We start from the raw sequence: 72,089 nt of genomic DNA, 5'->3' as shown, positions 1-72,089 counted from the left end.
CTCCTTTAGTCACAAGTAGGGGTGACATGAAGCCAGGGATGGACGGAGTGCTCATCCTGACTTTGACTTTTGTTCTAGGAGAAAGTGAGGTCTGCAGATGCTGGAGATCAGAGCTGAAAATGTGTAACTGTAAAAGCGCAGCAGGTCAGGCAGCATCCAAGGAACAGGAAGATTCCTGATGAAGGGCTTATGCCTGAAACGTTGAATTTCCTGTTCCTTGGATGCTGCCTGACCTGCTGTGCTTTTCCAGCAACACATTTTCAGCTTTGTTTTTTGTTCTGTTGAGTTAAGGATAATCTCATTTTTTTTTCTGGCCTAAGGCTGGGGCACAATCCAGGTTTGAAGGAGCTCTGAAGGAGGGGATGGGTAGAGGGAGTGCCCGCTATGGGCAGGGAGAAGAGTCTTCATTCAAGGTTCCAAAATTGGTTTTCTTTGTAGATTTTTAGTAGCAATAGTTGTTTATAGTTGTGATAGAGTAATTTTTGTATATATATTTTTTTGATTCTACGTATATTTATATAATTATCCTCGGCGCTTTGTAAGTTGGGTTCTCCCTCTGGGGGGTTCAAAGGTGTCTGAAAGTTCTTATTAAATGGTGTACCTGGAACATTAAGGGAAGTCATTCGCCTGTTAAAAGGTTAAAAAAAAGTACTTTATAGCCTTAAGAGGGATAGGGTTGATATCATTTTGTTGCAGGAACCCCATCTTGATGATGGGGAACACCTGAAATTGCAACAGGGGGTTATGGCCAGGTATTCTTTTCATCCTAAAAGTAGGGGAGTGGCGGTACTTATCCAGAAAAATCTTCTGTTCACATTATTAGAGCAGGTGAAAGATGAGTAGGGACGGTTTGTGATATGTAATGCACTGATACATGAGGAGGAATGTGGCATTTTAAATGTCTACTGTCCTGTGGTGCATCCCCTCACATTTTTGATGGGTGCTTTCTTTAAATCGAGTGCTTTTAGAACATGACATTATTATTGGGGGGATTTTAATTGTCTTTTGGATCCGACACTGGACAGGATGCCTTGAGGACCCCCAGCTATTTGTTCGCAGGCCAAGCTGTTGGTTGACTTATTCGAGGAGTTGGGGCTGGTGGATATTTGGAGATGTCTTCACCCTACTGGCAGGGACTTCACCTGTTTTTCAAACTCACATAAATGTCACACGAGGATCGACCTCTTTCTGGTGCCCTCAGTCCTTCTGGATTCGGTTATGGGTTGTAATATTGGGAATATAGCTATCTCTGATCATGCTGCAGTATATTTGGTGGTTCAGTACAAGAGTGAAGGGCTAGGTTTGCGGCACTGACGTATAGACTCTTTTCTCCTTAAGGGAAAAGCTTTGTGGAATACATTTTGAAGAAGTTTCAGGAATTCTTGACTATCAATCCAGGCACAGCGAGTAGTCCATCCATGCTATGGGAGACTGCTAAAGCCTTTGCTAGGGGATAAGCTATTTCCTATTCGGCTAGCCAGAAACAACAGAAGGAGGAACAGCAGTGTGTATTGAGATGTGGTTGAAAGCCGTGGAGGCTGCACATTTTATGTGGCCTTCGGTGACTGAACTTCAGCGGATCACGGCCTTGAATTCAATACTGACACAAAATGTAAAGAAAGAACTTTCTTCTGCTAGACAGAGGCTGTTCAAATATGGGGATAGGCCAGGGAAGTACTTAGCATACCTGACTAGGAAAAAGCGTGCTCCCCAATCCATTACTGCAATCAGAGACAGCGCCGGGGTCCTTACATACGACACTAAAAACATAAATGAGGCTTTTCGGAGCTTTTACACTGAATTGTATCAGTCTGAAGTTTGCGAAGACAGGAGGGCTAAAATTGAGACAGTTTTTAAGAACCTGGACCTCCCAGGGGAAACCTTGGGACAGGCCTCTCTCCTTAATCCCCCCTTGACAGTTCAGGAAATACAGTAGGCAGCTAGGTAACTTCAGAGTGGGAAAGCGCCTGGCCCTGATGGTCTTCTGGGTGAGTTTTATAAGGAGTTTATACAGATTCTGTCAGGGCTGATGTTGGAGATGTGCAATCACTCCTATATGCATGAATGCCTATCACCATGATTAGATTAGATTACTTACAGTGTGGAAACAGGCCCTTCGGCCCAACAAGTCCACACCGACCCGCCGAAGCGCAACCCAACCATACCCCTACATTTACCCCTTACCTAACACTACGGGCAATTTAGCATGGCCAATTCACCTGACCCGCACATCTTTGGACTGTGGGAGGAAACCGGAGTACCCGGAGGAAACCCACGCAGACACAGGGAGAACGTGCAAACTCCACACAGTCTGTCGCCTGAGTCGGGAATTGAACCCGGGTCTCAGGCGCTGTGAGGCAGCAGTGCTAACCACTGTGCCACCGTGCCACCCTTTGAGAGAAACTAATATTTCCCTAATTCTTAAGAAGGGGAAGGTTCCTGAGGATTGTGCCTCGTCCAGGCCCATGTCTCTATTAAATTCAGATTTCAAAATCCTGTCCAAGGTCCTGGATCTGAGTTTGGAAAAGGTGTTGCCCCATATTATGAATGGGGACCAGACAGTCTTTATGAAGGGCCATAGGTCCTCTAAAAATATTAGAAGGTTGCTGAATGTGGTCCAAGTTTGTCAGCAATGATCGACTCAGGGGTTGGTGATTTCCTTAGATGCAGAGAAAGCATTTGAGTGGGTGGAATGGCTGTATCTTTTTTATGTCTTAGAGCAGTTTGGGTTGGGTGCAGTCCTTGCTAGGTGGGTGGAGGTTTTATATCGCCACTCTCTGACTGCGGTCATCACCAACGGTATGAAGTCTGGAGATTTTAGGATTGCTAGGGGTAGTTGTCAAGGCTGTCCCCCTTCACTGTTGTCGAGACCATTCGTCAGAACATCCACATAACCACTCCAGACATTTGGGGAATCTTAAGGATATGCCAGAAGTTGAAGGTGGTTCTAAGTTCCCTTTTAAGTGGTCACGGGCAAGGTTCTGGTCCAAGGCATTTTTATTAACCCCAAGTTATTTTGGACTAACTTTGCTCACTTGCTCCACAATGTTAGACGAGATCTCCAGAGGTGGGAGGCTCTTCCAATTTCATGGCTGGGCTGAATATCTCTCATTAAGATGAATGTTCTTCCTTGTTTGCTTTATCCCATGCGTATACTCCTTATAATGTTTCTTAGGTCATCGCTGCAGAAGCTTATGGGGTGGTTTGGTTCCTTTGTCTGGCATCATGGGCGGCCCCTCATCAAACTTATAAGTTGCAGTTCCCTCAAGGAGAGGGAGGGGTTGATTTCCCAGACACCCGAAGGTATCAATTGAGTTCCCTGCAGTCCTTTGCCTGCGATTGGGTAGATCATGATTTAAAATCAATATTGCTGGATATTGAGGCCTCTCAAGCAAAGTGCCATCCTATTTACCTGTTGTTCATGGATAAGATGAGGACAGTTATGGACCACTGCCGGAACTCCGTTGTCATTAGTACAGACAGGGCTTGGAGGGCGATGTGTCAGATTGAGGGTTGTTTATCCAAGACTTCGGCACTTACACCAAGAGTTGGCACACCAGGGTTCTGACTAGGGTTGATGGACTCAGGGTTCAAACTATGGGCAGCGAGAGGAGTTTCTAGTTTGGGAGACTTGTTTGAGGGGGAGGTGATGATGTCTTTTGAGCAACTGATCTGCAAATAGGGGTTACTCAGCCGAGACCTTTTCTGTTTCTTTCAGGTTAGGGATTTCATCCAGAGGAAGACTACGCTTCTCACTAAGCCCTATAAGACAGAGAGGTTGATGCTATGTTCCACAAACACCCTTTTGGCGTGTGTCCTCTATTGCCTGCTGGGTGACAGGGCATGGCAGGATATTAACCGGTTATGTGAGGTCTGGGAGCAAGAGCTAAGATTGGAGAGCTCTTCTGATACATGGGAGAACATATGGGAGAATACACAAAAGATCTCAATCTGACATGCGCTACGCAGTTAAAATGTCTGCACAGGACTCATCTGGCACCAGACCGACTGGCGAAATCTAAAAAAGGGGAATCGACAATGTGCCCCAAATGTAAAAAAAAGTCAAGTTACTCTTAGCCATTGCTTCAGGACATGCCACAGGCTCCATGTTTATTGGAGCGCTGTGGTGGGAGTGGTAGGGAGGGTATTGAGGACTGAAGTCAAAGTAGACCCGATATCTCTCCTCTTTGGTCTACCAAATTTACCAGTTTTAGACAGGCATGGGAAGAAACTATTTAATATTCCTGCAGACTGTGCACAGAAGGATATTCTGATGAATTGGGTGTCTGAGAACCCCCCGGGCTTGCTGGGATGGCAAAAATTAATTTTGCAGTGCATTCCCTTGGACTTTTTTACAAACATTGTCCACCACACACGGACTATTTTTAAAAGACATGGCAGCCCTACTTGAGTTATTTGGGAACAGATTTGTCAGTTGAGTTAACTAGGGGGTTTGTTTGATGAGTTCGTTAGATTTGTCAAGCCCTGGTCCCTGGAGGGGTTCTCCTGTGTTAACCCACTTATATATATAATGCTCCCATACCTCTGTTTGGGAGCTTTGCGCTGAGCATAGCTGTTCTGTATTCTGTGTTTTATTTTGTATTTTTTGCTTTTTTGTTTGATGTTGCTTTGCACAGTGTCAGGGTTTGTTTTGTATTAGAGGGTGCAATAATAGTTAGGAGACAGTAATTGTATTGTTTTGGTGTTTGTTTTCATTTTATTATACTGATATTTGTTATCGATTGTATTTTTCAATAATTTTATGCTTGTAAAGTTAAAAAAATTGCTAATAAATATATTTACAAAAACAAAAGAAATAAGTTGGGGAAGGTTACGTTATTGAGTTGTACTGTAGCTCCCAAATAGTCAATGGAATGAGAGGAACAAACGTGCAGAGGGACTGGGGAGACTTGCAGGATCAATAGTTTTGTCAGTGTCAGGAATTTTAATTTTTCCAACGTAGACTGTAACTGCCATAGTGTTAAATGCTTAGAGGGGTGAAATTTGTTAAGAGCATTCTGGAAACTTCCTTAAGCAATATATAGAGGGTCGTATTCACGTAGGGAGAAATCATGAGAAGTAGGGCAGACAGGTGACAGAGGTGACAGTGGAGGAGCATTTTGGGACCAGTGAAATATTTCTATTAATTTTACAATAATTACGGGAGCTTACAGGGGTTGATTGGAATAAATAAGTTTGTAGGCGAAGGAACATCCAGCAAGTGGAAGGCATTCAAAAGTGAGATGGTCAGAGTTCAAGGTCCACATGTTCCTGAGAGGGTGAAGGCCAAGGTTAGCAGGAACAGGGGACGCTGAATGCCACTTTGACCAACAAAAAGAAAGGAGCCTCGGCTGAGGTACAGGCAGCTGCGATGAAGGGAAGCCCTGGAGATATAAGGGGGATGCTGGAGTTCACTGAAGAAGGATATTAGTAGAATAAAGCACAGAGTAGCTCTTATTTGTCATTTCTACCATACACAACTGATACAGTTAAAACAATACAGTGTTCCTCTCAAACCGAGAGTGATAAATGGAAAGCAGCAACTGTATAATCGGGCATGGCATAAAGTGCATGAGAACTGCAAAACACACAAGTTACAGTCGAATGAAAGAATGATGGATAATACGATGATATTATGGATAATAATATTTTTCGAGCAGTAATATGAGAAAATGTCAGACGGGGAAGAGCTGAAAATGTGTTGCTGGAAAAGCACAGCAGGTCAGGCAGCATCCAAGGAGCAGAAGAATCGACGTTTCAGGCATGAGCCCTTCTTCAGGAATGAGGAACATGTGCCAAGCAGGCTTAGATAAAAGGTAGGGAGGAGGGACTTGGGGGAGGGGCGATGGAGATGTGATAGGTGGAAGGGGGTAAAGGTGAGGGTGATAGGCAAGAGTGGGGGTGGGGGCGGAGAGGTTAGGAAGAAGATTGCAGTTTATAAAGGTGGTGCTGGGTTTGAGGTTGGGACTGAGACAAGGTGGGGGGAGGGGAAATGAAGAAACTGGAGAAATCTGAGTTCATCCCTTGTGATTGGAGGGGTCCTAGGCGGAAGATGAAGCGCTCTTCCTCCAGCCGTTGTGTTGCTATGGTCTGGCGATGGAGGAGTCTAAGGACCTGCATGTCCTTGGTGGAGTGGGAGGGGAGTTGCAGTGTTGAGCTACGGGGTGGTTGGGGTGGTTGGTCCGGGTGTCCCAGAGGTGTTCCCTGAAACGTTCCGCAAGTAGGTGGCCTGTCTCCTCAATATAGACGAGGCTACATCGGGTGCAGTGGATGCAGTAAATGATGTGTGTGGAAGTGCAGGTGAATTTGTGGCAGATATGGAAGGAACCCTTGGAGCCTTGGAGGGAAGTAAGGGGGGAGGTGTGGGCGCAAGTTTTGCATAACCGCAAGAAATGTAAAACTTGCGTGCACACCTCCCCCCTTACTTCCCTCCAAGGCCCCCACCCCCACTCCAGCCTATCACCCACACCTTTGCCTCTATCTCCCTTTTACAGCAACACATTTTCAGCTCTGATCTCCAGCATCTGCAGTCCTCACTCTCTCCTAGATGGGGAGGAGTCCAAGTTTACTCTCTTAAGGACCCTCATGGCTTGGGGGAAGAAAGAATTGCGCAATGTGGCCGTGAGGGACCATATGTTCTGGTATCTTCTGTCAGATGGCAGCTGGGAGAATTGTTTTAGTCAGGGGTATGTAGAGTCTTCCATAGTGCTCTTAGCATTTTGGATGGAGCATGTTGAGTAAGTGTCTGTAATGGAGGGAAGAGAGACCCCGATGATCTTCTCAGATGCCCTCACTATCTGTTGTGGGTTCTTACGACCTGAGACAGTGCATTTCCCGAACCAGGTAGTGATGCAGCAGCTCAGTGTACTCTCAATGCACCCTCTGCAGAATGTGATGAGGATGGGGATTGGAAGTGGGCTTACCTCAGCCTGAAAATGTGTTTTTGGAAAAGCGCAGCAGGTCAGGCAGCATCCAAGGAGCAAGAGAGTCCTTCCGGAATCAGCCTGCACAGAAAGTCGAGATACTGTTGGGTTTTCTTGGCTATGGAGCTGGTATTGAGAGTGCAGATGAGATTCTCCAACAGGTGTACAATGAGAAATTTGTTGTTCTTCACAATCTTCACAGGGGAGCGTCGATGTCCAGCAGAGAGTGATCACTCTATGTCCTCCTGAAGTCAACAACCATCTCTTTCATCTTGTCCACATTCAGAGACAGGTTGTTGACTCTTCACCAGTTTGTTATTTGCCGCACCATCTCTCTGTATGCTGACTCGTTGTTCTTGCTAATGAGACCCACTACAGTCATTTCATCAGAGAATGTGATGCTGTGATTTAACCTGTGCATTACTGCATAGTTATGGGCCAGCAGGGTGAACAGCAGTGCACTGAGCACACAGCCCTGGGGTACCACCGTGATCCGGGTGATGGTGTTGGAGATGTTGTTCCTAATCTAGACAGATTGAGGTCTCCCAGTCAGGAAGTACAGGATTCAGTTACACAGGTATCATCCAGTTATTTAGGCCTAGCAGACTCAGCTTTCCAATCAAGTGCTGAGGAATGATGGTTTTAAATGCAGAACTGAAGTCTATGAGCTGTGGTCTGATGTAGTTGTCATTGTTCTCCAGGTGGGTGGGGCCCAGATGGAAGGTAGTGGAAATGACATCATCTGTTGAGTGGTTGGGTCGATAAGTGAAATGTAGGGTGTCGAGTGAGCAGGACAGTAAGGCCCCCCGCCCCACATCACAAGCCTTTTGATGCACTTCATGGTGATGGGTGTAAGCACAACAGGGCAGTAGTCATTGAGGCAGGATGCTGAAGACCTGCTCAGCACAGCTACGATGGCAGTGACCTTGAAGCACGTTGGAACTGTGGCGCAACTCAGGGAGGTAGAGACATAGAGTCATAGAGATGCACAGCATGGAAACAGACCCTTCGGTCCAACCTGTCCATGCCGACCAGATATCCCAACCAAATCTAGTCTCATCTGCCAGCACCCTGCCCATATCCCTCCAAACCCTTCCTATTCATATACCCATCCAAATGCCTCTTCAATGTTGCAATTGTACCAGCCTCGATCACATTGTCTGGCAGCTCATTCCATACACATACCACACTTTGCGTGAAAAAGTTGCCCCTTAGGTCTGTGTTATATCCTTCCACTTTCACCCTAAACCTATGACCTCTAGTTCTGGACTCCCTGACCCCAGGGGAAAGACTTTCTCTATTTATCCTATCCATGCCCCTCATAATTTTGTAAACCTCTATAAGGTCACCCCTCAACCTGTGCATTTACTTCCTAATTTTGTGATTCAAACTTAATTAATGCTGACTACACGTCTCACCAGAAACAAAATTACTGGCCAATTATTGCATAGATGATATGATATGACGAGATGTTGAAGATGTCCTTGAGAACACCCTCTGAGTACTCTGCCAGAGATATCTTCTGGTTAAGCAGACTTACATGAGTTGAATCTGTGTAGGGCTTTCCTCACGTTGGCCGTGGTAAGACACAGCACCTGGTCATTGGGCGTGGCAGGGGGTAATTCCTCACTGTCACTTTGCTTCGTGTCTCAAACTGTGCATAAAAGTTGTTCAAAAGGAAGGGAAGGATCACCAGCAGAATCAGGCAATAATGTTCTGTGGTTTGTGATGGCCTACATGCCCTTCCACATGCTCCGTGTATCACCGCTGTCCTGAATTCTCTGTGTATTCGCTGTGCACATGCACCATTTGCCTCAGGAGGGAAAAAAGGGGGATGATCTAGCCCTGGCTATGGAGCTTAGGGTGAATCCAAACAAGTTTAAGTATATTAAAGGAAAAGAATAACTCGAGTGGGATGTGACCTGTCAAGGCCCAAAGTGGACATGTCTGTCTAGAACCTTAGGTGGCAGGCAGCTCCTCAATGAATATTTCTCCTCGATATTTACTGGGGAGAAACACACGGAGATTTGGGAATTTTGGTAAGTCAGTGGTCATATAATGTGTACAGTCCGTATCACAGTAGAGGCGGTGTTGAATGTATTAGAATGTAAGAATTTGGAGAAAACTCCTAGTCCTGACCAGTTATACACAACAACACTGCAAGAGGTGTGAGGAGAAATTGCAAGGGCCCTGAATGATATTTTTGCATCATTGTTCGCCACGGGTGAGGTCTCAGAAGATTGGAGAATAGCGTATGTTGTGTTTAACATCTGTGGTAGATAAGTTACTTGGGAAGATTTGGAGATAATATACATGCATTTAGAGTCATAGAGACGTACAGCATGGAAACAGACCCTTCAGTCCAACTTGTCCATGCCGACCAGATATCCCAACCCAATCTATTCTCAACTGCCAGCACTTGTCCTATATCCCTCCAAACCCTTCCGCGTCATATACTCATGCAGATGACTGTTGAGATTGTACTAGCCTTCACCACGTTCTCTGACAGCTCATACCATACATGTAGCACACTTTGCATGAACAAGTTATGCCATAGGTCTCTTTTACATCTTTCCACTCTCAATCTAAACCTATGCTATCTAGCACTGTGCTCCACCAGCCCATGGAAGGGACTTTGTCTATTTATCCTATCCATGTCCCTCATGATTTTATCAAACTCAATAAGGTCACCCCTCAGCCTCCAATGCTCCAGGGAAAGCAGCCCCAGCCTATTCAACCTCTCCCTGTAGCTCAAATCCTCCAACCCTGGCAACATTCTTGCAAACCTTTTCTGAATCCTTTAAAGTTCCACAACATCTTTCTGATACAATGCAAATTAGAATTACACACATATTCCAAAAGTAAACTAACCAATGTCCTGTACAGCTGCAACATGACCTCCCAACTCCTGTATTCAGACCAATGAAGGAAAGCATACCAAATACCTTCTTCACTATGCCATCTATCTGCGACTCTCCTTTCAAGGAGGTATGAACCTTCACTCCAACATCTCTTTCTTCAGCAACACTCCCTTGGACCTTGAAAAGACAGGGTTTGATTAAGAGCAGTCACCATGACTTTGTGATTGGGAGATCATGCCTTCATCCATGTGTTAGATTTCTTTGCTAAAATGACCAAGAATGTTGACGAGTGGAGGGTGGGTGGACATGGTTGAAATGGATTCAGTAAGGCCTTTGATAAGGTTCCACATGGTAGGCTGCAATGGAAAGTTAGATTGCATGGCCTTCAGGGGGAGCTGGAAAATTGGATACACAATTGTCTTGATTTTAGAAAGCAGAGGGTAATAGTCGAAGGCTGCTTATCGGACTGGAGGCCTGTGACTAGTGGAGTGCTTCAGGGATTGGTGCTGGGCTCATTGCTGTTTCTCATCGAGATCAATGATTTGGATGAGAGTGTAAAAGGCACATTTAGCAACCTTGCAGGTGACACTAACATGGGTGGTATTGTGGACAGTGAGGGAGGTGATCATAAATTGCAGAAGGACCTTGATCAGCGGGGGAAGTGAACCAAGAAATGATGAATGGAGTTTAACAAAGATAAGTCTGAGGCCTTGCAGTTTGGAAAGTCAAATCAAGGTAGGATTTCATGGTGAATGAGGTAGGGCCTTAAGGAGTCAAGTGGGACTGAAGGACCCTGGAGTTCAGGTGTACGGTTTTCTAAAATTATAGTCACATGTAGAGAGGGCAGTGAAGAAAGATTTGGGCACACTAGCCTTTATCAGTCAGGGCTCTGAGAGAAGAAGCTGGGAATTCATGTTGTACTTGTAAAGGATGCTGATGAGGCTGTACTGTTTTGGACACCTTGCTATCGGAAGGATGTTATTAAACTGGAAAGAACGCAGAAGAAATTTGCAAGGATGTTGCTCAGACTCAAAGGTCCAACTAAAGGGAAAGGTTGGATAAGCTGGCACATGTTTATCTAGAGTGGAGGATTCTGAGGGGGCACCTTATAGAAGTATAGAAGATCAGGAGATGCACGGTTAGGGTTAATGCACTCAGTCTTTTGCCAAGGGTTGGGTCATCGAAGACCTGAGGGCATCACGTTAGAGGGGAAGGAATCAAAGGACGACATACAATAACTGAGAGTGAGAAAAATCAGTTGACTGAGAACTGCCTTGATTAGTGTAAAATGAAACTGGGAAGGTTTGACTTGAAAACCAAGTTTGTCAGGAAAAGAAAAATGGAACAATGGGCTCTCTTCAAAGAGGAGATGGTTTGAGTCTAGTTGAGGAATGCTCCCTCAAATAGGAAAGTCAGGGTAAACAAACCCAAAGCTCCCTGGGTGACAGAGCGAAAGAATAAGATGAGAAAAAAGGGAGGAATGCTGAAGGTTCAGAAGGAAGGCGATAGAGCGGGGGAAGTAATAAGAAAATGGATAGCCAACATAAAATTATTCCAGAATCATCTGTGGGCACCTCATAGTGAGAACGCTAAACGATGATGTGAGCCTAACTCAAAACTAGAAAGAGGACGTGTACCAAGACGAAGGGGTGTGGCTGAGTGTTAAATGAATAATTTCCCTCTGTCTGTACCAAAGAGGTAGAAGCTACCCAGGCCACGGTAACAGAGGAAGGTACTCTATCTTTCATGATATATACGATAATAAAATCATTCACTAAGTTGTGGAATGAAAGAATATCAATGTGGATACAAATTTGACTGATTGTTAGGAAACTGAGAGGAGTCATCTCAATTTGTTTTTGAGCTGGAGGAAGATTTTCAGTGAGTTTCCACAGGAGTCAGTTTTAGGACACTCATTTATATTGATATGCATGAACAATCAATGTCTGGTGTGCAGGGATCCATTTTAAAGTTTACATTTGACATGAAACTTGGAGAAATTCTAAACGGTAAGGAAAGCAGTGCAGAACATCAAAAAGACATTGACAAGTTGGTAGGGTGATCAGAGAGATGGTGGATGAAGACCAGCACAGAGAAGCATGAGACAATACAATCTGCTAGCAAGAACATGAAAAGACAATACAACATAGGATTTAAAATCCGAAGAAGTGAAGGACTAAGGGGCCCATGTGCACAGATCAATAATGTTGGCAGGCCATTAAATCCAACTGAAGCATGCGGTGTTCCTGGTTTTTGAAAGACTGAATTAGAGAACAAGAGCAAGGAACATAGAACAACATAGAACATTGAACATTACAGCACAGTACAGGCCCTTCGGCCCTCGATGTTGTGCCGCCCTGTCATACTAATCTGAAGTCCATCCCACCTACACTCTTCTACGTACGTCCATATGCCTGTCCAATGACGATTTAAATGCACTTAAACTTGGCGAATCTACGACCGTTGCAGGCAAAGCATTTCATATCCTTACTACTCTCTGAGAAAAGAAACTACCTTTGACATCTGTCTTATACCTATCTCCCCTCACTTTAAATTTGTGTCCCTTCGTGTTTGCCCTCCCCATACTTGGAAAAAGGCTCTCCCTGTCCATCCATCTAACCCTTTGATTATCTTGTATGCCTCTTTTTAAGTCACCTCTCAACCCTCTTCTCTCTAACGAGAACAGCCTCAAGTCCCTCAGCCTTTCATCATAAGACGTTCCTTCCATACCAACATCCTAGTAAATCTCCTCTGCACCCTTTCCAAATCTTCCACATCCTTATAATGTGGTGACCAGAGCTGTACACAATACTCCAAGTGTGCCGTGCCAGAGCTCTGTAAATCTGCAGCAGAACCTCTTGGTTCCGGAACTCAATCCCTCTATTAATAAAGGCGAAACCACTGCATGCCTTCTTAACAACCCTGTCAATCTTGGTGGCAATGTTCAGGGATCTGTGTACATGGACACCGAGATCTCTCTGCTCATCTGCACTCTCAAGAATCTTACCATTAGCCCAGTACTTTGCATTCCAATTACTCCATCCAAAGTGTAACACCTCACACTTATCCACATTAAACTCCATTTGCCACCTCTCAGCCCAGCTCTGCATCCTATCTATGTCTCTCTGCAATCTATTACATCCTTTGTCACTATCCACAAACTCCACTGACCTTAGTGTCGTCTGCAAAATTACTAATCCACACTTCTAAGCCCTCATCCAGTTCAGTTATAAAAATGATGAACAGCAGTGGACCCAACAAAGACCCTTGCGATACACTGCTAGTAACTGGACACCAAGATGAACATGTTCCATCAACTACAACCCTCTGTTTTCTTTCAGCAAGCCAATTACTGATCCAAAGTGCTATATTTCCCACAATCCCATTACTCCGCATTTGGTAAAATTGTCTACTGTGGGGAACCTTATCGAATGCCTTCATAAAATCCATATACACCACATCAACTGGTTTACTCTCATCTACCTGTTTGGTCACTTTGTCAAAAAACTCAATAAGATTCGTAAGGCAAGACCTACCCTTCACAAAACCGTGCTGACTGTCCCTGATCAGATTATTCTTTTTTAGATGGTTATAAATCCTATCTCTTAGAACCTTTTCCAACACTTTCCCAGCAACTGAAGTGAGACTCACTGGTCTGTAATTACCAGGGTTGTCTCTACTACCCTTTTAGAATAAGGGCACCATATTTGCTATCATTCAGTCATCAGGCACTATTCCTGTAGACAATGATGATTTGAAGATCAATGCCAAAGGCTCGGCAATCTCTTCCCTTGCTTCCCAGAGGATCCTAGGATAGATCCCATCTGGCTCAGGAAACTTGTATCCAACACTTGTGTGACCTCAACTGGAGTATCATATGCAGTTCTGGTGTCAAATTACAGGAATGACGGGAACACATTGGAAAATGTGCAGAAGTGATTTCGATTAGATTCCGTATAATACGGAAACATCCCTTCCGCCCAACAAGTCCTCACTGACCTGCTGAAGAGCAAACCATCAATACCCATTCCCCTATATTTACCACTGACGAATGCACCGAACACAACAGGCAATTTAGCATTGCCAATTCACCTGGCCTGCACATCTTTGGATTGTGGGAAGAAACCAGAGAACCCAGAGAAAACCCACACAGACACGGGGAGAACGTGCAAACCCCACACAGAGGCGCGAATTAAACCTGGGTCCCTGATGCTGTGCCTGACCACTGAGCCACCATATCACCCTTTACAGGAATGCTTCCAGGGATGAGGAACTTCCGTTGTGAAATCAGATTGTTGGTTTTGGAGAGAAGGGGGCTAATTGGAGATCTGATAGAGTTTTTCAAACTCATCGGCAGACTGAATTGAATAGATCGATGGAAATCTTCTTGCTTAAAAAGGAATAAGAATGAGAGAGTACAGATTTCAGGTGATATATGAAAGAAGAAAAAGTGATTTAAGTAAGAATATTTTCATTCAGTGAGTACATAGAACAGAGAACATTACAGCGCAGTACAGGCCTTTCAGCCCTCAAAGTTGCGTCAACCTCAGAAACCTATCTGAAGCCATTCTAACCTACACTATTCCATTTTCGTGCATATGCCTGTCGAATAAACATCCAAATGCCATTAAAGATGGTGTCTCTACCATCAGTGCGTTCCACGTCCCTGCTACTCTCTGAGTAAAGAAACTACCACTGACACCCCTCAATTTAAATCTATGTCCCCTCGTGCTCACCATCACCATTCAAGGAAGAAGACTCTGACTCTCACGTCTCATATAAGTTCACTTTCAATCTTCTTCTCTCTAACAAACACAGCCTGAAGTCTCTCCATACAAGGCAACATCCAAGTAAATCTCCACTGAACCTTTCCAAAGCTTCTACATCCTAGCTATAATGCAGTGACCAGATCTGTACTCAATACTCCAAGTGCTGCTGCGACAGAGTTTTGTTCAGCTGCATGACGGCATCATGGCTCTGAAACTCAATCCTTCTACCAAAAAGGCTAACCCACTGTATGCCGACTTAACAAACCAATCAACCTGGATGGCAACTTTCAGGGATCTACGTACACAGACACCGAGATCTCTCTGTTCATCTACACACCAAAAATATTATCATAAGCCCAGTACTCTCTATTCCTGTTACTCCTTCCAATGTGAATTACCTCACACCTTTCCACATTAAACTTCATTTGCCACCTCTCAGCCAAACTCTGCTGCTTATCTATGTCCCTTTATAACCTACAAAATCCTTTGTCGCTATCCACAACTCCACCGACCTTACTGACATCCACAAATTTATTAACCAATCCGTGTAAGCCCTCATCCAGGGGAAAGTGAGGACTGCAGATGCTGGAGATCAGAGCTGAAAATGTGTTGCTGGAAAAGCGCAGCAGGTCAGGCAGCAGATTCCTGAAGAAGGGCTCATGCCCAAAACGTTGAAGCCTAATCCAGGTCACTAATAAAAATGACCAACAGTAGATTAGATTAGTTTCCCTACAGGGTGGAAACAGACCCTTCAGCACAAACTAGTCCATACCAATTCTCTGAAGTGTAACCCACTCCCCCTAACTAATGGATCTAACTCTATGGGCAATTTAGCACGACTAATTCACCTAACCTTCACATCTCTGGACCGTGAGAGAAAGCCAAAGCACCGGGAGGAAACGCACACAGACACAGGGAAAATGTGCAAACTCTACACAGACAGTCACCTGAGGCTGGCATTGAAGCTGGGTCCCTGGTGTTGTGAGGCAGCAGTGCTAACCACTGAGCAACCATGCCACCCTAGTAGCCTCAAAACAGATCATTCCGGTACGCCATGAGTAACTGAACTCCAGGCTGAACATTTTTCATTAGCCGCCAGCCTCTATCTTCTTTCAGTTAGTCAACTTCTTATCCAAACTGCTAAATCACCCTCAATCCAATGCCTCCATATTTTTTCCAATAGCCTACCATGGGAAACCTTATCAAATGCTATACTGAAATCCATGTACACCAAATCAACTGATTTAATCTCATCCACCTGTTTGGTCACCTTTTTGAGTAACTAAATAAGGTTTGTGAGGCACAACCTACCAGGAAGAAAACCGTGTTGACTCCCCTATTCAATTTATTCCTTTCTAGATTATTTTAAATCCTTTACCTCATAACGTTTCCAATACTTTACTCAGAACCAAAGTAAGGCTCACTGTTCTATAATTACGAAGTTTGTTTCTTCTCCCCTTCTTGAACAAGGGGACAACATTTACTATCCTCCGGTCTTCTGCCACTATTCCTGGAGACAATGGTGACATAAAAATCAAAGGCAGAGGCTCTGAAATCTCCTCAATGTTTCTCCCCAGAGAAACTTTGGATAAATCCCAGTGGGCCAGGAGATTTATCTATTTTCACGCTTTCCAGAATTGCTAACACCTCCTTCTTATGAACATAGAACACAGAACAATACAGCGCAGAACAGGCCCTTTGGCCCCCAGTGTTGCGCCAACAGCTCGCCCCCCCCACCTCCCTCCCTCACATTATCCCATGATCATTCATGTGCTTATTCAAGAATTGTTTAAATCTCCCTAATGTGGCTGAATTAATGACATTGACAGGGAGGGCATTCCACGCCCTTACCACCCTCTGAGAAAAGAATCTGCCTCTGACATCTGCCTTAAATCTATCACCCCTCAATTGATAGTTATGCCCCTGATACAAGCTGACGTCATCATCCTGGGAAAAAAGACTTTCACTGTTTACCCTACCGAATCCTCTGATCATCTTGTATGCCTCTATCAAATCACCTCTTAGCCTTCTTCTTACCAATTAACACACCCAAGTCTCTCAGCCTTTCCTCATCAGACCTTCCCTCCAGTAAATCTCCTCTGCACCTTTTCCAATGCTTCCACATCCTTCCTGAAATATGGCGACCAGAACTGTACACAATATTCCAAGTGCAGCAGCACTAGCATTTTGTATAGTTAAAGCATGATATTGTGTCTCTTGAACTCAATCCCTCTACCAATGAAACTGCACACACTGTATGCCTTCTTAGCAGTACGATCAACCTGGGTGGCAATTTTCAGCGATCCATGAACATAGACTCCAAGATCCATCTGCACATCCACACTACCAAGAATCTTTCCAGTTACCCAGTACTCTGCCTTCTTGTTTTGCTTTCCAAGTGCATCACCTCACATTTAGCTGCATTGAACTCAATTTACCTGCTCTCAGCCCAATTGTGCAGTTTATCCAAGTCCCCCTGCAACCTGTAACATTGTTCCACACTGTCCACTACTCCACCAATTTTAGTGTCATCTGCAAATTTACTAATCCATCCACATATGTCTGCATCAAAGTCATTTACAAAAATGACAAGCAGCAGTGATCCCAAAAACAGATCCTTGTGGCACACCACTAGTAACCGGACTCCAGAATGCATATTTTCCATCAACCACCACTCAATGCCTTCTTTCAGAAAGCCAGTTTCTAATCCAAACTGCTAAATCACTCTTGGTTCCATATCTCTGCATTTTCTCCACCAGCCTACCATGTGACACCTTATCAAAAGCTTTACTGAAGTCCATGTATACCGCGAAAACTGCCCTACCCTCTTCTACATGTTTGGTCACCTTCTCAAAAAACTCAATGAGGTTTGTGAGACACAACCTGCCCTTGACAAAACCATGTTGACTATCTGAAATCAAATTGTTGCTTGCTAGATGATTATAAATCTTATCTCATATAATCCTTTCCAAACTCTTTCCTATGACAGAAGTAAGGCTCACTGGTCTATACTTGCCTGGGTCATCTCTACTGCCCTTTTCGAACAAGGGCCCAACATTTGCAATCCTCCAGTCCTCTAATACTAAACCTGTAGACAATGACGACTCAAATATCAAAGTCAAAGACTCTGCTATCTTCTCCCTACCTCCCCAGAGAATCCTCGGATAATTCCCGTCCGGCCCAGGGGACTTGTATACTTGTACTCCTTCGAGAATGGATAACATCTGTTCGTAACTGACTTTGACCCTTTATAGTCTAATACCTCGTATCTCCTCTACAATATTCTCCTTTTCCTGAGTGAAAACTGATTAGAAATGTTCATTTAACACCTTTCCTATCTACATACTCAATTTCCCACTTCTGTCTTTGAGAATTCCGTCTGTTCTTGTAGCCTTTATTTCAGTCCTTGGACCTAGTACATTGAATAAGAGTTTTAATGCTAATAATGATCATTTGGAAGAAGTTGTGGAATCAACACATCATAACAATTTCACAATTTAAATCAAGATTCATTCACGTCAGTTTCTTACTAGTCTGGAATGATAACATATAATTTAGGATGTGACAATTACAGAATAGGTTGTGTTGAATAACTTCATACACTTTTTTTTCAATCTGTTAAACTGTAGTCTTCAAAAATCCACTGTATTCTTTGCGTGGACTTCAAAGACTCTCCCAAAGTTACCTTCATGGAGGCACAGAGTCATACAGCATGAATACAGACCCTTCAGTTTAACCAGTCCATTGCTGAATATAATTGCAAACTGAAGTAGTACCATCTGCCTTCTCCTGGCCCATATCCCTCTGAACCTTTCCTATTCACGTACCAATCCAAATATCTATTAAACTTTGTAATTTTACTCACATCCACCACTTCCTCAGGAAATGCATTCCATATGCAAATAACTTCCAAACCTTCCCCCTTTTAGCTAAAACCTATGGTCCCTGGTAATTCATATTTCCCCCCTGGGAAAAAGACTCCAACTATCCATTCTATCTATGCCTTTGATAACTTTGTAGACATCTATTCATTGATGTTCAAATGAAAACAAACAAAGTTGTCCAATTTCTCTTTATAGCTAATATCGGCCTAACCTGATAACATCCTGGTAAACCTTTTTCCATCCCCACACCAACACTTCCATATCCTTCTGCTGCTGTGACAACCAGTATTGTACACAATATTGCAAATGTGGTCAAACTAAATTTCTATACAGCGGCATCATGACCTGCCAATTTCTTCTATACGCAAGTTTGCCATAAGGTTCCTTGACCACCCTATCCACCTGAGTTGCCACTAACAGGGAACTGTGGACCTGAATACCTACATCCCATGGATGTTGATGCCATAAGAGTTTTTTCATTTACTCTATACTTCTCTGCTGCAAAAGATCTTCCAAAATGCATTCCTTTTCAATTATCCAGATTAAAGTCTATTTCTCCTTTACTCTGTCCAAATCTGCAGCCTATCAATATCCTGCTGTATCATCTTCCAATCATTCTCACAATCCACAACTCCCCCAATCTATTCACGGATTTCCATTTAGAAAAAGCAATTCTGTAACCATCTTACCAACAAACAGCTCGCCCCATTTGACTTCACCTACTGTATGGACCTGCCCTAAGACACCACACCAAAGGTCCATTTGACCAACATAAAGTTCCTCATCAAACTTCTTTATCACTTTCTCAACTTATTCAATCATGTTGTGAGTAACGATCTTCCCCACAAATTGTTATATTACTTATTGCTCATAAGTCCATATTTTTGTAAATGCGAGTCTGTTCTACCTCAAAGAATCTTCTCCAGTAATTTCCCTACCGCTGACGTAAGGCTCACTGAGCTGAAATTCCTTGGATTATCCTTGTTGCTCTTCTTCAGCCAAGGAACAACATCAGCTGTTCCCCAGTTCTCTGGAACTTCTCCTGTGACTGAAGAGCACACAAAAAGTGTGTATAAGGCCCCAGAAATCTACTCCCTTGCTTCCGTCAGTATTCTGGGATTGATCCCATCATTTCCCGATGAAGGCCTTTTGCCCGAAACATTGATTTTCCTGCTCCTAGGATGCTACCTGTCCTGCTATGCTTCTCCAACAATTCTCTGATTTAAACCCTTGATCCCATCATATCCTGGAGACTTGTCTGCATGAACGTTTTTCAAAACTCCCAGCGCATTCTCCATTTTTTCCTTTTGAAATGCTCTAGAATATTAACATATACCTCTCTTGAGTGACTATCCACAGTGTCCTTTTCCTTTGTGAATACCGATGCAAAGTTTTCATCAAGGACTTCAACTACTTCCTTCAGCTCAGTGCATTAGGTCCTTCCTTTGCCCTTGAGTGGATCAACTCTTTCAAAGAGTGCGGTGCTGGAAAAGTACAGCCAGTCAGGCAGCATCTGAGAAGCAGGAGGGTCGATGTTTCAAGCATAAGCTGTTCACCAGGAAGATTACCCACTCTTTCTCTGACTACCCTCTTACACATGATAAACAGGCTTGGGATTTTCCTGAATCTTATTTGCCAAAGTTAAAAATCACGCAACATCAGGTTAAAGTCCAACAGGTTTAATTGGAAACACACTAGCTTCTAAATAAACCTGTTGGACTATAATCTGGTGTTGTGTGTTTTTTAACTTTGTTCACCCCAGTCCAACAGCAGCATCTCCAAATCTTGACTATTATTTGCCAAAGACATTTCATGGTGCCTTTTTGCCCTCTTAACTTATTGTTTACATGCTTGCTTTTTAAAAAGGTTTCGCAAGACGTCCTTCTTCAGTTTCCAAACACTTACATGTGCCTCTTTTCTCTTTTTGTCTGAACTCACATTATCTCTTGACTTCAAAGTTTCCAAAACCTTGCCATCTTTACCACTCTGTCTCGATTAACAGATCTCATATTCCTAAATGCACTAACATCGAGAAGGGTCTGATGAAATTCTCAGATAATTCCTTCACATTCATCACGATGGTCCACATTAGATTAGATTAGATCAGATTACTTTACAGTGTGGAAACAGACCCTTCGGCCCAACAAGTCAACACTGACCCGCCGAAACGCAAACCACCCATACCCCTACATTTATCCCTTACCTAACACTACGGACAATTTAGCATGGCCAATTCACCTAACCTGCACATCTTTGGACTGTGGGAGGAAACCGGAGCACTCGGAGAAAACCCACGCAGACACGGGGAGAATGTGCAAACTCCACACAGTCGTCTGAGGTGGGAATTGAAACTGGGTCTCTGATGCTGTGAGGCAGCAGTGCTAACCACTGTGCCACCATGCCACCCACACTGTGCCACCATGCCGCCCATTGTTGATATCCCGTTTAGCTTCAATCCAAATTAAGAACCATGTACAAATCTTCCACATTGACACGTGATTTCTACTGTTTGCATTTTATATTTCATACTTTACTTCTTATCATTCTCTGTATTGAAAAGAAATCTGCTAAAGATCGCTTGGTGATCCTTGCCAGGACCAGCTCACACACTGACTGCTTATTCATTTCCTTATGGTTTGTAACCCTGCACATTCCACACTCCTCTGATGGACTGAGTTCCCATTGTCTGACACAAACATTCCTTTCCTGTCTTTATATTAATGGACTTCCAGCAATCTCTGGATTTAGCAGCGTGACCCTATTTAACTTTGTTGGAATGCATTTTCTCAGAATCACTTTAATCCCCTCTCATAATTCCTGTGACTGTTCTGATTCAGATTTACCTTTTTGTTAATATTTCCTGTTCACTTGAATGAAATCTCTTCTCAGTTTAGAAAAATTAGACTGAGTCTAACTAAAACTCAAAATCTGGGTCTAGCTTTGCACTTCACAATACTTACGTCAGAATCAAACAAATTATGATCAATATTCCTAAAATTTTGTCCTTTTTGTTCGAGATGATCGTGGGAATGAGTGCACAAAGTGCTATCTAAGGCGTGCCATAGTGTGCACGTACCTGGTGCTGAGTGTTAGTGGGGGAGAGAGTCAGTGCTTGTGGATGGGGACAAATCAAGTGATTGTCTCAAACTGTTTGCATACTATTGGAGCTGCACTCATTCAGTAAAGTGGACATTCTACCATCATGTTCCTCACTTGAGCCTCAGAGATGGTGGAGAGGATTTGGCAAGACAGGAGAAAAATTATTAGCTGCAGGATTCCTAACTTCGGTTCTGGTGTTCTCACTAGAACAGCTGTTGCATGAACCTCAGAATGGTTGTGCTATTTTTTTTTTGATGGACAATCAGCAGGATTTTATTCATTTTCATTCAGGTGGTACAGCCATTACATTCTTGCCAACATGCTCCTTCTCCCTGGGTGGGGGAAGCCAGATTGTCCAAGTGAAGTCAGTAATGCATTCAGACAAAAGCAGACAGTCCCCCATGCCCCACTAACGGCTGTCCTCCAGTGAGAGCCTGTCAAACAGGTACTCTCCCAGCCCATTCTCAGGAGCTCCCAGACGCTTCAGGTTGGTGATGTAGTCCCCAAGTCGCTTGATGATCTCAACCTCCTCATCCAAATAGTGGGTCTCCAGGAAGTCACACAGATGAGGGTCAGTCTGAGCAGTGGCGAGTTGGTGTAGATCCAGCAAACTCTGGTTCACATTCTTCTCCAGATCCAGGGCAACCTGCATTGCCTGCAGCCCGTTACCCCACACATCCCTCTCTGGCTTCTTCACATCCTGGAGGAGGACTCTGCCAATGGTTGTGCTATTGGATTCAGCAATAGTCCTGTCATTGGTTGATAAATGACGATGGTGAGCTGGTTTATGATGGCCATTGTCTCACATTTGTGCAACACGAATGCACCTTGACATTTTTCAGCCCAAGCCTGGCTCTTGTCGAATTATTGCTGCATTTGGTCCGCAACATATTTTGTGGTCACAGGAGTTTGGAATTCTAAAATCATGAATGAGCTTCATCACAACTGACCGTATGAAGGAGGGAGCTTGAAGATGGGTGGATTTCCCATATGCCTACTGATTTTGTCCATCTCGCTGGTCGTGGAGTTGGAAGGTACTCTCTAATAAGCCTTGGTGCAGTTCAGCTTGTGGAAGATATACACTGCTACTACATAACCCTAGTTGTGGAGGGGATGGACTTTTGTGGAAGTTATAGCAATCTTATTAGAGGTTTTTCTTACCCTCGGTTTTTTTTTTAGATTACTTACAGTGTGAAAATAGGCCCTACGGCCCAACAAGTCCACACCGACCCGCCGAAGCGCAACCCACCCATTCCCCTACTTTTAACCCTTTACCTAACGCTACGGGCAATTTAGCATGGCCAATTCACCTGACCTGCACATCTTTGGCCTGTGGGAGGAAACCGGAGCACCCGGAGGAAACCCACACAGACACAGGGAGAACGTGCAAACTCCACACAGACAGTCGCCTGAGTCGAGAACTGAACCCGGGTCTCTGGTGCTGTGAGGCAGCAGTACTAACCACTGTGCCACCGTGCCACCCTGGTTGTTCCTGGCACATAGTATATCTCAGACTTTGAGGACAGGATTTGGAGCATCAGCAGGTTAATTACTCACTGAAGAATTCCTAACAACTGAGCTGCTCTTGAAGACACCGTTATTTATATGGATAGAACAAGGATAATTTTTGGTCAATGATAATATCCAGGATGCTGATAAATGCTAAGTTGAGGACTCTATCATGGTGATGCTACTGAAATTCAACAAAGGATGGTTTGGTTCTTTCTTGTTGTATTTGCCTGGAGTTTATGTGGCATGAATGTTCTTTGCCTTTTGTTACACCAAGCCTGGATATTTCCCATGTCTTGTTGCATTTGAACCTGTTTTAGTATCTGGGGAATGGTAAAATTAGTGAACATTCCCACGTCTGACCTTACGATGGAGAGAATGTCATTGCAGCAGCTGAAGATGGCTGAGCCTCGGACACTCTATTTGCTGAGGAATGCCTGTCGAGCTGTCTTGGTGTTAACTTACTCACACTAACAACAACATTTTTTTTTTGCTTTGGATTAATCCAAGTAGCAGAGAGTTTCCCCCAGATTCTGATTAACTATAATTTTACCTGGTGGGCTGCCATGGGGTCAGAAGCTGCGTGGTTATGTCACAACACTGACTGAATGTCACTGAGCAGGTTATTGTTGATTGATCACAATATAGCTGACACCTTGCTTCACGTTTACATGGCAGACTGTACACTGACGGATCAGTGACTGGCTGCAATGCAAGAACCCTGCTTTTTGTCTGCAGGACATACTTGGCAATTTTCTAGGAGAATGTGAGGACTGCAGATGCTGGAGATCAGAGTTGAAAATGTGTTGCTGGAAAAACGCAGCAGGTCAGGCAGCATCCAAGGAGCAGGAGAATCAACGTTTCGGGCATGAGCCCTTCTTCAGGAATGATTCCTGAAGAAGGGCTCATGCCCGAAACGTTGATTGTCTTGCTCCTTGGATGCTGCCTGACCTGCTGCGTTTTTCCAGCAACACATTTTCAGCACATCCTTGGCAATTTAACAATTTAATGGCAGATGTCAGTGTACTTGCTGGAATTTAACAGCTTGGCTCGAGATGTAGCAATCTCTGGAGTTAATTGGTTGTTAGGGCCCAGTGCTACCACAGTCTCCAGTGTCTCCAGCCATTTCTTGATATCGCATGGAGTGAACCAAGTTGTCTGAAGATTGACATCTTTGACGCTGGTGGCCGCTGAAGGAGACAGAGATGGATCATGTGCTCAGCCCTCTCAGCTGAAGATTATTACAAATGCAGCACTTCTATTTTTTTCCTGATGACTGCGGTCCCTGTAATTGGGGATTTCATTGTTAGAGATCAGCCTCCTCCTCCAGTGGACTCTTTCATTATCCACTATCTTTCATGACTACATGTGGCAGGACTGCAGAGGTAGATCTGAACCATTAATTGTTGGATTGCATAGCTCTTTCCATCACTTGCTGCTAATGCTGATTTGTAGCTGAAAACAATAAGAGCTTCTCCATGTTGTCATCTCATATCTCGGCCTGGCTGCTGCTGCTTCCAGCATGTCCTTTTGCACTCTGCATTCAGCGTGGGTAGATCTCTGGCTTGATGATTGCTGTAGTGTGGCTGTGAGGTTGCAGACTGTATGGGTCGTGAAGAGTATAAAAATGTGCTGTTGGCAATGGTCATGGAACCTCATGGAAGCCTGATCGTTAGTTGCTCGATCTGTTTGAAGTCTGTCCCATTGAGTACAGAGTATGGTACGTAACATGGTGGAAGGTCTACAAAATGTGAAGATGGCATTTCTTCTTCACAAGGACTGTTCAGTGGCTACTCTTACCTCTATATTAAATGGAGAGATGCATCTGCAGCAGGCAGATTGGCGACGACGTGGTCAAGTATATGTTTCCCTTTTATTGATTCCCTCATAACCTGCTGTAGAGCAGTATCGCAGCTGCAGGATCTGGCATCAATGCTGAGCACTATATTGACTATAAACCAAGGAGTTGCCTCGTCTGCCTGAATTTGTCCTGATGTGGAGGTGCTGATACTGAGCTGTGTTAGGCAGGAAAAATCACTCAGCACCAGGTTATACTCCAACAGGTTTATTGAGAAGCATAAGGTTTTGGAGTGCAGCTCATTCATCAGATGGTTGTGGAGCATAAGACCATAAGACACAGAATTGATAGCAATGGATTATAGCGTCATGCAACTGAAATGATATATTGAACAAACCTGGATTGTAGTCAAGTCTTTCGTCTTTTAGAATGGGTTCAGGTTTCAGTTCATTAATATGCAACTAATATGTAACAATGTCCTGTCAGTGAGACAGAACCTACCAGAAAGGATGGTAATGTTGCCTGGAACATAGTCCTATTCAGAGAATCCAGCTTTACTTACAATGCCTGACTATTGCTTCATTCGCCTGTGGGAAATATACAGCAGGTCACTTTTACATTTTGCTCAATGAAGAGTAATATCACTTTATTTCTTACATATGTTGAAGCAAATCAAACATCATTGTTTTTCAGTTGAAAACAATTGAAGTGAACAATAATTAAATTATTAGATTACACACCTGCTTCTTTCACAATTCAATAACTGCAGTAAAGAGCTGATATATGTTCAGATCCGTGAACGCACTATCTTTCAGTTAGCAATGCTGTTGGAAATGGCTTTGAAAATAAAAACCTCAATTCAGTCACCGTGATACCGCGCCTCACCACTACCTGCTATCTCCAAAATCTGTCTAGAGAGCTTCCAAACTGGAGTTGGATAGTTATTCACACAATCCCTCACAACAGAACAGCTAGAGACATACCTGAACAACAGGAAAGTGCAAGGGGCATACTGGCAAATGAGTGATCACAAGGCTCAGTGTTGTTCCAAACATTTGTAAAAGTGACCGGCCAACAACCATGTCTTGTAAGTTTATCTGTTCTGGTGCACTGCCTAAACTCTGTAAATCTGTACCTTGGACAAGATCCTGTTCGAAGGTATTCTAAAAGTGATGGACCCCTGTAATGTGCTACAGGTGTCTTACATCGAATCATGTCCATAAACAATGTCCAGTATTTGTCAGCTTCACAAAGTCAGTATCTGAACAGAATTTAACAGCTACATGGATGGCCAGCAGAGTCCCAGCTGACATCGTTGTGTGTGGCCCAAGATGATAGAAAGTCCTCTGTAAATGTTTTCAGCATTGCTCAACTGTTAACAGCAAAGTCTCATTATTGAAGCTCCAATATCCTTGGATAATATCCCCTCTTTGACTGTCCAATAAGCACAGATCTAGCCATTTAGTCAGTTCAATTTTATGTTAACAATATAATGCGAACAGTGGACACACACACAATGAGGGACTTTGAAATGACGAGTCTTGTTCCCACACACAAGATCAAATTATTATTAAGTGCAAGGACTTTGAAAATATATAATTATTTTTCCCTGGTGCTAACATCGTATTCATGACAACATCACTTTGTGTCGAAGTCCAGATATGAGAATATTTTCAATTACGTCTAGCTATCTCACAGCTCAGTCATCTGGTTTGTGAATGTCAGTGACTGTTGAATGCTAGGTATGGAGGGCATGCCTCTGAAAGACTGACAGATTGTTCCAAATAGCATATCCCTTCAGCTGTTCACAGCAAGTAAGATACTGACTGGACCCAATTGCCTGAGCTGATAAAACCTAAAATTCCATTTCCAGCATTGATTATGTTTGTACAATATTTTCCATTCTAATTTATTCATGGAATGTGGTTGGGCCGGTATTTATTGCTCTGGTTGCCCTTGGCAAGGTGGTGCTGAGCTGCCATCTTGAACCGCTGCAGTCCATGTTCTGTAAGTAGATCAATAATCCCATTGGAGAGGAACATAAAATAGTGATGCTGAAGGAACAGCAATATACTTCCAAATCAGGGTCATGGATGGAGTTAGAACATAGAACATAGAACAATCCAGTGCAGAACAGACCCTTCGGGTCCCGCTGTTGCGCCGATCTGTGAACTATTCTCAGCTCCACCCCTACCCCAAAATAATCCACGTGCTTATCTAAGGATTGTTTAAAGTTCCCTAATGTGGCTGAGTTGACTAAATTAGCAGCCAGGGTATTCCATGTCCTTACCACTCCCTGCGTAATGAACCTGCCTCTGACATATGATTTAAATCCACCACCCTCAATTTGGAGTAATGCCCCCTCGGACACGCTGAACGTCATCATCCTTGGAAAAAGAATTTCATTGTCTACTCTATCTAACCCTCTGATCATCTTGTATGTCTCCATCAAAGTCCCTCTTCATCTTCTTCTTGCCAATGAGAACAGGTTAATGTCTCTCAGCCTTTCCTCATAAGACCTTCCTCCACACCAGGTAACATCCTGGTAAATCTCCTCCGCATCTTTTCCAATGCTTCCTCATCCTTCCCGAATTATGGGGACCAGAACTGCACACAATATGCCAAGTGTGGCCGCTCCAGCATTTTGTATAGTTATTGCATGATATTGTGGCTCCGGAACGCAATCCCTCTATGAATGAATCCCTCTATGCCTTCTTAACAGCACTATTCTCCTGGGTTGCAACGTTAAGGGATCTATGTACATTGACTCCAAGATCCTTCTGCACACCCATGCTACCAAGAATCTTTCCATTGACCCAGTACTCTGCCTTCCTGTTATTCTACCCAAAGTGCATCACCTCACATTTAGCTGCATTGAACTCCATTTGCCACGTCTCAGCCAAATTCTGCAGTTTATACAAGTCCCCCTGCAACCTGTAACATTCTTCCAGACTGTCCACTACTCCACTGACTTTAGTATTGTCTGCAAATTTATTAATCCATTCACCTATCCCACCTATTAAAATGACAAAAAGCAGTGATCCCAAAACAGATCCGTGCGACACACCACTAATAACCGGACTCCAGGCTGAATATTTTCCATCAACCACCACTCGCTGCCTTCTTTCAGAAGTCATTTCTAATCCAAACTGCTAAATCACACTCAATTTCATGCCTCTACATTTTCTCCAACAGCCTACCGTGTGGAACCTTATCAAAGGCTTTACTGAAATCTGTATATACCACGTCAACTGCCCTACCCTCATCTACATTTTTGGTCACGTTGTCAAAAAACTCATTATGATTAATGAGACGTGAACTACCCTTGACTATCTGCTCCAGGCAATCCAGTTCAATCCAGGCAAATGTCTGGTGACGCATTTTGGAAGCTACAATTCAAGAGCGGACTATATAGTACATGGAAACACCTTGGGAACATTGATGTGCTGTGAGATGTGCATTCGGGCCCATTGTACCCTGAAGGTGGCCACGCATGCCAGTAGAAAAGTCAAGAAGGCATATGGCATGCTTTCCTACATCGGACGGGGTATTGTGTACAATAATTGGCAGGTCATGTCACAGTTGAATTAGACTTTAGTTCAGCCACGTTTGAAATACTCCAGACAGATCTGGTCGGCATATTAACAAAGGGATGGCGATGCTTTGGAGATGGTGCAGAGGAGGTTCATCAGGATATTGCCTGGTATGGCGAGAACTAGTAATGAAGAGCGGTTGAGTAGATTATTATCATTTTCGTTAGAAAGATGGAGTTTGAGGGTGGACCTGATTGAGGTCTACAAAATCATGGGAATTATAGACAGGTTAGATAGCAAGATTTTTTCTCCAAGAGTGGGGAACTCAATGACTGGCATCATGAGTTCAAAGTGAGAGCAGTAAGGTTTAAGGGAGATATGCTCGGAAAGTTCCCTATGCAAGAAGTGGTGAGTGCCTGGAACATATTGCCGGGGGAAGTGGTTGAGGCCGTCATGATAGCATCATTTAAAATATATCTAGACAAATACATGAATGGGCAGGGAGCAGAGGGATACAGATCCTTAAACAATAAGCAACAAGTTTAGATGGATTGTCTGGATCAGCACAAGCGGGCGGCACGGTGGCACAGTGGTTAGCACTGCTGCCTCACAGCGCCTGAGACCCGGATTCAATTCCTGACTCAGGCGGCAGACTGTGTGGAGTTTGCACATTCTCCCCGTGTCTGCGTGGGTTTCCTCCTGATGCTCCGGTTTCCTCCCACAGTCCAAAGATGTGCGGATCAGGTGAATTGGCCATGCTGAATTGCTCGTAGTGTTAGGTAAGGGGTAAATATAGGGGTATGGGTGGGTTGCGATTCGGCCGGTCGGTGTGGACTTGTTGGGCCGAAGGGCCTGTTTCCACACTGTTTCTCTAATCTAAAAAAAAGCTTGGAGGGCCGAAGGGTCTGTTCCTGTGCTGTAGTTCTCTTTGTTCTTGTTCTAGTTTAGTTTGGTATTGTGTTCGTCATGTACTGGTTGGACTGAACAGTCTGTTTCTGTGTTACATGACTCTATGAATGTGAATCTGTAAGTACATCAAATGGAATAGAATAACCAGGGAACAATTAGGGCCCATTCGAAAGCAAGGTGGCAAACTGCGGGTGAAACTGGAGAATATTGATCGATTGTTACATGCAGGCTTCGTATCTGTTTACTTTGGAGAAGGAAAGTGCAAATATAGATTTTGGGTGGATGGGACTGTGAAGGTCTTGAGCAGTTTGGTTTAAAATGCAAGCAGGTATTGATGGATTCAGCTGGAATATAATTGGGCAAATCTCCAGCTTTGGATGAGTTGTATCTCAGCCTGCTGTTGGAGACAATACACTATTCGAAGCATGTTGACGTTACTAAAAAAAATCGGATTGTGGGTCGTGAGGAGGAGGTCAAAAGATTCCAAGGTGATTGAGACAAGAGGAGTGAATGGGCAAATACATGGCAGATGAAGTCAGTGTGACGTCAGATTTATGGAATGTTGTGAAATTTATTTCATCCTTTCCTTTGTTTTCTTCTGCACAGTTCTAAGAGATCCATGCAGGCAGAAGGCTGGAAGAACACAACAAGCCAGGGAGCATCAGAATGTGTTCCACTAGCTTCATGCCTGCCTCGTTTGGATTCCAACATCTGCAGGTTTTTTTGTCTCGAAACAAGCGAAATCCATTGAATGGCAGCATGTTCTGAAGCCAGATGTCAATCCTGTGAATGGCATTGGCATGATTACCAGCGTTCATTGGCTCCACCAAGTGAGTAGAAACAATATTGAAAAGGAATTGGATCTCCTTGTGCACCAGTCACTGAAAGCAATCTTTTCGGAGCAGGAAGAAATAAATGGTGTGTTGACCTTAATTTCAAGAGGATTTGAGTACAGCAGTAAAGATGTCTCACTGCAGCTGTACAGAGCCTTGGTACAAACCAAGGCATGAGCTGTACAGACCTCATCACGAACATTATGCCATGTTATGTGCAGTTCTGATCTACTTACATAATAAAGGATGAACCTGAAATTCCGGGAGTACAGCGAAGGATGGCAAGACTGATCTCTGGGATGACAGGCTTGTTGTGTGAGCAGAGTTTGGGTTGACTGGGCCTGTATTCCATGAGTATTCCTGATGAAGGGCTTATGCTCGAAACGTCGAATTCTCTATTCCTGAGATGCTGCCTAACCTGCTGTGCTTTGACCAGCAACACATTTGCAGCTGTATTCCATGAGGTTTAGGAAAATGAGTGGAAAACTCAGACAAATATATGAAGATCTGAGAGGGTGAGACAGATTGGAAGAAGGCTGGGACGCCTAAAACAAGAGACCACAGTATTATATACAGGCAGGCCACTCTGCATTGAGATGAGAATAAATGTCTACACTCAGAGACTGGTGAACCTGGGGAACTTTCCACCACACAAGGCTGTGAAAGCCAAGGCACTGAATATGATTAAAGATGTCTAGACACTAAAGGGATGTGTACAGAGCAGGGGAATGGGATAGAGATAGATACTCAGTCATCATTATATTGAATGGGGGAGCAAAATCGATAGACCAAAGGAACAACTCCAGTTTTTATCAATATTTTTCCAATGGTTAATCATATTAAGAGATACATCTGTTGTATTGGAGGAGTACATTGAACTAGAATGTGGGAGGCTCAATGTGTTGAATTGCCTCCTTCTTTAGCAATGTTCCTATGCAATCTGTGGGAAAGTTCTTTAAACGTTGTCACCACCTCTCAGATGTTGAGAAGGATGCCTCTGCAGAGTTGACAGGACTATGTTTCTGCACACCAAGGTCTCTTTGTTCAGCAACACTCCCTTGGACCTTACCACTAAGTGTATAAGTCCTGCTAAGATTTGCTTTCCAAAAATGCAGCACCTCACATTCATCTAAATTAAACTCCACCTGCCACTTCTCAGCCCATTGGCCCATCTGGTCAAGATCTATTGTAATCTGATGTAACATTCTTCGCTGTCCACTACACCTCCAATTTTGGTGTAATCAGCAAACTTACTAACTGTCCCTCTTATGCTCACATCCAAATATTTTATATAAATTATGAAAAGGAGTGGACCCAGCACTTGTGCCATCCTTGTGACACTCTACTGGTCACAGGCCTCCAGTCTGAAAGACAACTCACCACCACTACGCTGTGTTTTGTCCCTTCGGCCAGTTCTGCATCCAAATGGCGAGTTCTCCCCGTATCCATGAGATCTAACCTTGGTAACCAGTCTACCATGGGGAACCTTGTCCAACGTTCTGCCCTCATCAATTCTCTTTGCTACTTCCTCATAAAACTCAATCAAGTTTGTGAGACATGATTTCCCACACACAAAGCCATGTTGACTATCCCTAATCATGGTTGCTGCCACCAAAGTGATCCCCCACTGACACCTCAGTCACTTGCCCTACCTCATTTCCAAAGGCTTGGTCATTATTTGCACCTTCTCTAGTAGGTATATCCACATACCGAATCAGGAAATTTTCTTGTGCACTCTTAAAATTTCCTCTCCATCTAAACCCTTCACACTATGGTAGTCCCAGTCTATGTTTGGAAAGTAAAAATCCCCTACCATAATCACCCTTATATTCTAACAGGCAAGTAAGGTCTCCTTACAAATTTGTTTCTGAATTTCCCTCTGACTATTAGGGGGTCTATGATACAATCGCAATAAGGTGAGCATCCCTTTCTTATTTCTCAGTTCCGCCCAAATAACTTCCCTGGATGTATTTCCGGGAATATCCTCCCTCAGAACAACAGTCAGGAACAGCAAAAGACAACACTCCCCCTCGTCTTTTGCCTCCTTTTCTATCCTTCCTGTAACATTTGTTTCCTGGAAGATTAATCTGCCAGTTTGTCCATCCCTGAGCAATGTTTCTGTATTGCTATGATACCCCGGTCTCATGTTCTCCACCATGCCCTACTTTCATCTGCCTTCCCTGTTAGGCCTCTTGCATTGAAATAAATGCCGTTTCATTTATCAGTGCTTACTTGTTCTCTGCTTTGTTCCTACCTGCCCTGACGGTTTGACTCACCTTTGTTCTCAACTGTATCAGTCTCAGATTTAAATCTTCCGTCACTATCTCTCTGGGTTCCACCCCACCCACCATCATACAAATTTAAAGTCTCCTGAACAGTTCTAGCAAATCTCCCTGCCAGTATATTTGTCCCCTTCCAATGTAGGTGCAATCCATCCTTCTTGTACAGGTCACATCTACCCCAAAACAGCTTCCAATGAACCAAAAATATGAATTCTTCTACCATACACCAGCTCTGCAGCCATGCATTCATCTGCTTTATCCTTCTATTCCTGCCCTCTCTAGTTCGTAACACCAGGATTAATCCAGATATTACTACTCTCGAGGAATTCCTTTTCAAATTCTTGCCTAGCTCCCTGTAATCACCATTCAGAATCTCTACCTTCTCGTTTCCTATGTCGTTGGTTCCTATGTGTACATTGACCTCCTGCTGGCCCCTCTCCACCTTGAGAACATTCTGCATTGTCTCTGACACATTCCTTGATACTGACACCAGGGACGCAATGCACCATTCTGATTTTTTGCTGCTGGCGACAGAAACGTCTGTCCTTACCTTGGACTAAAGAGTCCCCGAAGAGAATCGCTTGCTTGGAACCCGACGCACCTCTCATTACATTAGAATCAGTCTCAATACCTGAAACTTGTCTACTCCTGCTACGTTCCGGTGAGAATCCATCAAACAGCATACTTGTTTAAAATGTGGATAGCCACAGAAGACTGCTGCACTAGTTGCCTACTTCTCTTACGTTTCCTGGAGTTAACCCATCCATGTGACTGTATTTGAGACTTTCCCCCTTTCTATAACTGCTAGCCATCACACCCCCTTGCTCTTCTAAAATCCTCATTGCCTCGAACTGCCTGTCCAACTGATCCATTCGATCTGGTAGGATTGACAACCAGCGGCACTTATTGCAGATATAATCCTCTGTAAACTGTAAACTCTACCTAACTCCCATAACCGACAAGAAGAACACATCATTCTGTTCAGGGCCATTTTTCTTCTTTGAATCTACATATCCAGAAAATAGTTCTGTCTTATTCCTTCACTAAACACTGTTCCAGGTTTAATTAATACTTATGGCTTATATCTTCAGTTTAATTCAGAGACATAGCTCCATAAAACATATAATCAAAACCGAACCCACTCTACTGTCCACTGCAGACGTACTATAAGACCACGCTTTTAAAATATCCATTGACCTGTTTCTGTGCTGTGATCTCTTCCAACAGGTTCCTCCAAGATCAGTTGTGAATTTCTCTGTCAGTTAGCAATGTGGGTTTGTTTCTTTCTTTCTCTCTCTCTCTCTCTCTCTCTCTCTCTCTCTATCTCTCCTGCACTGACCTCACCATGTGCTTCATTTGTCTGTTTCTTTCCCTTTAAAAAAGAGCTGTTGTTTTGACTCTTTTTAACCCCAAAGTTCCAAAACAGTACAATAGCATATAAACAGGAATTGCTTGTCCTAGAATTCAAGGAAATCACCTACAACACACAAAATACCTCAAAAACGGAGTAGGTGTTATAGCTATAAATTTTTCCCATCCTCTATCTTGTCCTCTCACACACCTTGTGGCAGCAAAGGAAGGTACCAGGTATGTGGCGTGGGTTGGTGGGGTGCATGGACTAAACAAGGGCATCTCTAAAGAAATGATTTCTGCAGAATGCAAATAGAGGTGGGGAGGGAGATGCATCCTTGGTGGTGGGGCCTGATTGTCGGTGATGGAAATTGCAGAGGATGATGAGCTGTATGTGCAGATCACTGGGGTGGAAGGTGAGGACCAGGTGAGTTCCATCCTTGTGCAGTTGGATGGGTGGGGTTCGAGGTCAGAGGTGCAGAAAGTGAAGGAGATGTAATGGAGGGCAGTATTGATCACTTGGGAGTGGAAACTGCGGTCCTTGAAATCGGAGAACACCTGGAACATCTAGGAATAAAATTGCTCCTCCTGGGAATAGGTACTGTTCAGGCAGAGGAATCGGGAGTAAGGGATGGTGTTTTCCCAAGTGTGTGCATGAGAGGAGATGTAATCAAGGGAGCTGTGGTAGTTGGTGTGTTCAAAGTAGATCTGAAAATGTGTTGCTGGAAAAGCGCAGCAGGTCAGACAGCATGCAAAGAGCAGGAGAATCAACATTTTGGACATGAGCCCTTCTTCAGGAATTCCTGAAGAAGGGTTCATGCCCAAAACATCGATTCTCCTGCTCTTTGGATGCTGCCTGACCTGCTGCACTTTTCCAGCAACACATTTTCAGCTCTGATCTCCAGCATCTGCAGACCTCACTTTCTCCCCATGTTCGAAGTAGATGTCCGTGTTACGTCCATGGGGATGAAGAAGTCCAGGAATGGGAGGGAGGTATGGGAGATGGTCCATATGAACTTGAGGTCCGAGTGGAAGGTATTGGTGATTTTGATGAACCATTCAACCTCTTCTCCCTCACCTCATTCCAGGTCTAACACTCTAATTTGTGACACTTACTTTTTGACCTGTCTTACTTGTCCGTTTCCCTTCTCACCTATCTGCTCTTCCTTCCCTACCGACCGATCACATTTACTCCCCACCTACATCTTGTGCATTTATGTTCCCCACAGCCTCACCCTGACTGCCACCCAAGTATTTATCCTGGATCCCCCTCCCCCCCCTACATTCCTGCCCAAGTCCTTATGTCCAAGACGTCATCTCTCCTGATCCACAGCTGCAGCCTGACCTCCTAAAGGTTTCCAGGGCCATCCCACTTGACTCTGACTCTCCAACATCTGCAGTCCTCACTTTCACCGAATTACTGAAATGGGAATCAATTAAAAGGTCAGGGTTATTTCTAGAGTCAGAGTGGAATGTTCCTCAGTGTTCCTCTGTTTGGACTCACCCAACGTGAAAGAGGCTGCATTGTGAACAGCAATGATAATAAATTGGATTGAAGGAGCACAGTGAAATGCTGCTTCACCTGGAGTGGGTGTGTTGAGTGCTATGCAATAAGGAGTGGGTCTATCATCTTTTCAAATATTTGGATTTATTTCTATAAGTGAACTACATCATTGCATGTTGAGACCTGCATAGCAACAGCTTTAATTGGGCACTTCATACTTTTTTAAAATCTATTTCATAACAAGCTGTTCTCCACATCTTACCAACAAGGTCCAGGCAACTCTCTGTTTGGCACGTATGCTCCTGTCTGCTGAGAACCCGATTCATTTGTTTCAATCGCACTTGCAAGTCTACTGTTTGCAACAGCGTTTGTGAATTTAACTCTTGTTATGTTGGTAACGTAATCACACAATCTTCAACATCCTTCATAACTGCCTTACATTTTTATCTATACATCTATTCATAAACTCAATGATCCACTCAACCTTCTTAACTACAGTTTCAACTTCAAGATTAGAGTGTTGCTGAAAAAGCAAAACAGGTCAGGCAGCATCTTAGGAGCAGGAAAGTCGATATTTCAGGCAAAAGCCCTTCATCAGGAATTCATGATCCTCGGATGCTGCCTGACCTGCTGTGCCTTACCAGCATCACTCTAATCTTGAATCTGATCTCCAGCATCTGCAGTCCTCCCTTTCGCCTAACAGTTTCAACTTGCCCTGTCACCGATAATTTCCTGTCTTCTGTGTCCTTCTCTACTTAAACAGGGGTGTGACATTTGCCAGTCCTCTGTGACTCTCCTGGGCTCCAGTGATTCCTTGAAGATCACCAGCAATGCTTCCAATATTTTCTCAGCTATCTACTTCGAACTATTGGGAGTAATCCATTTGGTCTGGATGACTAATCTATTTTCAGACCTTTCAGTTTCCCCAGAACCTTCCTCTAAGTGGTAGTCACTAACGTTCACCTCTGCTACCTGACTCTCTTGAAGTTCTGGCAGGGTGCTGGTGTCTTCCACCATGATGACAGATGCAAAGTACCTTTTCAAATTCTCTGTGATTTAATTTTTTGATATAACTACTTCTCCAGCCTCTTTCTCTAGCTGTCCAATGTTTGCTCTTTGCCTCCCTCCCTTCCCTATTATACGCATGAAAATCCCTTGCCAACTTCTTCTCCAATATTAGAAAGATTATCACCATATTTCAACCTCTCCTCCTAATTTTTATTGTCTTTTATCGACCGCTAGTATTCCGAGGGTTCCTAAGCCTTAGGTTTCCTAGACATCCTCACTGCATTGTAAGCATTTTCATTTGTTCTTATGCTGTCCCTGTCTTCCCTGAACAACCACAATCTCCACACTTCAGGCTCTCTACCTATTCCTGATGAAGGGCTTTTGCACAAAACGTCGATTTTACTGCTCCTCGCATGCTGCCGGAACTGCTGTGCTTTTCCAGCACCACACTCATCTAGACTCTGAACAACCACAATTGCCTTGTCCTCCACTGAGTCTGTTTCTTTTTCTGTTTACCCCCAGAATCTCCTGCCATTGCCGCTCCATTGTCTTCCTTGCTCTGTTCCCAATCCAATTAACCCTGGCCAGCTCCTCCCTCATGTCTTTGTCGTTACATTACGCAATTGTATTCGTGTCACATCCAAAAGTGAGAAATAGATACAAACTGAAAAAAAAGTGGTTTTCGAGATGGGACATGGAGAATGATTGGAGGATTTATTAACTAGAAATAGAATATACAAATAAGCAGGCGTAAAAACAGAGAAAACTATGTTATCAACAAAAGAAGATGTTCTTTCCTATTTGACTTAACAATTCCAGTGTGCTGTGGTTCTTTGTACAGTAAGTATAAAACTGGGTCTGATGCTCCAACTTTTTTTTCTAACAATATGACATACACCAGCTGTTGACAGAACGAAGAAAGCCAATATATTTATTTCTTGGTAGAAAGTGGATTAATTGAAGTAAATGTGAGACACCGTAAGCACAAATTTATAACACACATTCTGATAAGAATGGGAGACTAGAGCAGGAAATCCCAGAAAAGGGGGGAATCATTGAGAGAAGGGAACACAACACCTCAGAGCAGGATCAAATAACTCTTCAATGTTTCATATTTTGTGAACTGTGTCTCTGTTGCTCATTAGATTAGATTACTTACAGTTTGGAAACAGGCCCTTTGGCACAACAAGTCCACACCAACCCGCCGAAGCACAACCCAGACCTATTCCTCTACATCTGTCCCTTCACCTAACACTACGGGAAATTTACCATGGCCAATTCACCTAATCTGCACATTTTTGGACTGTGGGAGGAAACCGGAGCACCCGGAAGAAACCCACGCAGACACGGGGAGAACGTGCAAACTCCGCACAGTCAGTCGCCTGAGGTGGCAAATGAGCCCGGGTCTCTTGCGCTGTGAGGCAGCAGTGCTAACCACTGTGCCAACGTGTCGCCCACGGATCATTCTGGGTCACACATCATTCTGGATGTGTTGTGTACATATGAATGATCTCATCTATCTGCACACACACAGTATGTTTAAAACAATGCTTTGTCGATTCTATTTCAAATTACCCTCTTTTGTTTACATTGTCACTCACAATTCCTTCTTCCAAATGTATTCGGTTTCTTTCTCTGCATTTTATTTTATTCTATCAAGAAGATCTTGGTGACTGGGGCATATCACTTCACTCCTTGATTCTGCACAGCCAATGTTTTTTATTCCTTTCCGTTTCTTAACCAATGACACATACATATTGTAAATGTAACATTTACTTTTGGGTTAAGGTAAAAACATCTGACCAAAGAAAAGGCCTCTGAATTGTGCAATAATATGTTTGCAACTTTAGAAACAAATCATTGAAGTGCATTGTGTTCAAAATAAAACATTGTCTAATTTAAGTAATGAGAAGAAAGTCCAGAGAAATCCACACTTCCTGGATATGTTCAGCATAGTTGTGCCCAGAGACAGCTTTTAGGTTGGCAGTTGTTGTGGTGGAGAAGATGTCAGTGCAGTAACAATCTCCTGATTGGCTGTTAGGAACGCAGTGACACTGAGCATTGTATGTGGATAACACAGCAGAGGCATCGAGCCTGTGAATGGAAACCATCACCTTTCTCCGTCATCTCTAACATTGTTAGAATTATTGTAGATGGGCTATCAGACAAATAGCAGGTGATGTCAACATCCCACTCAGACCCATTATTGTTGTTACATTAAACGTGTTGTAGTGAAAGTGGTTCACTGGAGCTGTTTGTTCAGGAACTGTGGATGATGTTAATCTCCCTAGATCCAGGTTTGTCACTGGAGGGTTTCCCTCGCCTATCAATAAGGGATTTCTTTCAGTGTATTGTCCCATAGTATCAGCAGCAGACTCATCGTTAGCAGGATTGGGAACAGCAGGTCCAGAGCGAGGGAGAGATCTGAATCTGAGAAAGTACGACTGAAATGTTACAAGGATGTATCAGAATCTCAGAGCGATAGATTGGAATGTTACAAGACAAGAATGTTACAAGAATGTTATGGACAAGAATATATCTCTGATCTTTACTCTATTTCTGTGGATGAGAATTATAGAGAGCATGGTTAGGAGGTTTGTGAATGAGATAAAATGTTGGAAATGTAGCAAGTCAAACAGTCAAGCCAGGCAGGAACAAAGCAGAGAGCAAGGTGGGACTCATAAATTAAACTTCACTTACTTCAATGCAAGAGGGCAAACATGGAAGGCAGATGAACTCATTATTATTTACTATTTTTGTTAGCTTTAAAATAGTAATGGAAAAAGGATAGTTTGGATCTCAAAGTTGACCTTCTAAATTGGAGGAAGGTTAATTTTGATGGTGTTAGGTAAGAACTTTCGAAAGCTGATTGCAGGCAGATTTTCACAGGTGAAGGGATGGCTGGATAATGGGAAGCCTTCAAAAATTAGATAATAAGAGTCCAGTGAGAGTATATTTCTGTTCGGGTGAAAGGAAAGTCTGGTAGGTGTAGGGAATGCTGGATAGGTAGAGAATCTGATGTTTTGGTTAATTAAAAAAGAACGAAGCACATATCAGGAATAGGCAGGAGAGATCAAGTGAATTCTTCGAAGAGTATAAAGGCAGTAGAAGTATACTTCACTGAGGAGAGGAACATGATGAATATTGAGATTAGAGATAGAAATTTGATTAGTCTGGATCATGTTGGCATAAGTAGGGAAGATTTTTTGGGTATGTTAGAGGGTATTCAGGTGTACAAATCAACAAGAGCAAATGGGATCTATCCCAGGTTGCTGAGGGAGGCGAGAAAGGAAATCGCTGGAGCACTGACAGATAGTTGCTGGAGAGGGTACTAAGAGATAGGATCTACTTGTATTTAGAAAATAATGAACTTATCAATGATAGGCAACATGGTTTTGTGCAGGGGAAATTGTGCCTTACCAAATTACTAGCGTTCTTTGAGGAAGTGACCAAGTGTGAGATGAAGGAAGGGCTGTTGATGTCATGCACATGGACTTTAGTAGGCGTTTGATAAGGTTCCCTGTTGTAGACTTATGAAGAAAGTGAAGTCACATGGTGTGCAGGGTGTTCTAACTAGGTGAATAAAGAACTGGTTGAGCAACAGGAGACAGAGAGTAGTAGTTGAAGGGAGTTTCTCGAAATGGAGTAAGGTAACCAGTGGTGTTCCACAGGGGTCAGTATTGGGGCCACTGTAACTTGTAATATACATAAATGATCTAGAAGAGGGCACTGTTGGTATGATCAACAAGTTTGCAGATGACACAAAGATTGGTGGAGTAGCAGAAAACATCCAGGAGGATATAGATAGATTGGAGAGTTGGGTGGAAAAGTGGCGGATGGGTTTCAATCCAGACAAATGTGAGGTGATGCATTTAGTTAAGTCTAATTCTCGAGCGAATTATACAATAAATGGAAGAGCCTTGGGAAAAGTTGCTGGGCAGAGTGGTCTGGGAGTGCAGATCCATTGTATCCTGAAGGTTGCTGCACAAGTTGATAGAGCGATCAAGAAGACATATAATATGTTTGCTTTCATTGGACGGGGTATTGAACATAAGAGCTGGCAAGTCATGTTAAAATTGTACAAGCCATTACTTTGGCCGGATGTAGAATATTGTGTACAGTTCTGGTCGCTACATTACCAAAAGGATGTGGACGCTTTGGAGAGGGTGCAGAGAAGTTTTACAAGGATGTGGCCTGGTATGGAAGGTGCTAGCTATGACGAGAGGTTGAGTAGGTTAGTTTTGTTTTTCTTGGGCAAACAAAAGATTGAGGGGGGACCTGATTGAAGGGGGACCCTATCATGAAGGGTATAGACTGAGTAGATAGAGACAAGCTTTTTCCCAGGGTGAAGGATTCAATAAACTGAGGTCATGCTTTCAAGGTGAGAGGTTGAAAGTTTACGGGGGAAATACGTGGCAAGTACTTCATACAGAGGGTGGTGGGTGTTTGGAATGTGTTGCCAGCAGAGGTGGTAGAGGCATTTAAGATGCGTCAGGACAGATGCATGAGTAGGTGGGGAGCAGAGAGACACAACTGCTTAAGAATTGACCGACAGGTTTAGAAGAGTACATTTGGATTGGCTCGGGCTTGAAGGGCTGAAGGGCCTGTTGTTCCTGGGCTGTAAATTTTCTTTGTTCTTTGTTCTACCTAAGAATGAAATCAGGATGGCAAAAAAGAATGTAAGATTGCTTTGGCAGATAGGGTTGAGGAGAATCCAAAGAGTTTTTATAAATACATTTGGAATAAAAAGGTAGTACAGGAGAGAATAGGGCCCCATGTAGGTCAGCAAGCGGTCTTGTGTGGAGCCACAGGGAATGGCGACGATATTAAACATGTGTTTTGCATCAGTGTTTACCATGGAGAAAGAACTGGAAGACATAGAATGCGAGGAAATAGATGGTGACATCTTGAAAAATTTTCATATTACAGAGGATGAGGTGCTGGATGTTTTGAAACACATAAAAGTGGATAAATCCCCGCGACCTGATCAGGTGTATCCTAGAACTCTGTGGGAAGCTTGGGAAGTGATTGCTGGATGCCCTGTTGAGTTATTTGTATTATTGATAGTTAGAGGTGAGGTGCTGGAAGACAGGAGGTTGGCTAATGTGGTGCCACTATTTAAGAAAGCTGGTAAGGAAAAGCCAGGGAACTATACACAAGCAAGCCTGTCTACAGTGGTGGGAAGGTTGTTGGAGTGAATCCTGAGGGATAGGATTTACATGCATTTACATGGATTTACAGAGACAAGGATTGATTGGGGATAGTCAGCATGGCTTTGTGTATGGGAAATCATGTCTCAAGAACTTGATTGAGTTTTTAGAAAAAACAACACAGATTGATGAGGGCAGAGTGGTTGACGTAATCTATATGGACATCAATAAGGCATTCAACAAGGTTCCTCATGGGTGATTGGTTAGCAAGGTTAGATCTCATGGAATACAGGGAGAACTAGGCATTTGGGTACAGAACTAGCTCAAATGTAGAAGACAGAGGATAGTGATGGAAGGTTGCTTTTCAGACTTATTGGTCAGACTCATTCATGCCGATCAGATATCCCAAATTAATCTAGTTCCACTTCCCAGCATTTGGTCCATATCCCTCTAAACTTGCCCTATGCATAGATCCTTCCAGATGTCTTTTCAATATTGTCATTGTATCAGGCTCCACGATTTCCTCTGGCAGCTCATTCCATATATGCATCACTCTCTGGGTCAAAACATTGCCTCTCATTTCTCTTTTAAATCTTTCCACGCTCACCTTAAATCTATGCTCTCTAGTTTGGGACTCCCCTAGTGTTGGGAAAGAAACCTGACAGTTCACACTCTCCATGCCCCTCATGATTTTATAAACCTCTAATCAGCACAAATTAAGTTGGAACTTTCAGTCATCTCGGGCCTAAATTCTAAATTTCAGGACTGAAACGTCTTCCTGCTTGATTCAGTAACAATTCTAAAATAATTTTAATCAATGTGTTCTGACATATGATGAAACGTCTGTTTGGGATTTTAACCTAGACCTTTGGGCCCAGTGGTAGGGACACTGCCACCACACTGCAACAGCCCCTAAACTGCACAGGGGGAGGGGGGAAGAGTCTTTTAAAACTGTAGGCAGGGGGTGAGGGGGTGATAATATCATTCACTGGGCTGAGGAGTGGCAGATAGAGTTTAGTTCAATAAATTCGTGATTTTGTATTTTGGTAAAAGAAACAAGGGGAGGAAAATACAATTCAAAGTCTAGCCATTGTAAGGTTTGAAGAGACCTAGGGGCTCAGCTGTAATTCTTTGAAGTTTGTGTCACATGTAGACATTATTTTTGAGAAGGTGTTCAGCTTGCTTGCTTTCTTTATTCACAATTTTGAGGACAGGAGTTGGGATGTTAAGTACAAGTTGTACAGGTCTTTCATGAGGCCTGTTCTGGAGTACTCTGTGCAGTTCTATTAGCCCTGTTATAGGAAAGATATTATTAAGATGGACAGGGTTCAGAAAAGACTTGCCAGAATGTTGTTAGTAATGCAGCAGTTGGATAGGTTTACACAGAGGGTGGTAGGTGTCTGGAACGCGTTGCCAGCAGAGGTGGTAGAGGCAGGCTTAGTATATTCATTTACGATGGATCTGGACAGATGTGTGAGTTGGGGGGTGGGGACAGAGGGATATAAATGCTTAGGAATTGGGTCATAGGTTTAGACAGTAGATTTTGATTTAGCTCAGGCTTGGAGGGCCAAAGGATGTGTTCCTGGGCTGCAAATTTTCTTTGTTCTTTGTTCTTTGGGATTCTTTCCCACATCCTTAGAGCACAGTAGGTTGAGATTTGACATTATGGAGGTTATAAAACAATAAGGGATAGAAGAACATAAGAGCTCAGAGCAGGAGTGGACCATCTGGCCCGTCCAGCCTGCTCCGCCATTCAATAAGATCATGGCTGATCTTTTCATGGACTCAGCTCCACTTTCCCGCACTCTCACAGTATCCCTTAATTCCTTTATTTAGTTCCTTCAGTTAAAAAAAAACTATCTTAGCATGAAAATGTTTACTGAAGAAGCATCAATTCTGACAAGGAATTCCATAGATTTCCAACTCTGAGTGAAGAAGTTCCTTCTCAATTTTGTTCTAAATTTGCTCCCTCTTATCTTGAGGCAATGCTCTTTTGTCCTAGTTTCACCTACCAATGAAAATGCCCTCTCTTCATTTATCCTATCTGTTCCATTCATAATTTTATCTGTTTCTATAAAATCCATCCTCATTCTTCTGAATTCCAATGAATATAGCTGCAAGTTTCGCTGCAGCCCAATAGAGTCCTGGTTAGACCAGAGTTGGAATATTGCATTTAGTTTTCTTGTCACTGTGAAAAATTTTCAAAACTCTTACAGAGTGAGAAAGATTGGAAGCAGGGATGATAATTCCCCTGTCTGGGATGTCTAAAACAAGGGACCACAGTATTGGGCATAGGCAGGCCACACTACATTGTAATAAGAATCTTCACTCAGAGTCTGGTCAACCTGTAGAATACTTTAGTACATAAGGCTATGGAAGCCACGGCAATTAGTGAACGGGAAGCCAGCTCGGTGAGGCAAAAGGGCCGACTGCAGTTCCGATCGTGTATTTTTCCAACGGGTACTCGGATTGCGGGATGTGTACATACCATAGTGAAAGTGTATTCAGGATGTAGACAGCCTTTTACGAGGATGGGGAGGCTCGCTCATCTGAATATCCTACTCTTTTCCTGACGTCTTTATGCAGTCTGTGGGAAAGCTCTGTAAATGTTGTCAGAAGCTCACTGGCATTATAAAGGAGACCTCTTCAGGTTGATATGACTGTGTCTCCATTTCCCGATACAGAGACCGAATGTTCTGTCCCATTTTATCCTGTTTTCGCAGATTGATAAAATTGAGTGTCTTGCTTCGTCGTTTCAGAGACCATTGAAAAGTTCATCACATATCTGAGTGTCTGGACTCACTTTTGAAGAATAAAGAAGCAAAAAGACCAATAAAGCACAGGAACAAGGCTTTAGGTCCTCCAAGTCAATGCTGCTACCTTATGCCATTCCATATTATAATTGTCTTCACTTCCACAATCTTAGATTACTTACTGTGTGGAAACAGGCCTTTCAGCCCAACAAGTCCACACCGACCAGCTGAAGCGCACCCACCCAGAACCATTCCTCTACATTGAACACTACGGGCAATTTAGCATGGCCATTTCACCTAGCCTGTGCTATTTTTGGGGAGAACGTGCAAACACCACACAGTTAGTCGCCTGAGGCAGGAATTGAACCCGGGTCTCTTGCGCTGTGAAGCGGCAGTGCTAACCACTGTGCCACTGTGCCACCCATAATCTGTATTCCTCTATTCCTTTCCTATCCATCCATTCATCCAGTTGTTTCTTGAATGATTCTACTGTGTTTGCTTCCATCACCTCCTCTGGCAACTCATTCCAGGCACTCACTGAACTTGGTGTGAAAAATATTCCTCACACATCTCTTTTAAACTTCCCCTCTCGCACCTTGAACCTCTGTCACACCAGGGACATGACCCCTCGACCCTGGAACAAAACCTCAAACTTTCTACTCCATCTATGCCATACACAATTGAATAAACATTGATCAGGTTTTTAACTACCACCAGATCATTAGCTTGTTTGGATTATAAATCCAGTGATATTTTCACAGCAGCACAATCTCCACATGAGGAATTAATGGTAACGCAGTAAGCAGGTTATTTCTGTGTTCTTTGACAGCTGTGTCAAAACATACTTCCATCTATTTGATAATCACAATGTGACTGATGGCAGAGTAGTTGTCAGAATGTAATTATTCTCCGCTGAGGAGACGAGACAATTTTCACATTTCCTGATAGATGTCTGAGTGGATCTGGAATGAAACAACTTCCCCAGCAATACGTCTTGTTGTGCAGCACAAGTCTTGAGTCCTCTCCCAAGAACGGTGTCAGGGTCCATTGGCTTTGTCCCATCTACTGCAGTCAACCCTTTCTGGATGTCATGTGCAGAGAATCAAATTGTTTGAAAGTGCACATCTGTAATTGTGTGGTGATCATGACGAGTGTGAGTTGGATCATCCACTCAACACATCTGGCTGAAAATGGTGCAGATACTACATCCTTACCTTTAACACAGATGTGCTGGGCTCTTCCATCACGTGGATGGGGATATTTGTGGAACTTCCTCCTTCATTTGTGGCTGAGTGTGGCAAGACTGCAGGGCTTAGATCTGATCTGTTGGCCTTGGGATCATTTTGCCCTCTGCATCAGATGTTAGTTCTGTTGCCTGGTGTGTACGCAGTCAAGTGTGGTAGCTTTAATGGGTTGTCGTACATTTTAGGTGCAGTTTTAGGTTTCTCACCCAAGAAAGTTCACCTTCACTCGTCACTGAACCATACTTGATGGTAATGGTAGACTGAGGGATTATCTCAAAGAAAGAGTTGGACATTGTGCACGGTGACTCAGTGGGTAGCACTGCTACCTCACAGCACCAGGGTCCCAGGTTCGATCCCCAGCCTTGGGGGACTGTGCAGCGTTTGCACATTCGCCCTGTGTCTGTGTGGGTTTTCTCCAAGTGCTCCGGTTTCCTTCCTCTGTTCAAAGATGTGCCAGTCAGGTGAATTGGTCATGGTAAATTACACATAGTGCTGGGTGCATGAGACAGAGGGAAGTGGGTCTGGGAGGGTTACTCTTCGGAGGGTCGATGTGGTCTTGTTGGGCCGAAGGGCCTGTTTCCGCACTGTAGGGAATCTAATCTAATTGTGATGGACTAAAATTTTGCTTCTGATGTTGCTGTCATTTACAGCACCACACAAATGCCCAGTTTGAGATGCAATATCTGCAGTGTAATCCTCCTTCCTGTCCCCCAATTCACACCGAGACCCATTCACCCATCACTCCGTACTCAGTGACCTACTCTGGTTTCTGATATGGTTAACACGACCATTTTAAGGGTCTCTCCATGTTGTGACACCACCAATTTGTTACATTCCTCAAAACCCCTTAACATGTTCATCTGAATCATTTCCCTTCCAATTGTGTTGAACATAATTTGTTTCCATCTGTTTCTCTTGCTGACAATGACTAAGAGCTCTGTCGTGTCAGTGATTCTGGCCTTGTGCAGTTTTTAGAACCAATTTGTGGAGCTTGTGTTGTCGTTCACTTGCTGGTGGATGGTGCACCATGTTGGACAAACATGTCTGCAACTTGCTTAAAAACAGAAATAGCTCGAGGCTCTCATCAGGACTGGCAGCAACTGTGGAATGAAAACAGAGTTAATCTTTTATGTCCAGTGATGGTTCTTCAACACTGCCAGTTTCTACAAAAAAATTGTTTTTGTTTCAGATTTCCAATATCCACAGTGTTCTGTTTTATTGAAAATGTGTTATGTGTCTGATAGATTTCTGGAGAAACTGGCAGCATTGTGTGAAGACAGAAAAGCAGAGTTGATGTTTCAATTTCAGCATGACCCTTCTTCAGAACTGAAAAAGATTGGAACATTGGCTTTTTAATCCCTTGGCAGAAGTCGAGGAGGGATGATAGGAAACCCAGGGTATGGAGGCATAGTGGAAAGGACAAACTTGTAGTGAAAGGGAAAGAGTTGTAACATGGGTGTGAATTAAGGTGTGAGTGGGGGAAATTAGTTCTCTTCATACAGTACAAAATAAACAAGTCACAAACAAGGCAAGATCAGTGGGAGACCAGGAACAACAAAGTATGAAACATGGAGAACAGTTATAATGGGGTCAGGCTGTGAAGTTACGGTATCAAATATTAAGTCCAATAAGATGTAAACTACCAAAACATAAAATGATTTGTTACTCGAGTTTGGGTTGTGCTGCATTGGAACATTGCAGCAGCCCAGGACTGAAATGATAACATGAGAGCAAGGTTTTTACAAGGTTTGTAAAGGTTTGTAGCTCAGGTTGAGGTTTAGGGTGTAGGTTTGCTCGCTGAGCTGTAGGTTTGATATCCAGACCTGTCATTACCTGGCTAGGTAACATTATCAGTGGTGACCTCCAAGTGAAGGGAAGCTGTTGTCTCCTGTTATCTATTTATAAATAAAAAGCAGGAGACAACAGCTTCCCTTCACTTGGAGGTCACCACTGATGATGTGACCTAGCCAGGTAATGACAGGTCTGGATATCAAACCTACAGCTCAGCGAGCAAACCTACAACCTAAAGAGCAAGGTATGTTATTGAAAAGGGAAACAATTAGAAGGTCAGAGTCATCCCAATGGAGTGAAAATGTTCCGCAAAGCGTTCGCTGTTTGGTCTCGCCCAATGTAAATGAGGCTGTGTTGTGAGCAGCAATGACAGGAGACTATATTGTAAGAGTAGAAGTGAAATGCTGCTTCACCTGGGAGTTGTGTTTGGGACCTTGGACAGTGAGGAGGGAAGAGGTGAATGGGCAAGCTTCTGCAAATAGGTGGGGATGTGCCACGGGGGCGTGGGGAAGTGTTCGGGGAGGTGGGGGATGTCACAGAGGGAAGGCTCCTTGTGAAATGCTGACAGTGAAGAGCAGGGGAAGATGTGTTTGATAGTGCTGTCCTGCTGGATATGTTGGGAGTGGCAGAGGCTGATTCTTTGTATGCAAAATCTAGTGCAATGAAAGTTGAGGACAAAGGGATCTGTATCATTGTTCTGGAAAGGAGAGGAAGGGGTTAGGGCAGAAGCTTGGGAATAGGTCAGTCACAGCTGAAGGCCCTGTTCACCAGAGGTGGTGGGATTTCTCATTTCAGGGAACAGGAGCCATGTCAGAGTCTTTCCACTGGAATGTGGCGTCATTAATCAGAATTACAGAGACGGGAAAACTGGGAGAATAGAGTCACTCTCAGCTGCTCATGTGTTCAGTCCCATGCAAAAGGTACCCCTGAATGATTGGAAAGAACTAGAAATCATGAAGAAAAAATTATCCTAGAATCCCTACAGCATGGAAATAGATCATTGGACACAACAATTCCACATTAACCCGCTGACGAGTAACCCACACAGCACCATTCCCCCACCCTATACTCTACATTTACCCCTGATAAATGCGCCTAACTACATATCCCTGAAATCTATTGGCAATTTAGCACGGCCAATCCACCGAAAGCGGACATCTCTGGGATTGTGGTAGGAAACTGGGACACCTGGAGGAAACCCACACAGACATGGGGAGAATGTGCAAACGCCACACAGACAGATGATTGAAGCTGGAATTGAACCCGGCCCCCTGGTGTTGTGAGGCAGCATTGTGAAACACTGTGGCACGCCAAATTAACATCTTTACTGCAGACGCCTGGGTTGGATCTGGAGTAAGACGGAATGCGAAAATAGAATGTCAGTGGCAGACATTTAAGCAGATTTTTCATAACGCTCAGTAATGGATGTTTCAGATCAAAAAGAAGGGCACAGTAAAAAGATGAACCACCCACAGCTCGCTAACGCTGTCAAGCAGGCTATTCCTGAAGAAGGGCTCTTGTCCGAAACGTCGATTCTCCTGCTCTTTGGATGCTGCCTGACCTGCTGCGCTTTTCCAGCAACACATTTTCAACTATTCAATCACAAACCAAAGGATTCAATTTAGTGAGCAGCAGTCTCAGCCAGATTTGGGATGCTAATTTTAGGAATCTGAAGCAGATAATATAAAGTGAAGTAAAGAACAAAAATATTATGAAAGTATATTGGTAAGAAAGATAAAATCAAGCAATGAGAGCATTTCCGTGTATGTTGAAAAAAAATTCAGTATGAGTGAGTGAGCCTTGGGAGAAAGAAAGTTCGGGAAGTATATGTGGGACACTGAGAGGGTGTGCCTGGGGAACTGGTTAGAGGGAACACGCAGATAATTTAAACCTGAATTTTACATCATTCCTCACGAGGAAGATCCTGTCAATGTTTCAGTGATTTAAACAAGATGGTGATCAGAGGAAATATCTTGAACTTCATTTAACAAAAGAAACACAGTTTTCCCAAACAGAAAAGACTAAGGAGAGACAGCTCAGCAACAACTGATGCATGGTTTTAAAAGAAGTGATGACAGAGTGACTGGCGACATTATTTGAAATATTCCATAACTCTGTGGATTGCCGGAGCATTCCAGCAATTCTAGAGAACCTCCAATGTGGCTTTTGTCTTCCAGAAGGGACTAAGACAGAAAGAAGGAACTTTCAGACCATTTCATCTCACCATTATTGCTGGGAATCTACTAGTATCCGCAATTAAGGAAGGAATTTCAGAACATTTGTAAAAGCTTAATGCAATCCGACTCAAAATGGATTTGTGAAAAGAAAATTATATTTTCCCCAGTAAAATCATGCAACATCTTGCTGGAGATTCCTGAGAGCATAACAAGCAGACTTGATGAAATGGAATTGTAAAAAGTTTATTTGGCTTTCAAGAGTCTTTCAATAAGGATACACAAAATAAAATTTCTTACAGATGATAGCAGATCACAGTGTGACAGATAATGTAATTAGCACAGAATGAGGATTAGTTAACATACAGAAGATGGGCAGTGGGGATTAATATGTGTTTATCAGGTTAAAAATGTATATCTACTGGAGTACTGCACTTCTCATTCCTGTCGCAAAACTTATTTCCAATCTATACTGATGTCTTGAAGGTGGGGATTGAGTGCATTATATCTCCGTGTTTGCAAATGATGCATGCAAACGTGGAAGGGCATGTTGCAGTCAGAATGTAAGGAATCTGAAACGGAATGCAGATACGGTCAGGAAGTGTACAAATTCTTGGCAGATAGCAGTTGTTTAGACGTTTCTTCATTGTAGTTCAAATGAATAAGAGTTTTTATAACATATAAGCTACGGAGGAGATTGGCCAAGGTAGATGTTGAGAAGATATTTCCAATCGGGGGCAGAGTCTTGATATCAAAGATATAGATACAGACTAAGGGACGTCGATTTAAAAAGGAGATGCACAGTAATGGTTTCTCCCAGACCGTATTGAATGTCTGGAGTTCACTAACCTAGAGAGCTATGCTCATAATTAGATTCCCTATAATCTGGAAACAGGCCCTTTGGCCCAACAAGTCCAAACCGACCCTCCAAAGAGTAGACTACCCAATCCCATTCCACAACATTTACCCCTGAATAATGTACCTTATTCTAGGGGGAATTTAGCATGGCAAATTCACCTGGCTTGCACATCTTTGTGATGGTGAGAGGAGACCCACGCATACACGGGAAGAATTCGCAAACTCCACCCAGACAGTCTCCCGAGGCTGGAGTCGAACCTGGGACCCTGGTGTTGTGAGACAGCAATGCTAACCACTGAGGCACTGCACCACCCAATTTACGGAGGAGGCGATAAGCTTTTGCTCTGTTGGCAATTTGAGGGATGCAAGGAGTTGGCAGGAAAGTGGGGTTGACCCTGGAGGAGATCGGCCATGTTCTTATTAAGGGGTTGAATAACTACTCCTGTCCTTATTCGATTTTTTCTTTCATTAGCTTCATGAAAATAGGCTGGTTATTTTCTTGAAAGTCGTTTTGTGTAATATTGTAGTCAGGGAGAGCAGAGGATTTGGTTTGAGCTCACCCTGGGTGGCGTATGGTGGATGTATTCACAGTGAATCTCGGTCTGCAGCATGACCAATATCTGGAGCAGAAGTTGCAGAGAAGGCAATCCTGGATAGTGAGATTAAGGGATGGGAGGCTCTTCCTGACCAAGCCTAGATTTTCCAAGTAAACCTTTCCAACCTACACTTAACCATCGGAGTGGCCTCAATCTGCGCCTGAGGTAGCATGTTCGAGGGGCTGAATGGAACATCAGAAGATGGGACTGAGGAGCACAATGGAGCTTTCAACTGTTCGACACAAATCCACCAGTAAATAATATAATGGGTCATCTCATTATGGTCCCAGCTGCATTTTTCTGTCAATACCCCATTATCCCTGATTCACTTGTCTATCGAAAATCAAATTAAGTTAGCTGCAATATAATTTAAACATCCATCCACCAGACACCTCCGGGAAAGAGAATTCTGATTTGAATGAATTCCAATTTTGCGAATTTCTCCTCATTCTTGTACTGTCCACATTAGGGTGGTCACTGTTTCCTTTTCCAGTCCCACTCCTCCACTGGTCACAACAGATTTTAAATGTAACCAGGTCAGTGATATGACCCATGGTATCGGTGAGAGACTGGGTCAGGGTCAGTGATAGGAACAGGCTCGGCAGATTTCTTTGGTCAGCCACAAAAAAGTGGTTTATTCCTGAAATAGGTTTCCTCAACACAGGAGCAAAGCCTAATGACAACAAGTCATGGTCGACACAAACTCCCTTCGGCTCTCCACCTGACACACTCTCCTCAAGATCCTGTTTGATTCAGTCAGCTCATCTCTCATTCCAGGGTAACCTGTTAAACAATACAATAATACAAGCCCTCCATCCCAGGAATACATGAAGTGAAACATTTCTAAACTGCTTCCAATGTAATTATATCCTTTCTCAGGTAAGGAGACAGAAACAAAACACCTTCACACACAGCCCACCTGCTGTGTTCCCAGTCAGACTGGGTACAGTGCAGCAACACATCCTTCCTGGAAAGTTGATTCAAAATACACTAGTGGGCACATTTAATGTCTTTAGTTTTCCTTAAAAATATCTTCAATTTATTACAAAAGTGAGGATATTTATTTTTGAAGAGTGTTGTGAGACTTTTGAATGCTCTAACCTGGAGACCATTAGAAGCAGAGATGCTGAATATTATTGAGATTTAGACAGATGGATTCATTAATGAAAACTGAGTAAAAGATTTTTAGTGGGTGAGCAGGAGCTTACGACGTGAGGGGAAAGTGCTGACAGTAATGGCAAATGAAACCGTGGATGTCTGGAACATCTGAGAATACAATAGAGAAAAGAAATGCTTTTGCTAACATCCCAGCAGTGATAGAGTAAAACTAGTGCAATCACACAGGACATGGGACTGCTCTCTCATTAGAGAAAAAGCACTTCTGGTGGTTTATCCTCACGGTCACCACACCTCGGGCAAGGGGGTGTGATTGAGAAAGCGGACCCTTCATGGTAACCTCCATCACTGTGCGACATTGAACCTTACGCTGTTGGACTTCCTCTGCATCACAGCTCCCCACCCAACTGAGTGCAAGACTGTGCACCTGTGACAGACTGTAATAGTCACAGACAAAGAACAATAGAAACTTTGATAAGAAGGAAGAAGTTACAATTCAGGTAATGTTCAAGGTAACGGCTGGGGACAAAAAATTGTATTTTCTAATGAGGCAAGTGTTTAGATGCTGTCTTTAGCTAAACACAATAAGGTAAGACAAGCAAAATAGCCAGGATTACTAATTGTGATTGGATATTGAGAGGCATGAGTGTTCATTTTTAATTGGTCTGTGTAAAGTGTTCTTACGGATACATGAAAGTATGAAGCTGATGGAATATATCGTTTAGAGAATCCGTCCTGATGGGAAATGGATCCCAAACACACACTTGAAGAAAATAGGTTTAAAAAAAGTTGTGAGTGTTGTCTGCTCCCTGACAGGAACCCAGGGAGTTAAATGATTGAAAGTTCCGGTAACATGGAGCTCAGGCCACAATCAGATCAGCCCCGATCTTATTGAATGGTGCAGCAGGTCTGAAGGGCAGAATAGCCTCATGATGCACTTTAATCATGTGATTAGGAAATATACAACTCTGTCCCTTCCCCTTCTGTGCTACACGTTGGAGGACTGATATTTTCCTGAACATGGGAATTGTTTGGAAAATTATCTGGAAAATTCTCTAAATGACATCATCCACAACATTCTAGAACTGGCATTCTTGAGAACATTCAATAAATATGTGAGGGCATTGCATTTGTGAGAGTTTACAAGCATTTGCCTTGTACTGGGATACGTACTGCAAAGTGTATACAGTGGGTGTGAGGGAGCAGACAGAATACGGTGACATTTATCCTCACAGAGCAAGGAAGATTATTGACACTTGTTATTGCTGGTCATTTCTTCAGATCACAGATACTGCACTGAGCTGGGTGGTGAGCTCAGATCATGCCCAGTGGGTCTGGTGGTGTGGGAGGAGAATTATCCTCCTCTGTGCCATCCCGTCCAACAGGACTGCCGTGCATTTGTTGACAAATTATGGTGCTATGCTCAGGGAGAACCATGCATGGCAGCTCCGAACTGATAACACTCAGTTGTGCCCATTGGCCTTTTGAAGATGGCACCAGTGCGAGAAATCACAGAGTGTCCAGGGGCATCCAGGCTATATTGAGTACATCCAGCTATGATAGTGGGCAATGAGTGAGAGGGAGACAATGGGGTGGGGTAGGGTGTTAACTGGGTGAGTTTGATAAGAAAACTAGCTCCTCCTCATGCAGACGACCTCTCTGTCACACTCAAAGAAAATGACACTGAGACAAATCATTGTTAGATTCAGCCCAATGAGTCAGACTGTGCTGGCCCCACTCCCAGTTACAAAGGTGCAGACAAATTCTCATCCAATGCTCTCCGTCATTTGAACACACACCAAAATCCTGTTCTCTCATCATTCCTGGACACGGAAGGCTGAATGACCTCCACCTGTTCCCCTGGAATAGACTCAAGAGGCTGAATAGCCTCATGCTGTCCCTCTGTAACAGACTTGAGAGGCTGAATGGCCTCCTCCTGTCCCTCTGTAACAGACTTGAGAAACTGAATGGCCTCCTGCTTGTCCTCTACCACAGTATCGAGAGGCTGAGTGGGCTCCTCCTGTCCATCTGTAACAGAATCAAGATCTGAATGGCCTCCTGCTGTCCCTCTGTGACAGGGCCTGAGACAATATGTGACAGAGACACCCGTGGATGATGAGCAGCTGGTAAACTGTATCTGATGGAGTTCCTCATCAGTTACAGAAACACAAACAACACAATGTACTCCCGGTGTCCTCTCAGTAACACCTTGTACAGCTGCAGTAACACTTCTGTACGCTAAGATTGACCCCTTTTCAATATGTGCCAACACTCCAGCTTTCTACTTCTTCAAATGGTAAAAGGCTGGTGTGGGCTAAATGGCCTCCTCCTATCTCTCTGTAACAGGTACATGGAGACAGAATTGTTTCCTCCTGTTCCCGAGAAGCAGTCTCAATGCACTGAATGATGTCTCAAGGTTATGAAAGGATTTGATGACAGGGCACTTAAAATGAGGAGCAGCATTACCTAAACTCAGTGGATCGTAATTATTGTTACCCTGGATTATCGTTTCTAGAAATTTCCCCACCAGTGACTTTATGCAGCTTGTCTATTATTTTATTCCTGTCTCTTTTTGTAAACGGGATGGAACATATACAACCTGCAGTGTTCTGGCACTACTCCCACATACAAGGAAGAAAGACTCAAAAGATTTTAAAAATTATGACCCATTCCTCAGCAACCCTCACACAGTCCATCCAGACCCATAAATCTTCCCTTTTGTTGTGATATGAAAAGTGATGTTAGCTGAATCTGTTTGTTCTGTGACTGTGATTAATGCCAGTCTCCATGGATTTCTAATTATTTCATCTTTTAATGATGAATGGACTCCATTCAATGTGTTATCCCACAGTAGGAGCAGAAGCATCACCGAGAGCACTAAAAGGGATCGGCAGCTCCAGAGAGAAGTGGGGGAGTGATCAGAATCTGAGAACAATGGACAGAGGTTTAGCCTATGATGTTTGGTACCTTTCTACATATTATGATCAATGGTCATTCACACTTCGGATCAAAATTGCGCTTTACATTATGCAATATTTTTATTATCCTATCTTCGTTATCGTTGGTGTCCCTGGTAAGTACCAAATCCAGTTACTATTTATATAAACTGTGCATAAATGTATCACTTTATGTTTCATTTGCTCTGCACTCCTTACATCCATTATGGTTCCTGGTGAGACTCTGAATCCAGATATTCAATCTACAAATCACTGCATCAGTGAGATTGTTCATTCACTCTCCCCCTCTTTGCATCTGTCAGTGTCCCTTGTGTGTCTCTATGTTGACATATTCAATTTCAGCCGTGAACTATGATTAATTGTGTCATTGCCCTTGTTATTTAAACCTTGGGATCATGGATGTCCCTGCCTTGTGTTCTGGTTACAAACTCTGTTTCCTTCATCTGACTCCATCCCATTCATAGTTAATATCTGAGGCTAAAATAGGTGAATCACAACTGCAGTGATCCTTTGGTTGTGAGCTGATTCCTGACACTATACCCTGACTGTTCCAAATTTTAACCACGGACACCTGAGGAATATACTTTACTGGAACATCTCATTTGCTTTTTAAACCTTAAGCTGTGAAATGATCTTAATGATACCAATTAGTGCTTACACTCCAAATATCAAATCTACAGAAGTAAATCTGAGTCAATACTCCATGTATACTCCACTCATATCGAGGTTAGTTACAAAGAAGTGTTATCAATTCTAGAAAGAGTGAAAGTAGACAAGTCCCCAGGGCTGGATGGGTTGTACCTGAGGATTCTCTGGGAAGTTAGTGAGGAAATAGCAGAGCCTTTGGCTGAGATATTTGAGTCTTCATTGTCTAGAGATTTAGTACCAGAGAACTGGAGGATTGCAAATGTTGTGCCCTTGTTCAAGAAGTGCAGTAGACATGACCCAGGTAATTATAGATCAGTGAGCCATACTTGTGTTGTAGGAAAGGTTCTGGAAAGGATTATAAGAGATAAGATTTATAATCATCGAGCAAGCAACAATTTGATTTCAGATAGTCAACATGGTTTCGTCAAGGGCAGGTCGTGCCTCACAAACCTCGTTGCGTTTTTTGAGAAGGTGACCAATTATGCAGATGAGGGTAGGGCAGTTGACGTGGTATACATGGACTTCAGTAAAGCCTTTGATTCAGTTCCACATGGTAGGCTGTTGGAGAAAATACAGAGGCATGAGATTGAAGGTGATCAAGCAGTTTGGATCAGAAACTGGCTTTCTGAAAGAAGGCAACGAGGGTGGTTGATGGAAAATATCCAACCTGGAGTCCAGTTACTAGTGGTGTGGCACAAGGATCTGTTTTGGGACCACTGATATTTGTCATTTTTATAAATGACTTAGAGGCACACATAGGTGGATGGATTAGTAAATGTGCAGGCCACACTAAAGTTGGTGAAGTAGTGGACAGTTTGGAAGAATGTTACACGTTGCAGGGGGACTTGGATAAACTGCAGAATTGGACTGAGAAGTGGCAAGTGGAGTTTGCAGCTTTGGTTGATGCACTTTGGGAAGAATAACAGGAAGGCAGAGGACAGGGTCAATGGAAAGACTCTTGGTCGTGTGAGTGTGCAGAGCGATCTTGGAGTCCATGTACATAGATCGTTGAAAGTTGCCACCCAGGTTGATAGTGCTGTTAAGTAGGCATACGGTGTGATATGTTTCATTGGTAGAGGGATTGAGTTCCGGAGCCACAATATCATGCTGCAACTGTACAAAATGCTAGTGCAGCCACACTTGGAATTTTGTGTACAGTTCTGGTCACCATATTTCGGGAAGAATGTGGAAGCATTGGAAAAGGAGCAGAGGAGATTTCCCAGGATGTTTCCTGGTCAGGAAGTAAGCTCTTATGAGGGAAGGCTGAGAGACTTGGGTCTGTTTTCATTGGAAAGATGAAGGCTAAGAGGGGATTTGATAGAGACATACAAGATGATCAGAGGATTAGGTAGGGTAGAGAGTGAAAGTTTTCTTCCTTTGATGATGACACCATCTTGTATGTGGGGGCATCATGAGAGGGGATAGATTTAAGATGGATGTCAGAGGGAGGTTCTTTACTGAGAGAGTGGTAAGGGTGTGGAATGTCCGACCTGCCAACGTGATTATCTCAGCCACAGTAGGGAGATTTAAACAATCCTTGGATAAGCACATGGATGATGATGGAATAGTGTAGGGGACAAACTGAGAATAGTTCACAGGTTGGTGCAACACCGAGTGCCGAAGGGCCTGTTCTGCGCTGTGTTGATCTATGTTTGATGTTCTATATCAGAACTCACTCAATCTATACTGTTATTGGGTCTGGGAATATATTAATTTTAATATTCTCAAGTACATTCTTACATATGTCGCTGAAATATCCCTCAATCTTTCTCTTTCTGTCCATTACCCAAACCATTACCAGTTGATTTAATTTGCTTATTGTCGTCATATGTCTCTGAGAGCAGTAGAAAGCTGTTTTGCAAGTAGTACAGTAGGCTTTTGTTTTTGTTTACTCATTCATGGGATGACAGCATCGTTGGCTGATCCAGCATACACTGTCCATCCATAATTTGCACAGAGGGCAGTTCAGAGGCAACCACATTTCTGTGGGTCTTGAGTCACATGTAGACCAGGAAAGGTAAGATCGCACATTTCCTTCACTGAAGGACATCAGTGAACCAGATGGGTTTTCCACCAATCGACAATGGATTCATGGTCATTATTTGACTCTTAATTCCATTTTTTATTTTAATTGTGTTCAAAATTTCAGGGCGGCACGGTGGCACAGTGGTTAGCACTGCTGCCTCACAGCACCAGAGACCCGGGTTCAATTCCTGACTCAGGCGACTGACTGTGTGGAGTTTGCACATTCTCCCCGTGTCTGCGTGGGTTTCCTCCGTGTGCTCCGGTTTCCTCCCACAGTCCACAGATGTGCGGGTCAGGTGAATTGACCATGCTAAATTGCCTGTAGTGTTAGGTAAGGGGTTAATGTAGGGGAATGGGCGGGTTTCGCTTCGGCTGGTCGGTGTGGACATGTTGGGCCGAAGGACCTGTTTCCACACTGTAAATAATCTAAGTAATCTAATCTAAAAAAAAATACTATGGCAAGATTCGGACATTCGAACACTCCCAAGAGCATTATGTAGGTCTCTGGATTAACATGATATCACTTGGTCATCATCTCCCCTGGTCACAGCCAACAAGGACATCCAGATCACAGGATGGGCAGGCAGAGCAAGGTTTCAGCTGCACACAAGATACAGAAAGCAAAATGAACATTAACAAGATCAGCTTTACTTGAACTTAGAGAGTCCATTCACCAGTCGAATAACAGCAGGAAAGAAGCTGTTCCTGAAACTGCAGGTGCTTGTATTTAGGCTTCTGCCTCTTCTGCCCGACAGAAGAGGATATAGGAGATCATTACCGGGGTGGGAGGAGTCTTTAATGATGTTAGAGCCATTCAGTGGCAGCGAGCCGTGTCGCTGGAGTCCATCAATGGAAGATCGGCTCCCGTGATGGACTGGGCTCTTCCCTCAACATTCTGTAGTTCCTTACGATCCTGGACAGAGCAGTTAGCACACCCGGTGGTTATGCACCCGACAGTATACTTTTAATGGTGCATGAGTAAATGTTGGTGAGGGTCTTTATGGACATGCCAAAGATCCTGAGCCACCTGAGGAAGAAGAAGCATTGTTGTGCTTTCTTGATCATTGCATCGATATGGGAAATCTAGGACAGGTTGGTCATTATTGTCACTCTGAGAATTGTGACTGTCTCAACCCCTGCTTTGTTGATATAGATGGGGGCATATTCTCCTGCTTTCTTTCTGAAGGCAACGATCAGTTCTTGAGGTTTGTCAACGTCTCGTCAGAGGTTGTTCTCATTGCAACATGTCGCAAAGCCATCTATCATCTTTCTGTACACCGACTCCTCGTTGTTGATATCTGTACTACTAAGTGGTGTCATCAGCGATCTGAAACATGTTTGTCATGTGGAATTTGGCAACACAGGTGTCGGTGTACTGGACGTACAGTAGGGGCTGAGGACACACCCTTGGGGGGGCTCCAGTGTTGTGTATATTATGGAGGAGGGACAGTTTTCTATCTTCGCTGATTATGGGCTGTGGGTCAGAAAGCTAAGGATCCAGTTGCAGAGGGCAGAGCAGGGACCAAGGTCACGGAGTTTTGGTATCAGTCTGGAGGGGACAATGGTACTGAAGGTGGAGCTGTAGTCAATGAGCAGGAGTCCGATGTAGGTGTCCTTGTTGTCTAGATGTTCCAGGGATGAGTGCAGGGATAAGGATATGACATCCACTGCAGGCGTGTTATGTCGGGAGGCAAATTGTGGAGGGTCGTGCCAGGCTGGCAGACTGGAATTGATGTGGGCCATGATCAGCCTCTCGAAGCACTTGATGATTTTTGAGGTCAGAGCCACTGGGTGGTAATCCTTCAGGCACATTGCATGTGCATTCTCAGGTACTGGGATGATGGTGGTCGTCTTGGGGCAGGTGGGGACTTCACCTGTAGGAGGGAGTGGTTGAAGATGGTGTTGAATATCTCCACCAGTTGGTCCACACAGGATCTGAGTTCTCAGGGTTGGGTCTCTGTGGGTCTGGACATTCTCTGTATTGTCTGGGCCTTCTCAGGGCTGTGTCTAATTGGGTCTGGGCCTGCTCAGGGTTATGTCTCTGTAGGTCACAGCCATCTCAGCGTTGTGTCTCTGTGGATCTGGACCTTCTCAGGGTTGTGCTTCTTTGGGTCTGAGCTCAGGGTTGTGTCTCTGCGGGTCTGGGCCTTCTCAGGGTTGTCTCTCTGTTATTCCATGTGTTATTACCGTCACTGTCAAAGTCATTGCTGTCCTTTACGATGTTATCACAGAGTCAGGTTTCTGCAGGATCAGTGTTCAAGCCTTTGTTATGGCTGTTCTTCTGGATCATGCAGAAAGTTGATATTCAGTATCGATAGTTCTGTGCTGCAGATGTCCATAGGATCCTTGGACCTGTAATTAGATTTAAATGAACATCATTATTCATTTTTACAGACTTAGAATTTAACTTTAAATTTGTGTAAAGGTTCTATGAAATATGAGCATGAGGTCAACTGTAGACCACTCACAAAAACGGATCCGTTGCAGTGCCACCTTGACTCCAGACTCCAGTTGTTCATACCGAACCTGGTTTTCAACAATGCATGTTCTCACACTAACAATGATTCACACGTGTATAACCTCCAACCCCTGTATCTCCCCTATTCAAACAGACAGACACAGGCAGTGGCACACACAGATAGGCAGAGACACAGATATACACACGCACAGACACACGCAGTGACATACGCAGACAGACACACAGAGAGACACAGACACACACAGGCACACAGTGACAGAAACAGACAGACAGACACAGACGCACGCAGTGACATGCACGGACAAACACACAGACACACACACTCACAGATCTAAATGCCCACATCCCTTGCCTCATATTTGCACAATGGATGTACAGAGTGATAACTCTGTGGGAGCTCCATTTACTGTTACTCACAGCATGGGCTGCAAATTTCCCAAGCTAACCAGTTACTTCATGCAAGTATAGCCCTAATACACCGGCAGAGGTTTTCAATGGTCCCCATGCTGGGCAAACCATTCAGTCTATCTCGCAGTGAAACAAAATAGTCTGCACAGCGCTCCATGCCGAGCTGTCATCTTGTCTCAGTTTATACTCTCTGGCTGGTTCTGTCGGGTTGATTCAGAGCATAACAAACCATTACAGCTGATCTGACACTGCCTTTCTTGAATGCTCTCATTCTTGTGAGTTGGCCTCTCCAAAGTCTAATTACTCCAGTTAGTTCCACTTCCTGTCCTTTGCCCCATGTGTTGACAGCATGTTCTCAGTGAATTACTTGTGTCTTTCTCTCTTCAATGCATTGTACAGCGTGGAAACAGACGTTTGGTCCAACTCTTCTAAGTTGGCCATATATTCTGCATTAATCTCGTCCCATTTTCCAGCATTTGACCCATGTCCCTGTAAGCTCTTCCTATTCACATCCCCATCCAGATGCTTTTTAAATGTAATATTGTATCCACCTCCATCATGTCCTCTGACAGTTCATTCCATCGGTGCAGTTCCCTCAGCATGAAAACGTTGGCCCTTACGTCCCTTTTCTATCTTTCCACCATCAGCTTAAACCTATTTCCTCTAATTCTCGACTCCCCCAGCCCAGGGAAAAGACCATGATCATTTAATTCATCCATGCCCCTCATCATTTCATAAAAGACTAAACTTTTACCCCTCAACCTCAAATGATCCAGGAGAAAAAACAGCCCCAGCCTATTCAGTCTGTTACAAACTCTCCAACGCAGACACCATCCTTATAAATGTTTTCTGAACCCATACAAGTTACACAACATCCTTCCTGTGGGAGGGAGATCAGAACTGCACACAGTATTCCAATGTTGCCTAACCAATGCTGTTTATAGCCACAACATGACCTCCCAACTCCATCAACTCAGTGTGTTGACTTTGAAGGAAAGCTAACTAAATGCCTTCTTCACAATCCTACCTGCCTGCGACTCCACATTCAAGAAACGATGAACCTGCACTCCAAGGGCTGTTTGATCAGCAACACTCTCGAAGACCTGACCATTAAGTGCATATGTCCTGCCTTGATTTGCCTTTCCAAAATGCAGCACCTCACATTTATCTCAATTAAAATGCATCCACCACTCCTTGGCCCATTGGTCCATTTGATGAAGATCTGAGGTACTTTACTTTGAGGGAACCTTCTTCGCTTTCCACTACATCTCCCATTTTGTTGTCACCTGCAAACTTTGTTCAAATCCAAGTCATTTGTATAAATGACGAAAAGCAGTGGACCCTACACCGACCCTTGAGGCACACCACTGGTCCCAGGCCTCCAAACCACAGGCCTACACCACAACCACTCTGTCTTCTACCCTTGAGATAATTTTGTACCCAAATAGCTGCCTATCCCTGTATTCCATGTCATCTCACCTTGTTAACCAACTTACCGTATGGGTACATGTTGAACACCTTACTGAAGTCTACATGGACAACAACCACTTCTGAGTAGTGTGTGTGTGGGGAAAGGGATCTGCCATATCCGCCCCAGGTTTTCCAAGAACACCTTCCAAGTGAGATAAAACCAGGTGCAGAGTGTGAGGGGACCCTGATTGAACAAGGAGCTGGTCTCTGAGCAGTGTCACCTCCTTCAAAAGGTCCTGCAGCTTCATACCATGGGGAGGACGGTGCTGCCAGTGGCTGTTTGGATCACAGTAGCATTCAGCTTCTATGATCCAGAACATTCCAGGCAGGAGTGGGCAACATAGCCATCATCTCCCAGTATGTCGACAACAATGTCTCCAGAGAATGAGAAAGGATATTAGGTGGATGAGATAATACGTTTTCTACATCTGCAGGGAGCTGCCGGATGTATCCTTAATTTCCCAGTATAGTAGGATTCCCGATGGTGTACATAGGACCCCTGTCAATGGGGAAAGGTAGAGGAACTGAAGGACCTCTCTCTTCATTAATGTTACAGTGTGACCATGCACAGTACATTATGTTGGTGAACACCCCTGTCATGGCAGCAGCTATAGCCTCTTCATTCAGGAGCAGTCAGCCATTCCCAAGTCGTTGTGTCTACACATAGAGAGTAAGGATGATCTCTCAGTAAAGTCCACCCCCTTGATACGTGGCTTAAAATACCCTCCCCATCAATATGCTCCATTGTGAACTGACCACATCAAAATATCCTGTGCGTACTGACTGCAATGGAGCCACTGGGAACATCATGCAGCATAACATCAGGGAGATGGAGCAACATTTCCAATGCCTGAATCGATCAGAGAGAACCCTCCAGTACACAGTGTGTCATTAAGTCCTATAATCTCTCTCCACTTCAGTAACACACTGCATTCCATGCTTCCTGAAAAAAAATGACAGCTTTTCTCACATGATGTATTCCACCAGCTAAACATTATCCAAGGACTTTGTTCTGTCCATATCCATTTGCAGATTCTCCAACATCTCTTGATAATTTAATTTTCTGCTGAATTTGTGTCTTTTCCAAACACAGTTAGAATACATCTGCTCGAAATCTCCAAGTCATTAAAGTAGATTGCAATTGTTTGTTGACCCAGCACTAGTAACTGTGTGACTCCACAGATTACATTCAGTCATAATGATCACGATTGATTTCTCCTGACTGTCTGCTTCCTGTGTGATACCCAGCCATCCCCCGTCCTGTGGATCACATTCTAAGGGCTGAATGGGAATGAAGAACATCAGTGTGCAATGCAGCCCCTCCAGCCGACTCTATAATTGAATATGACCATGACTGATGTCACCTTGGCTCAGTCCCACTTTCCTGCCTGCTCTTCATAACCCTTCATTTCCTCAATACCCCAGCATCCAATGCACTCTGGAGAAGTGAGTTACAAAGGTTCACAACCCTTTGAGAGAAGTAGATCCTCCTTATTCCTGTTTTAAAACTGCTCTGCCTTATTCGAAAGCTATGAGAGCAGCACGGTGGCACAGTGGTTAGCACTGCTGCCTCACAGCGCCAGAGACTCGGGTTCAATTCCCAACTCAAATGAGGGATATTGTGGAGTTTGCACATTCTCCCTGTGTCTGCGTGGGTTTCCTCCCACAGACACAAAGATGTGCAGGGCAGGTGAATTGGCCACGCTGAATTGCCTGTAGTGTTAGGTAAATGTAGGGGAATGGGTGGGTTGGTGTGGACTTGTTGTCCGAAGGGCCTGTTTCCACACTGTAAGTAATCCAATCTTACTCCTGTTTTAAAACTGCTCTGTCTTATTCTAAAGCTATGATTTCTCGATGGAGGAAATATTCACTCCATGTCTATATTGTCAATCATGTTACACACCACAATGTGATCGCCTCTCATTTTTCTAAACTCCTGGCAGCATAGATCTGAATTGCTTAATCTTACTTCATAAGAAAACCCCTCATCTCTAGAATCAGTCTAGCAAAATTTTCTGAACTAGTCCAATGCAACTACATGTCTATCAAGTCAGCGCAACAATACTGTACATAGTACTCCAGCTTCAGTCTCAGAAATGCCTGCTTAGTTGCAGTAACACTTCCTTTTCTTTACTTTTGAGAAATAAACGCTGACATTGCACTTGTGCATCTCATTACTTGCGGTACCTGTTTGTGAGTTTTCTGCGATGTGCACAAGGACACCCAGTTTGCTCTGTGTCGCACTACTCTGAAGTTTCTTTCCATTACGATAATAAGTTTCCTTTCTATTCCATTGGACAAAATGGTTAATCCCTTACTTAACCATGTTAAATCTCACTGAAATCTGTTGGCCCATTCACCGAACCTATCCATATCCCTTTGTAAATTTTGTATCACTTCATTGCAACCAACTTTTCCATCTGTTTCAGTGTCATCTGGAATATTGGCTACAGTAATTCCAATCCATGTACCAAGCCATAATACTGTTTGCAAATAGTTGCAGATTGAGGCCTGAAATCCATGGCACCCCAAAAGTTAACAACCAGAAAACGACCCATTTCTCCTGTATCTCTGCATTCCATTGGTTTACATATCCCCCATACGGTGGCTCAGTAGTAAGCACTGCTGCCTTACAGTGCCACGGACCCAGGTTTTAATTCCCACCTCAGGCAACTGTCTGTGTGGAGTTTGCACATTCTCCCCGTGTCTGCATGGGTTTCCTCTGGGTGCTCCGGTTTCCTCCCACAGTCCAAAGTTGTGCAAGTCAGGTGAATTAGTCAGGCTAAATTGCCTATAGTGTTGCATTCGTCAGGGGTAAATGTAGGGGAATGGGTCTGGGTGGGTTACTCTTCAGGGGATCGGTGTGGATTTGTTGGGCCAAAGGGCCTGTTTCCATACTGTAGGTAATCTAATCTAATCTATTCAAGCAAATAAATGACTGCTAACACCATCTGCTCGGACTTTATGGTTTAGTCTTTTGCGTAGGTTCCTATGCAATGCCCTCTAGAATCCCAGATATATTGCATCTCCAGGATCCCCATTCTTTATCTTGCTTATCACATCTTTCAAAAACCTGTGTAAATTATTCAGACATGATTTACGCTTTGTAAACCCATGCTGACTCTGATGGAGAATAGTTTGACTTTATAAATGTCCTGTTATTAATTTCTTGACAAGGATTTTGCAAATTTGCCTCAAATCCCACGAGCTTGTTCATTACTATTTATTCCACAGTGAAGATGATAATTATTTGTCCTCCCCTTTCTATAACCTTCATGTTTCCTATTCATTCCTGTGTAACAGGCACAAGTGTTATGGATGAGTCCAAATCAATCAAACCATTCCTAAGCAGGCAGCCCAGTCCGTAACTTTGCAATTCGTTCAGTAAGTGCACAGTGAAAATTACCCAGAGTAAGTTAGCTCAGTTGACTGTCAGGTTTTAAAACTGACAACAGTTTATTCACAAATTATGGAATGAAACACAAAGAAGAGAATACGGACTCCACACAGAACTCAACTTATCCAATCTAGACTTAATTCTGCTTTTCCAAAAATACACTACAGTCCCAATAAACAAACTGAGTAAACATGGAGTAAAACTGATACAGAGGCTTACACGTCGAAGTTAGAAGGGCAGAAGCAGAAAGAGTCCAGCAGCCCGTTTCCATACAGCTCCTGTTGCACTGACTCAGCCAAGACTGCAGCTTCCAGGACTGAACATTCCCCTTTCAGTACACGGGCAACTTCTAAAACATGAAAGCTTTGGCCTCATATCTCCTGTTTATGCAGGAACAAAAAGGCCTCCCAATACCGTTTTCTTCTCGTACCAACTCAGTCGATTCAGAGCCTGGATAGTTTTATGACACTTCTGAAAAAAAAAGCCAAGGATCGGTATCCTTGAGAAGAAGGGACAGCTTTTAGAAAAGTGACCAGATTTGTGAAACGTCCTTCCCTTTAAAATAATGAACCACCAACTTGTAAGGATGGGTTCATTTTGAAAACCCCTAAAAAGAAGCCTCTAAAGCACACATACACTCTAACCTGACGATGTACATACAAACATGCAGAACCACATTCGAATTCAGGCCCATGGAATCCCCACCTCCGAACACCTCCCTATCTCATTCAGGACTCGGCAATGCATCGGCACTCTAGTTTTCACAACCTGCCACCAGAACAATTGTCAATTCGAATGGCTACAACAATAACCTACATCGAAACAGTCTGGCATTTTTGTCCCAAAATTTCTCCACAAACATCAATGTATACGATTGTTTCAGATGCATTGCTGGTAATATAGACACTGAAATGTTGTAATGCCAATGCCAAGCACAAATTCTCATTCTCCACCGTTGAATATTCCTGTTGATGAAGGGTCAACTTCTGGCAAAATACCCGATGGGTCATTCTATTCCCTTGTCATCCACCTGCGGGAGGACTGCACTGACACCCACACCACTGGCATTGGGACCCGACTTCAAAGGCTTTGTGTAATCAGGTGGAGCTAATACTGGGGCAGTGCTTAACACTGTCTTCAGGCTTTCAAATGCCTTTTGACAAAATGCTGCCCATTGAAACGTCTTGCCCTTTTTTAACAAATCAGTGAGTGGAGCAGCGACACTGCCTAAACTTGGCATAAACGTTCTGTACAATCCATTCCACCCCAGTAAATGTAGTACTGCACTTCTTGTCGATGTGTGGGAAATTCCTGAATTACTTTCGTTTTCGCACTCCCATGGGGCCACTTACCTGTGTCCAATAACACGGGCTGTGGCAAATTCACTTTTAGGTGGGTATACCACCAATCCTGCCTTCCGAGCTCAATGAAGAAGTGAGATAAATGCTGCAAATGTTCCTTCCAGAAGTGACTAAAAATCTCCAGGTCATGGAGGTGGGAGATGCGATAAAAGTAACCACTTCATGTGCGCTGGCAATGTCTTTATTATGTGTTCTCATTTATATGAATAAACCTTCTAAACTGTCACTCCATTAATCTTGGCAGTGTGAGTACGTACAGTACATCATGTTGGTGAATACCCACTGTCCTGGCAGCAGCCACAGCCTCTTCATTCAGAAGCAGTCAGCCAATCCCATCATCGTCGGGTCTCATCGTACAATTAAAGAGCTGGTACAATTGCAACATTTAAGAGGGATTTAGATGGGTCTAAGAATCGGAAAGGTGTGGAGGAATATGGGTCGGGTGCTGACAGGTGGGACTAGATTGGGTTGGAATATCTGGTTGGCATGGACAGGTTGGGCTGAAGGGTCTGTTTCCATGCTGTAAATCTCTATGGCTCTATGACTCTAATAGCTTTTCGGATAAACACCATCCCCTTGCTGCATGGCACAAAACACCCCTCACCATTCCCCACTTACAACCAAGCACATCAAAATCTCCTGTGTGTACTGAGAGCAAATTGGACCACAGGGAACCTCAGAAAGCAGACCATCAGGGAGGTGGAGCAACACTCCCGATGTCTGAATAGGTCAGAGTGAAAGCTCGCGTAAATGCTGTATTATTGTGTCCATTTATGTAATATACAGCCTTTATTATTCCTGTAAAAACTGCAGGTTCACAGTTACCCGTGATATATTCCATCTGACAAGTTATTGTTTGCTTTTTTCCATTTACAGTCTAAGTATCTCCTCATGAAAACAACGTGTCGTTGACAAATTTTGTTACAATTCATTTGTTCCATTTATCTAAACTGTCGATATCGGTTGCAAATAGGAGAGGACCCAGCACTCATCATTGTGTTACTGCAGTCGTTGTTCCCTATTAACCTGACAGAGATTAAATTATTCCATTAAACAGTATCCTCAATATGAGGCTGAGACTTGCCCTCCGCCAGGACTGTGTGCTGGGTGTTCCTACAGATGCTGCAGATGCATCTGTGACAATTAGTTGGTGAGGATGTTTCGCTCTTGTTGGTTCCCTGATTACTTCCCACAGTCTGACTGCTGTGTGTTTGAGGCCTCGTCCTGCTCAGTCAGTGGTGGGCCTATGGAGACACTCTTGGTGATAGACATTGAAGTTCATCAGCCAGAGTACGCTCTGTGTCCTTGTCACCCTCAGTGCTCCCTCCGATTTGTTTTCAACATTGAGGAGAACTGAGTTATCACCGTGGAGTGATGCGGAGGGAAGTAGATACACATCATCAGGTTATTTCCTTCACCATTTCCAACCAGTTATGATGAGAATTTCTCATATTCTGTAATCAATGTTGGGCAAGTCCTGGGAAACTCCTGACAGTATACGATGGTGCCAGTATTGACTGGTAGTTCTGTCCTGCTGGTGGGATAGGATATGCCCAGGGATGCTGATGGAACTTCATTAAACATACCCAGCATGTCTGTTTCTGTAAGTATGACGATGTGAGACTGTTTGATGATCTGTCAAAATGAGGTTAAGTGCGACAATGGAGAAGCGAATAATGGATTAAAAAGTTGAATGAAAGACATTCTATTTGAATGTGTGCTTTATTCTCAAAAACAAATTGAGGAATTCATTGCATACGTTGAGGTAAATGGATCTGATTAATGACATCAGAGAGACATGGCTGCAGGGTGATCGATATTGGGAACTGAATACGCAGAACATTTTACAGCTGGACCTGGAACACAAAAATAAAACAAAGTGGCGAGATCACCACATAACGAGTGATATATGTTTGTTGTCAAAAAGAATCTTACATCAAATGATCAAAGAATTGGCATAATCTTATTTTATTATGCAAAGTCCCAGCTGAGTTGATTTTTGAGAGAGATTTCCACCATGAGGCTGACTGCATTTCACCAAACTTAATGGGCAGAAGGGCATTTGTGATGTTGGTCTTCATGCCTCTATCACATTCCATAACTGCCATTCCCCAGAATATTCTACAAACAAAATTCTCTGGAACATTCTACTACCGACATTCCCCAGAACATTCTATAACCAACTTTATTTCAGAACATTCTGTAACCAACCCTCCCCGGAATGCTCTCTAATCAACAATCTCTGGAACATTCAATAATCAACATTTGTTGGAACATTCTACAATTGATACTACCCATACCATTCTTAACCAACATTCCTCGGGACGTTCTGGAAATGACACTCTCCGGAAAGTTCTAAGACAAACATTCCTTGGAAGTTTCTATAACTGACATGCTCCAGGACTTTCAATAACTGACATTCATTGGACTGATCCATAAACGCAATTTCTCGGAACCTTCTAAACCAACATATTCTGGAACATTTTGTAACCAACATTCCCTGGAAATTTTAATAAATGACATTCCCTGGAAGATTCTACAACTGACTTTCCCTGCAACATTTTGTAACTGACATTCCTTGGAATATTCTATAAATGACATTCCCTGAAATATTGCATAACTGACATTCCCCAGGACATTCTATACCCGACATTCCCCAGAATGTTTTAGAACTGACTTTTCCTGGAAGATTTTATAACAGACATTCCCTGGAATATTCTCCAACTGACATTACTTTTGAAAGGTTAGACATCAGTAAATTGAACAAAGATAAGATCACGAGGGAAGAGATCCCGTTGCCTGGAAGGAAAGACGCTGTTTCAAAATCTTCTCAAGTATTTAAAAGGGTGAATACCTTTCCCCCTGCATTTGTTTTTCATCATGACAGAGGATCGACAACAATTTACATGAAAGACAGAAATTTCCAACATCCGCTTGTATTCAAGGAACTGGGCGACATCCTTCAGGACAACAATATTTTCAATCTTCATATTCGGAACTGTAAATAAGTAGCCTGTGTCTGATCACAAGTGATTGCGTTTTTGGGAATGATCCAGATTGATCTTATGGATTTGTGCCCGTGTGTTTGGGGAGGGAGGGATTGTTTCCTATGTTTTATGTCACATTGTTGTCAGTAACTCAGACCTTGCCAGTTGTTATTTCAGCTTCAATTATTTCACTTAATCTCTGAATGACTTGACACACTGGATCGTCAATCCAACTGGTAACTTTGACTCCAGGCTGATGTATAATTTGTTTGTTTCCATTCCTCACAGTTAATGTAGTGACGGTCTACGTCCTACTTTATAAAGATTGTGGATTGTCTTCATGTGTCAGACGTTACCTGGCGGCCATGGCAATGGCGGATCTCCTGGTCATTATCCTTGACCTGGTGTTGAGACACCTTCCCATTGTTTATAAGGAACTGTTTGATTTCCTGTGGGCCATCCCTGTCTGTAATATCCACGCCGTCCTGCTTTATGCAGCCACTGACTGTTCTGTCTGGTTCACTGTCACTTTCACCTTTGATCGATTTGTGGCCATTTGTTGCCAGAAGCTGAAAAGTAAATATTGCAGTGAGAAAACGGCAGCTGTGGTTCTGGGAACAGTGACTGTGCTGAGCTGCTTAAAGAACATTTTTTGGTATTTTTATGCTCACAGCTCGGTATGCGCTGGGGAATTACCCCTGGTTTTGTGAGATAACAGATGCTGTTCGTTACTCTCATGCCTGGGTCACAATCGAGTTCCTCCACAACATTCAAAACCCAGGCGTGCCATTTCTCCTGATTTTGTTGCTCAATGTTTTCACTGTCAGACACATTGTAGTGACCAGCAGAGCCCGCAGGAGACTCCAGGCTCACACCAATAGGGATGGGCAGTGTGACACAGAACTGTAAAATCGAAAAAAATCCATCATTTTACTGTTTGTGGTCTCAGCCAATTTCATCGTGCTATGGTCAACTTTAATGGTGTATTCTATATGGTTCCGGATGTATCATATTGGACATCAGGCTGTGTTTCTGCATTGGGCTGTAAAGGAATTGGGCTACATGCTGCAGCGTCTCAGTTGCTGCACAAACACTGCGATTTATGCTGTGACCCAGACTAAGTTCAGACAGCAGATGAAGCTTGTGCTGAAATACCCTTTTACCCAAATTCATCAATCAATCAAATTCACACATTAACATCCAGGATGTTGTCATTTCAGCTGAATGCTTCTGCATTGAAGCAGCCTGTCGCTATGGTAACAGACTGAAGGCAGTGATGCTTTGCCCAACCTTGTCCCAGAGGGGCGGGGGGGGGCGCAAAAGGACACATTTCAATGTTTCTCTCAACTTATGGGCCATTGAGAAATGGCAACATTACTGCGATAATACCTATAAATGCTATTGGAAGCAATAAAAAACAATTCATTATGAAGTGCCAGGACTCAGAGTTGTTTGTCTTTGTGTTGAAGGAGCTGAGCTGGAGAGAGATCATTAAGCCTTGGAGGTTGGTGGTGGGGTAGTGTGGGAGGCAGTGAGTGTGATAGTGGGGGAGTGTGGGAGACAGTGAGTGTTATGGTGGGGGAGTGTGCAAGGGAGTGAGAATGATGTTGGTGCAGTGTACAGGGGAATGAGCGTGACAGTGGGGGAGTGAGGAGGAGAGTTAGCATGAAAGAGGCGAAGTGTGCAGGTGAGTGAGCATGATGGTGGTGGAATGTGTGGGGCAGTGAGTGTGACTGTAATGGTGTGCACCAGACAATGAACATGACAGTGGGGGAATAGCAGGGCAGTGAGAGGGACATTGGGAGAGTGTGTGGGGGAGTGAGTCAAACAGCAGGGGAGTGTGTGGTGCAGTGAGTGTGACAATGGAGGAGTGTTTGGGGCAATGGCTATTACGGTGGGAGAGTGTGCGGGGAGATGAGCATGTTGATCGAGGTGTTTAAGGGGAAGTGAATGTGATGGTTGGGGGAAATGAGGGCAGTGAGCTTGGTGGTGGGGGATTGTGCAGGGCAGTGAGGGTGATGATGGAGGAGTGTGTGGGGGGTCTGGGTCTGTGCAGGGGAGTGCACTGGTCAATGAGTGGGACGGTGGGGTAGTGAGCAGGACATTGAGAGTGATGATGGAGGAATGTGCGGGGGACTGAGTGTGTGCAGGGGGATTGCATGGGTCAGTGAGTGTAACAGTGGAGGAGTAAGCATCACAGTGAGGGAATGAGCGTGATGGTGGGGGAATGTGCAATGTAGTGAACATGATAGTGTGCGTGTGCAGAGCAGTGAGTGTGGCAGTGGGGGTGTATGGGAGGCATTAGCATGAAAGTGGGCAAGTAAGTGGGGCAGTAAGAGTGACAGTGAGAGAGTGTACGGGGCAGCGAGAGTGACGGTGGGGGAGTGTACGGAGCAGTAAGAGTGACAGTGAG

Source organism: Hemiscyllium ocellatum, chromosome 26 (assembly GCF_020745735.1).
Source record: "Hemiscyllium ocellatum isolate sHemOce1 chromosome 26, sHemOce1.pat.X.cur, whole genome shotgun sequence".
NCBI lineage: Eukaryota > Metazoa > Chordata > Chondrichthyes > Orectolobiformes > Hemiscylliidae > Hemiscyllium > Hemiscyllium ocellatum.
Note: the sequence above shows the minus strand (reverse complement) of the source record.